Below are 72,089 nucleotides of genomic sequence, written 5' to 3'. Positions count from 1 at the left end.
ATATTTAGATTCCTGCCTGAAATTACTTCTTTGTTCTAGCCTATTCTGTCCCAGCATTAGCGTGTAGTTTATGGTGAACTATAGCTAACTTCTAAATATGTCTCTGACAATATTCTGTCCCAATACCAGCAAGTCTCAACAGTTGCTCTGGCAGCCACCATGATCCTTCAGCATCCTGCAGAAAAGACTCAAACATGCCCTCTTCCCCATATTAATACCTGATCGGGATCATGCCATATGCCAGTAAGTGGATCCTTCCCTTTCACCTATGCACAAGTATACCTAGATGTAGAGTGTCATAGATACTCAGCAGAAAGATTTTAACCATTCAATTTTTTAAAGTTAAAATGAAAAGAACGTGATTTAAATAAATTGGTGGTATACAGGGATATGCCTCTTCCTTTTTTATTTTATGAAGATATTGTTTTAAATTTCCATGAGCACCTTCCACAGTCCCTTGTCCTTTAAAATTATAAGGAATTCTAGTAATGTGGGTAATATTAAATTGCTGCTAAAAAGTCTCAAATGCTTGACTGCAATAGCCAGTTCCATTATCTGTTTTTTGGTTGTTGTTGTTATTATTATTATTATTATATACTTTATTTATCTACATTTCAGATGTTATGCCCTTTCCCCATTCCTACCCCTCCCTGAAAACCCTTATCCCATTCTCCCTCCTCCCATTTCTATGTGGGTGTTCCCCCTCAGATCTACACACTTCAACCTCCCCACCCTTGAATTCCCCAAAGTGGGGCATCCAGTCCTCAAGGGACCAAGGACCTCTTCTCCCACTGATGCCCAACAAGGCCATCTTCCACGACATATATAGTTGGGGCTATGGGTCCCTCTATGTGTGTTAGCAGGCTGGTGGTTTAGACCCTGGGAGCTCTGGTTGGTTGGTATTATCACTCTCCCCAAGGGGTCGCAATCCCCTTCAGCTCCTTCAATCTTCTATATAACTCCTCCATTGGGGATGCTGTAATTAGTGCAATGGTTAGCTGCAAGCATCTGCCTCTGTCTATGTCAGGCTCTGGCAGAGCCTCTCAGGAGACAGGTATATCAGGCTCCTGTCAGCATGCATGTCCTCATATCCACAACAGTGTTTGCATTTGGTAATAGCACCTGCAACAGATCCCTAGGTGGGGCACTCTCTGGACGGTCCCTCCTCCAGTCTCTGTTCTACACATTATCTCTGTATTTGCTTTCACCCATTCCCACCTCCCTGCTCTTGAATTCCCCAAAACTAGTGAATCCCAACTTTCAGGGACCAAGGCCCTCCTCTTACACTGATGTCTGACAAGGCCATTCTCAACTACCTATACAGGTGAAGCCATGAGTTCCTCCCTTTGTGTTCCCAGGCTAGAGGTTTAGACCCTAGGAGCTCTGGTTATATATTTTGATATGCCTTCTAAGAAGGACAAAATCATCCACACTTTGGTCTTCCATCTTCTTCTTGAGCTTCATGTGGTCTATGTGTTGTATCTTGGGTATTATGAGCATTTGGGCTAATATCCACTTATCAGGGAGTGAATACCATGTATGTTCTTTTGTGATTGGGTTGCCTCACTCAGGATGATATTTTCCAGTTCCATCCATTTGCCTAAAAATTTCATGAAGTCATTGTTTTTAATAGCTGAGTGGTACTCCATTGTGTAAATGTACCACATTTTCTGTATCCATTCCTCTGTTGAAGGACATCTGGGTTCTTTCCAGCTTCCGGCTATTATAAATAAAGCTGTTATGAACATAGTGCAGCATGTGCCCTGTTGTATGTTGAAACATCTTTTGTATATGCCCAAGAGTGATATAGCTGGGTCCTCAGGTAATACTATGTTCAATTTTCTGAGGAACCCCTAGACTGCTTTCCATAGTGGTTGTACTAGCTTACAATCCCACCAGCAATGGAGGAGTGTTCCTTTTTCTCCACATACTCACGAGCATCTGCTGTCACCTGAGTTTTTGATCTTAGCCATTCTGACTGGTGTGAGGTGGAATCTCATGGTTGCTTTGATTTTCATTTCCCTGATGACTAAGGATGTTGAACACTTCTTTAGGTGCTTCTCAGCCATTCAAGGTTCCTCAACTGAAAATTACTTGTGTACCCCATTTTTAAATTGGGTTATTTGATTGTCTAGTGTTTAACTTTTTTGTAGACCTTGGAAATTAGCCCTCTATTAGATGTAGGATTGGTAAAGATCTTTTCCCAGTCTTTTGGTTGCCGTTTTGTCCTATTGACAGTGTCCTTTGCTTTACAGAAGTTTTGTAGCTTTAGGAGGTCCCATTTGTCAACTCTTGACCTTAGAACATAAGCCATTGGTGTTCTGTTCAGGAACTTTCCTCCAGTACCCATGTGTTCAAGGCTTTTCCCCATTTTATCTTCTATTAGTTTCAGTTTAGCTGGTTTTATGTGGAGGTCTTTGATCCACTTGGAATTGAGGTTTTACAAAAAGGTAAGTATGGATCAATTTACATTCTTCTACATGCTGAACTCCAGTTGAACCAGCACAATTTGTTGAAAATGCTGTCCTTTTTCCACTGGATGGTTTTAGCTCCTTTGTCAAAGATCAAGTGACCATAGGTGTGTGGGTTCATTTCTGGGTCTTCAATTCTATACCATTGATCTTCTGATCTTCTTGCCTGTCTCTGTAACAATACCATGCAGTTTTTATCACTATTCCTTTGTAGACAGCTTGAAATCAGGGATGGTGATTCCCCCAGAAGTTCTTTTATTGTTCAGAATAGTTTTCGCTATCTTGGGGTTTTTGTTATTCCAAATGAATTTAAGAATGGCCTCTTTCTATCTCTGTGAAGAATTGAGTTGGAATTTGATGGGGATTGCAATGAATCTATAGATTGCTTTTGTCAAGATGGCCATTTTTACTAAATTAATACTGCCAATGTAGGAGCATGGGAGATCTTTCCATCTTCTGAGATCTTCTTGTATTTCTTTCTTCAGAGACTGGAAGTTCTTGTCATACAGGTCTTTTACTTGCTTGGTTAGATTCACACCAAGTTATTTTATATTATTTGTGACTATTGTGAAGTGTGTCATTTCCCTAATTTCTTTCTCAGCCTGTTTATCTTTTGAGTAGAGGAAGATTACTGATTTGTTTGAATTAATTTTATATCCAGCCATTTTGCTGAAGTTGTTTATCAGGTTTAGGAGTTCTCTGTTGGAAGTTTTGGGGTCACTTAAGTATATTATCATATCATCTGCAAATGGTGATATTTTGACTTCTTCCTTTCCAATTTGTATCCCTCTGACCACCTTTTATTGCCTAATTGCTCTGGCTAGGACTTCCAGTACTATATTGAGTAGGTAGGGAGAGAGTGGGCAGCCTTGTCTAGTTCCTGATTTTAGTGGGATTGCTTCAAGTTTTTCTCCATTTAGTTTGATGTTGGCTACTGGCTTGCTGTATATTGCTTTTACAATGTTTAGGTATGGGCCTTGAATTCCTGATCTTTCCAAGACTTTTAACATGAAAGGATGTTGAATTTTCTCAAATGCTTTCTCAGCATCTAGTGATATGGTCATGTGGGTTTTTTTTCTTTAAGTCTGTTTATATAGTGAATGACACTGATGAATTCCTGTATATTGAACAACCCTGCATTCCTGGGATAAAGCCTACTTGATCATGATGGATAATTGTTTCAATGTGTTCTTGGATTCTGTTTGCAAGAATATTATTGAATATTTTTTGCATCAATATTCATAAGTGAGATTGGTCTGAAGTTCACTTTCTTTGTTGTGTCTTTGTGTGGTTAGGTATGGAGCGTAATTGTACCTTCATAGAACAAATTGAGTAGTGTTCCTTCTGTTTCTATTTTGTGGAACATTTTATAGAGAATTGGTAGTAGGTCATCTTTGATGGTCTGATAGAATTCTGCACTAAGGATGTACAGGCACACTGAGAACTCCCAACTCAAAACTCTCCTGGTATCCAGGGTGCACAGGCACGCTAACTTGAACTCTCAGCTCAAACCCTATTCAATCTATCTTATGGTCAGTTTTTAGTTCCTGGTACCCATAGTGCTTGGTCATGCTGTCCTGAACTCCCAGCTTTGAACTCTTATCTTATTTATTTTGTCTTGTGGATAGCTAGTTTCCTAGGACCCAGAGAGCAGAACAAGCTGATCTGCACTCTTGACTCCATCTGTGGAATGTTTTAAAAGATTTTTAACTCTTTCACTTCGATTTCTTTAGGGGGTATGGGACTGTTTACATAGTTTATTTGGTCCTGATTTATCTTTGGTAAACTGGTATCTGTCTAGAAAATTGTCCATTTCATCCAGATTTTACAGTTTTGTTGAGTATAGTTTTTGTAGTAGGATCTGATGATTTTTTTTTTTAATTTCCTCAGTTTCTGTTGTTATGTCTCCCTTTTTAAGTTCTGATTTTATTAATTTGGATATTGTCTCTCTGCCCTCTGATTAATCTGGCTAAGGGTTTATCTATTTTGTTGATTTCTCAAAGAAAAGATTTTAGCCCTGAGTTTGATTATTTCCTGCCATCTACTTCTCCTTGGTGTGTTTGCTTCATTTTGTATGAGAGTTTTCAGGTGTGTTATCAAGCTGCTAGTGTATGCTCCCTCCAGTTTCTTTTTTTAAGCACTTAGAGCTATGAGTTTTCCTCTTAGTACTGCTTTCATTGCATTCCACAAGTTTTGGTATGATGTGTCCTCATTTTCATTAAATTCTAAGTCTTTAATTTGTTTCTTTATTTCTTCCCTGACCACGATATCATTGAGGTAGAGTGTTGTTCAGTTTCCACGTGTATGTGGGCTTTCCATTGATTTTATCCTTATTGAAGACCAGCCTTAGTCCATGGTGATCTGATAGGATGCATGGGATTATTTCAATCTTTTTGTATTTGTTGATGCCTGTTTGTGACTGATTATATGGTCTATTTTTGAGAAAGTACCATGAGGTGCTGAGAAAAAGGTATATTTTTTGTGATGAAATGTTCTATAGATATCTGTTAAATCCGTTTGGTTCATAACTTCCATTAGTTTCACTGTATCTCTGTTTAGTTTCTGTTTCCATGATCTGTCCATTGCTGAGAGTCAAGTGTTGAAGTCTCCCACTATTATTGCCTGAGTTGCAATGTGTGCTTTGAGCTTTAGTAAGGTTTCCTTTATGTACGTGGGTGCTCTTGCATTTGGCACATCGATGTTCAGAATTGAGAGTTCATTTTGGTTGACTTTTCTTTGACGAGTATGAAATGTCCTTCCCCATCCTTTTTTGATAACTTAAAGTTGAATGTTGATTTTATTCGGTATTAGAATGTCTACTCCAGTTTGTTTCTTAGGACCATTTGCTTGAAAAATTGTTTTGTAGCCTTTTATTTAAGGTAGTGTCTGTCTTTGTCACTGAGGTGGGTTTCCTGTATGTAGCAAAATGCTGGGTCCTGTTTACATTTCCAGTCCATTTGTCTATGTCTTTTTATTGGGGAATTGAGTCCATTGATGTTAAGAGATATTAAGGAGTGGAGATTGTTGTTTCCTATTATTTTTGTTATTAGCGGTGGCATTGTTTGTGTGGCTATCTTCTTTTGGATTTATTGGAAGAAGATTACTTTCTTGCTTTTTCTAGAGTATAATTTCACTCCTTGTATTGGAGCTTTCCCTCTATTATCTTTTGTAGGGCTGGGTTTTTGGAAAGATATTGTGTGAATTTGTTCTGTCATGAAATATCTTGCTTTCTCCATCTATGGTAATTTGCTGGGTATAGTAGCCTGGGCTGGTATTTGTGTTCTCTTAGGGTCTGTATGACATCTTTTCAGGATCTTCTGGCTTTTTATAGCATCTGATGAGAAGTCTGGTGTAATTCTGATAGGTCGCCCTTTATATGTTACTTGGCCTATTTCCCTTACTGCATTTAATATTCTTTTTTGTTTTGTGCATTTGGTGTTTTGACTATTATATGACAGGAGGTATTACTTTTCTGGTCTAGTCTATTTGGCATTTTGTAGGCTTCTTGCATGTTCTTATGCATCTCATTCTTTAATTTAGGAAAGTTTTTTTTCTATAATTTTGTCAAAGATATTTATTGGTCCTTTAAGTTGAGAATCTTCACTATCTTATATATCTATTATCCTTAGGTTTGCTCTTCTCATTGCATCCTGGATTTCTTGGATGTTTTGGGTTAAGAACGTTTTGCATTTTGTGTTTTCTTTGACAGTTGTGTCATTTTTTTCTATGGTATCTTCTGCACCTGAGATTCTCTCTTCTATCTCTTGTATTCTGTTGGTGATGCTTGTGTCTATGACTCCTGATTCCTTTCCTAGGTTTTCTATCTCCTGGGTAGTCTCCCTTTGTGATTTCTTTATTGTTTCTACTTCCATGTTTATGTCCTGGATGGGTTTGTTCAATTCCTTCACCTGTTTGATTGTGTTTTCTTGCAATTCTTTAAGGGATTTTTGTGTTTCCTCTTTAAGGGCTTCTACCTGTTTACCTGTGTTCTCCTCAATTTCTTTGAGAGTGTTAATTATGTCCTTCTTAAAGTTCTTTATCATCATCATTAGAAGTGACTTTAAATCTGAATCTTGCTTTCCTGGTAATATGGGTAATTCAAGACTTTCTATTGTGGGAGAACTAGGTTCTGATGATGCCAAGTACCCTGGTTTCCTGATGCTTATGTTCTTGTGCGTGCCTTTCGCCATCTGGATCTCCTTAGAGCTACCTGCGCTGTCTCTGACCAGAGCCTGTCTTTCCTATTATCTTGGTTGTGTCAGAACTGTTTGAGGTGTGTGTGTTGCTACTGAGCTTAGAGCTGAGGCCTATGATCTGCTCAGCTGGAAGCAACTAGTGCCCCAGGCCAGGAAGTGAGTTCCTGGCTCCCAGTGGGTCCCAGTTACTCCCTGTTTGGGGTGTGTGTTGCTGTCTCCTTACCTAAGATACTGTGGTGGTTAGAGTATCTGGGATCCCTGCCTCCTCTGGGTTTTGTGAGATTGAGTGCAAAGCTGAAGCCCAGGATCTGCTCAATGCTCAGGTGAAGACTGGAAGGAAAACCTCCAACTAAGTTCAGAGTTTCAGTCCATTATCATCATGGTAGGCACATTGCAGCATCTAGGCAGGCATGATGCAGGAGGAGCTGAGAGTTCTATGTCTTCACCTGAAGGCTGCTAGCAGATACTGGCTCGATAGCCCCAGTTTTAACCAAAGAAGCCTCTCCTTAAAATGAACATTAGTGAATGCAGAGACTCCTGGCTGGCAAAGATACAAAATATAAACAACTTATATAGGCCCATCCCCAAATCAGTCACTTATACCATATTCTTTAAGGCTCAGGGAAAATTATTTGAGAAGGAATGAGGAGTATGGAAGACCTGAATATAGGGTAAAAGCCCATGAAATGATGTATTTCCTATACAGAATATAATTAGTACAAATCACATCAACTGTAGTTACCTACGCAAGGCCTATTTTAAAGCAGTACTATCAACAATTTTTCAAGAAATAGGAATTACTCACAGGTTCTTAGTCTTTACCTCTGACTTCCTGGCTGTTGATAGATTCTCAGGGTGGTAACAATCACTATTTTAAGTTGTGAACCCATTACTAAGTCGATCAGGTTTCAATGTATAACCCAGGATCAGGGAGATTGTTCTGGATAATTTTGGTGGGTCACAAAACAAAATGAAAAGATATAAATACATGTGAATAGTTTGAGGACAGGTAGCGAAGAGAGGGCTGATATGGAGGTAAAAGGTTAAATTAGTTACTATGCAATGCGTACATGTATCAAACTGTAAAATTAATAAATTTAAATGTAAAAATTACTTTATAGTCTGTTTCATTTTCAGAACAAAAACCATGCTTTAGAGTTTCCGCTATCTCAGGTGTCACAAATTGGGTAAAAATGTGTTATTAAAAACTATTATAAGCATAATCAAAGCTATTAATGTATATGCCATGAGGTTTTAGACATGCTTTCTGAAAGTATACATGATACAGTTGATATATTTAAAAAAAAAAACAACTCTGCTGGCAAGCCTGTGGGGTATTTCTGACAAAACTACATATGATATACTTGTTATTGCTAGGTAACTTAAATCAATACTTCTTACTAAACAACTCAGGCTTCCCAAGGGAATTGATTTTATGTGTTGTTTTAGAGACACAACATGCACCATTAATCTTTAAATATCTACTTTAATTGTGTTTTCAACTTTACAGACTTCACACAGAACAAATGTACAAACCTTTCCCTTTCTACAAATTATTTAGTCGGTAAGTGAAGTTCAAGTTTGCATACATGTTACTGCCATGTCCAGAGTTCTTCAATCTGGAAATACATGTGTGGAATGCAAATATTTTCAATGCACAGAGTTTGTCTCCTTTAACATCGTTGCTTAAGGATGTTCTGACCCAAAGGAGCTGTAGCATCCACTTTTGTCTATTGTGGGACAGTGGACCATGCCAGGAAACTTGGTAAGATAGAGCAGGTCTGAGACCCTGTGCTTGGGTACACACCTGAAACAGTAGGTGCCTCCTTGCTCCTTATTAGATTCTTTGCCAGGAACATGTGTCCAGACTCTACAGGTCAGTCAAGAAGCCCAGAATAGAGTTCTCCATGCTAGTGAGGTACCTAGAGGGCCCGAAGGTTCCCTTCCCAGGCATTCCTTCCTCTGGTACACCCTGAGGAGCTGGTATGCATCCATTTTCCACAATGAACAGTTAATAAATAGTATGGATAAATATGGACTGTCACTTCTATCAAAACCACCATGGGGAGCATGGGAAAGGCCTTCACCTACAGAGCCACAGCCTAAGTCTCCTGTAGAATGTCTTTCTGTGCTTCCAGACAACCACCACCAAGCTAAGAACAATCATCTATGAGTTTAGCTGGAGTCACATTTCCCCTGTCCTGGCCTTGTAGCAGGCCATTGGACCCCTGATCTTTCATTCCAACTCTTCTGTGCAGCACTCTAGCAGGAGTCAGAGAACCCTTTGGCCTCCCTCATTTAGACTGCATCCTTTCACTCCCTGAGCATTATCTCAGCACTTTCTTGAAGCCCAACACCTGGCAGCATCAGTGAAGGGTGTTTTTTTCTCCCCAGTGGTATGTCCCACACCCCAACAGCAGGGCAGAATTCAAACCCATACTCTATAAGGTATTTTCAGTGAAAGAAAATGTCTGCCCCTTCTGCCCCTCACCCAGTCCTTGTGGCTGGAGCAGACACCCAGCTGGTCTGTTCCCTTGTGGACACCTTATCTCAAGACATCCTAGAGAAGCCACTGACCTCAGAGCAACAGGTAAGAACAGTCGCCTACTGCCCTGTGCCCCATAGATACAACGGGGAGCAGGGAGCGCTCAGGACCCACCAGGAACCCAAACTCCTGCCCCTGCAGAATACCACTCCCCTTCTGCCCCTTGTTTGGTCCTTGTGGCTGGGGCAGACACCCAGCTGGTCTGTTCCCATGAAGACACCTTATCCCAAGACATCCTAGAGGAGGAACTGAAGTCAGAGCAGTGGACACCATATCCAGGGACATCCTAGAAGAGCCACTACACTCAGAGCAGCAGACACCTAGCTGGTCTGCTACCATGGAGACACCATATTCTGAGACATCCTAGAGGAGCCACTGTATTCAGAGCAGCTGGATCTCAGGATTACAGGATCACAGGGACACCTGGACCCTGAGAAGTTCTGACACAAGCAAGATAACTGGAAAGGCAGGTTCCAGTCAGAACCAGTGAGTGCAGGTAGCACTAGAGTTAACCAGCTGGTGAAAGGCAAGTGCAAGAACATAAACAACAGTAACCAAAGTTACTTGGCATCATCAGAACCCAGTTCTCCCACCATAGCAAGCCTTGAACAACCCATCACACCTGAAAAGCAGGATTAAAATTAAAATCACTTCTCATGATGATGATAGAGGACTTTAAAAACGACATAAATAACACTCTCAAAGAATTTGAGGAAAACACAGGTAAACAGATAAGAGCCCTTAAAGAGGAAACTGAAAAATCCCTTAAAGAATTTTTAAGAAAGCACAAACAAACAGGTGAAGGAATTAAACAAAACTATCCAGGATCTAAAAATGAAAATAGAAACAATAAAGAAATCTCAAAGGGAGACTACCCTGGAGATAGAACACCTAGGAAAAAGAGCAGGAGTCACAGATGCAAACATCACCAACAGAATACAAGAGATAAAATACAGAATCTCATTGTGCAGAAGATACCATGGAAAACATTGACACAAATGTCAAAGAAAATGCAAAATACAAAAAACTCCTAACCCAAAACATCAAGGAGATCCAGGACACAATGAAAAGGCCAAACCTAAGGATAATAGGTATAGATGAAGGTGAAGACTCTCAAATTAAAGGGCCAGTAAATATTTTCAACAAAATTATAGGGGAAAACTTCCCTAACTTAAAGAAAGAGATGTCCATAAATATAAAAGAAGCCTACAGAACTCCAAATAGTTTAGACCAGAAAAAAGTACCTCCTGTCACATAATAATCAGATAATCAAATGAAAAAATACTAAAAGCAGTAAAGGAAAAAGGTAAAGTAACATATAAAGGCAAACATATAAGAATTACACCAGACTTCTCACCAGAGACTATGAAAGCCAGAAGATCCTGGACTGATATCATACAGACCCTAAGAGAACACAGAGGCCAGCCCAGACTACTATACCCAGCAAAACTCTCAATCATTATTGATGGAGAAACCAAAATATACCATGACAAAACCAAATTTACACAACATTGTACCACAAATCCAGCACTTCAAAGGATAATTGATGGAAAACTACAACACAAGGAGGGAAACCACAACCTAGAAAAAGCAAAAAAAGTAGTCTTCCAACAAACTCAAAAGAAGATAGTTACACAAACATAATTCCACCTCTAATACCAAAAATAACAGGAAGCAACAATCATTTTTCCTTAATATCTCTTAATATCAAATGACACAATTCCCCAATAAAAGGCCATAGATTATGAGACTGGATACATAAACAGGATCCAGAGTTTTGCTGCATACAGGAAACGCACCTCTGTGACAAACACAGACACTACAGACACTACCTCAGAGTAAAAGGATGGAAAACAATCTTCCAAGTAAATGGTCCCAAGAAACAAGCTAGAGTAGCAATTATAACATCAAATAAAATCAATTTTCAGCCAAAAGTAATCAAAAAAGATAAGGAAGGACACTTCATACTCATCAAAGGAAAAATGCACCAAGATGAAATATCAATTCTGGACATCTGTGCCCCAAATGCATGGGAAAACCACATACATAAAAGAAACTTTACTAAAGCTCAAAGCATACATTGCACCTCACACAATAATAGCGTGGGGGGGGGGGATTTCAACAGCCCACTCTCAGCAATGGACAGATTATGGAAACAGAAATTAGACAGAGACACTATGAAACTAACAGAAGTTATGAACCAAATGTATTTAACTAATATCTACAGAATATTCCATCGTAAAACAAAAGAATATACCTTTTTCTCAGCACCTCATGGTACCTTCTCCAAAATAGACCATATAATTGGTCACAAAACAGGCCTAAGCAGATACAAAAAGATTGAAATAATCCCTTGCAACCTATTAGACCACCATGAACTAAGCCATTACTAATGACAAAAACAATGGAAAGCCCACATACATGTGGAAACTGAACAATGCTCTACTCAATGATGACATAGTCAAGGAAAAAATAAAGAAAGAAATTAAAGACTTTTTAGAATTTAATGAAAATGAGGACACATCATACCAAAACTTGTGGGAATCCATGAAAGCAGTACTAAGAGGAAAACTCATAGCTCCAAGTGCCTACAAAAAGAAAATGGAAAGAGCATACATTAACAACTGGACAGCACACCTGAAAGCATTAGAACAAAAAGAAGCAAATATATCCAAGAGGAGTAGACCGCAGGAAATAATCAAACTCAGGACTGAAATCAACCAAGTAGAAACAGAAAGAACTATACACAATATCAACAAACCAGAAGCTAGTTCTTTGAGAAAATCAACAAGATAGACAAACCCTTAGCCGGACTAACCAAAGGGCACAGAGACAGTATTCAAATTAATAAAATCAGAACTGAAAAGGGAGACATAACAACAGAAACAGAGGAAATTTAAAAAATCATCAGATCCTACTACAAAGGCCCATGCTCAACAAAATTGGAAAATCTGAATGAAATGGACAATTTTCTAGACAGATATCAGGTACCAAAATTAAATCAGGAACAGATAAACCATGTAAACAGTCCCATAACCCCTAAAGAAATAGAGCAATCATTAAAAGTCTCCCCACCAAAAAAGTCTAGAACCAGACAGTTTTAGTGCAGAATTCTATCAGACATTCAAGGAAGACCTAATACCAATTATCTTCAAACAATTCCACAAAACAGAAACAGAAGGAACACTACCCAATTCGTTCTATGAAGCTACAATTACACTCACACCTAAACCTCACAAAGACCCAACAAAGAAAAAGAACTACAGACCAATCTCTCTTATGAATATTGATGCAAAAATACTCAATAAAATTATCACAAACCAAATCCAAGAACATATCAAACCAATCATCCGTCATGATCAAGTAGGCTTTACCCCAGGAATGCAAGAATGGTTCAATATTCAGAAATCCATCAATGTAATCCATTACATAAATAAACTCAAAGGAAAAAAACACATGATCATCTCACTACATGCTGAGAAAGCATTTGAAAAAATTCAACATCCCTTCATGATAAAAGTCTTGGAAAGATCAGGAAGTCAAAGCCCATACCTAAACATAATAAAAGCAGTATACAACAAGCCAGTAGCCAACATCAAACCAAATGGAGAGAAACTTGAAGCAATCCCACTAAGATCAGGGACTAGACGAGGCTGCCCACTCTCACCCTATCTATTCAATATAGTACTGGAAATCCTAGCCAGAGCAATTAGACAACAAAAGGAAGTCAAAGTGATAAAAATAGGAAAAGAAGAAGTAAAAATTTCACTATTTGCAGATGATATGATAGTATATTTGACTCTAAAACTTCCACCAGAGAACTCCTAAACCTGATAAACAACTTCAGCAAAGTGGCTGGATATAAAATCAACTCAAACAAATCAGTAGCCTTCCTATACTCAAAGGATGAACAGGCTGAGAAAAAAATTAGGGAAATGACACACTTCACAATACTCACAAATAATATAAAATATCTTGGAGTAAATCTAACCAAGCAAGTGAAAAATGTGTATGACAAGAACTTCAAGTCTCTGAAGAAAGAAATAGAAGAAGATCTCAGAAGATGGAAAGATCTCCCATGCTCCTAGATTGGCGGGATTAATTTAGTAAAAATGGTCATCTTGCCAAAAACAATTTATAGATTCAATGCAATCCCCATCAAAATTCTAAATCAATTCTCCATAGAGATAGAAAGAGCAATTTGCAAATTCATTTGGAATAACAAAAAAACCAGGACAGCAAGAACTGTTCTCAACAATAAAAGAACTTCTGGAGGAATCACCATCCCTGACCTCAAACTGTATTACAGAGAAGTAGTGATAGAAACTGCATGGTATTGGTGCAAAGACAGGCAGGAAGATCAATGGAATAGAATCAAAGATACAGAAATGAACCCACACACCTATGGTCACTTGATCTTTGACAAAGGAGCTAAAACCATCCAGTGGAAAAAGGATAGCATTTTCAACAAATGGTGCTATTTCAGCTGGAGGTCAGCATGTAGAAGAATGCAAATCAATACATTCTTATCCCCTTATACAAAGCTCAAGTCCAAGTAAATAAAACCAGATACACTGAAACTAATAGAAGAGAAGTTGGGGAAGACCCTCGAATACCTAGGCACAGGAAGAAAGTTTCTGAACAGAACACCAATAGCTTATGCTCTAAGATCAAGAATTGATAAATGGGACCTCATAAAATTGCAAAGCTTCTGTAAGGCAAAGGACACTGTCCATAAGACAAAACAGCAACCAACAGATTGGGAAAAGATCATTACCAATCCTACATTCGATAGAAAGCTAATATCCAATGTATATAAAGAACTCAAGAAATTATACTCTAGACAACCAAATGACCCTATTAAAAATGGGGTACAAAGCTAAACAAAGAATTCTCAACTGAGGAAACTGGAATGGCTGAGAAGCACCTTAAGAAATGCTCATCTTCCTTAGTCATCAGGGAAATGCAAATCAAAACAACCCTGAGATACCACCTCACACTAGTCAGAATGGCTAAGATCAAAAATTCAGGTGATAGTAGATGCTGGTGAGAATGTGGAGAAATAGGAACACTCCTCCATTGTTGGTGGGATTGCAATCTGATACAACCACTCTGGAAATCAGCCTGGCAGTTTCTCAGAAAATTGGTCATAGCATTACCGGAGGACCCAGCTATACCACTCCTGGGCATATACCCAGAAGATGCTCCAACATATAACAGGGCATATGCTCCACTATGTTCATAGCAGCCTTATTTATAATAGGCAGAAGCTGGAAAGAACCCAGATGTTCTTCAACAGAGGAATGAATACAAAAATGTGGTACATCTACACAATGGATTATTACTCAGCTATTAAAAATAATGAATTCACAAAATTCTTAGGTAAATGGATGGAAGTAGAAAATATCTTCTTGAGTGAGGTAACCCAATCACAAAAGAAACACACATGGTATTTACTCACTGATAAGCGGATATTAGCCCAAAATCTTGAAGTAGCCAAGATTCAACTTAAACAGACCACATGAAGCTCAAGAAGAAGAAAGATGAAGTGTGGATGCCTTGGTCCTACTTAGAAGGAGTAACAAAATACTCAAGGGAGCAAATATGGAGACAACGTGTGAGTCAGAACCTGAAGGAGGAGCCATCTGGAGACCATTCCACCTGGGTATCCATCCAATGTACAGTCACCAAAGGTAGACACTAATGTGGATGGCAGGAAGTACATGCTGACAAGAGCCTGATATAGCTGTCTCCTTAGGGGTCTGCCAGAGTCTGCCATATTCAGAGGCAGATGCTCACAGCTAACCACTGATCTGATCAAGGATTTCCAATGGAGAAGTTAGACAAAAGACTGAAGGAGCTGAAAGTGTTTGTGACCCCATGAGGAGAGCAACAATACCAATCCACCATAGCTCCCCAGGGTCTAAACCACCAGCCTGAGAGCACATAGGGAGGGACCCATGACTCCATATATGTATGTAGGGAAGGATGTCCTAGTCCTGGCATAGCTGGGAAAGGAGATTCTTGGTCCCATGAAGGCTAAACACCGAGTGGGGAGGAATTCGAGGATGGGGAGTTGGCAGTGTGGGGTAGGTGGGGGCACATCTCATAGAAGCAGGAGGAGAGGGGATGGGATAAGAGGTTCCTGTGTGGTGGAGGGAATGGGGTAAGGGGATAAAATCTGAAATTTAAATATAATATCCAATAAAAAAAGAAAAAAAGAGAAAGAAAATGTCTTAGGATTATATTGCTGTGAAGAGATACCATGACCATGACAACTTGTATAGAGACAGTATTTATTTGAGGTTGGCTTACTCTTCATGGATATTTGTGGTCATTTCTTTTCTTAATACTATTCTGACCTGAGTGAGATAGAACTTCAGTGGTGCTTTTATTTGCATTTCTCAGATGGTTTTTGATATTGAGGCTTTTTGAATGTTTGCTGGCAGTTTATGTATTCCCATTAGAAACTTCTAATTTCATGAAGGCATGTATTAATTGAGTTGGTTATTTTTTTCTTATTAAGTTTTATTTTTTTAAGTTTGTGTTATGTTCTTGATATTATTCCTTTGCCAGATGCATACCTACAAAAATTTTCTCACACATTGTAAACAGGCTCATCATTGATTGTTTATTTTGCTGTACTGAAGCTTTTCAATTCCATGATGTCCAATTTAAAAACTGACCCAAGACATATATTTTAGAAACTGAAATGCAGTAAGTACTTTATTATCTGGAGTCATGATTAAAGAATGTAGCTCAACATAAATGCTTCAGAAATGATAAAAGTAATAAAGGTTCAAGACATGAGCCATTTAATATAATGATCAGATACACAAAGGAAAAGCCAATTCTCAGATGATTCTGAATTTTGAACCTAGCAGGGAAATAAATATGTAAATTCCTGAATTCATTCATAGGAAGAAAAAAAATTCAGAATATTTCCATGAAAGAAAAATTAATGAAGAAAATTATGCCTGATCAGTGAAGCAGAGACCTAGAAAGATGACAAATAAAAGGAAGAGACCCATTGAATGCCTAAATATTAATTAAGAAATTCATAGAGGTTTAGTTTTCCTTAGAGCAATCACATTCTTTAAAGTTCTGTATATTTAAAAAGTCATAATTTGAGTAAAATTCATTTCCTTTAGGTGTTTACTTCAACAGCTTTTGGCAAACATTGAGTTATGTGACCTACAGCATTCTAATTATGAAGTACTTCTATCATTTCAAAAAGTTCCCTGTGCTCTTCTGTACTTAGCTTCCTCTTCCTACCTATATCCCCAGGCAGTCACTGATCTACTTTCCATGATATAGCTTTGACAAATTTCCTACAAAATGAATCATGGCTATATATTCTTCTATGTTCTCAGTAGAATGATTTTGAGGTTCACCCATATTTTCTCATGAGTTAACTTCTTATTATTGCTCAATATTTTTTCATAATGGCTGAGTATAATTTCATCACATGGATTCATCTTACAAGCAGCTGATTGACACATTATTCATTTGCTGATTTGTGTCTATGGATAAAAGTGCTATAAACTTCCATCGCTTTGCATCCAATTGCTTTTACTTTATAAGAATCTAGGCATGAAATCGTTGGCTTGTAATTGTGAACATATTTAATTTTATAAGACCATACCATGCTGTTTTCCAAAATCTAATTGTGTTCTTTTTATTGCTTCTAGTAAAATATTTTGGCAACGAGTTATAAACCTATCTCTTATATTATAAGAGACTGGAGAATAGGCTAGATCTCACAGCCAACGTTAATAATATACCTTGGGATCACTTAGAACTTAAGACTGCTATCTTAAAGTATACTCATCCTGTTTAACATGCTTGAAGAAAATAATGTTACTATCAACCTAACTTACCTTGAATTTCTCATGTAATCAACTTTTACTACCTAAATTAAGGCACAGCTGTAATTGTAAATTATGTACTCTTCCATGCCACTGACCCAGAACAATATATGTGTATTATTTACTGAAAGCAACAGAGGTTGGAAATAATCTTATAATCTGAACACCCATCATAAATGTTGAATGCAACATTTAGATCTTGATTGATAAAGTGATTTTTGTAATACAGTTTGTTGTCTGGAGTCAGTTGTGTTGGAGCTAGTGAGTTAATCTCTTGTAAAACTCTGTTAAGGAAGTATCCCATTCCTTCTCTCCATGTAATACTTTCTGTGCTGTTCAATAGACAGAGAAATGTCCTTTGTTAGGAACACACACAGAGATGCATAGATACATACTTTCATGCAGAGACATACACAAAAATTCACAAGACAGCCTGAAGGCTGGCACAGTTCTGACTCACAACAGACAAGAAAAAGATGGAAGACGACAGGGAGCATGGGTTTAACATACAAATCTTGACTTGTTCGTAGTTAAATTACTCCAAGGGGGAAATAATGTATTATCAGTAACTCAGAATTAATCACTCATGTGTTTAATCCACGCAGCTGTGAGAATTCTAGTTGCTCTAATTGTAGATAATTCTAGTTGCTCTATACTGTCACTTTTGTTTTGTTTTGTTCAAATCATTCTAATATGGATTTAATGTTATAGCATGATAGCGGTGTTTTGTATTCCCACAGTGATTAGTGATATTTGTTAACTTTATTTATGTTTATTTGTTGCCTATATCTTGTCTTTGTTTTTTCACCAGAGCTTTTTGAGGAACATTCACACTCAACTCAATATGCTTTAGATATATCAATGTTAGGTATTCATCTGAAGAATTGTATATCTTACCACAGAGATACTTACACATCAATATTGGGTATGCACCTGAAGAATTGTATATCTTACCAGAAAGATACTTAATCACCATATCCATTGCTGCTCTATTCAGAACAGTAAGGATTATGTAGATACCCATTAATTAAAGAATAGATAAACAAAATGTGATGCATTCACACACTGCAATAGTATTCAGCTGTTAAGAAAAAAGAAACAAAAATCACAAGTAAATGGATGGAGATAGAAAATATTATCCTGTGAGAAGTAACCCATACCCAGGAAAACAAACTTTGAATGTTTTCTCTTATTTGTGGTTGCTAACATTGAATCATTATATATCTGTGTTTCATTTGGAATCCACATAGAGGTCATAAAATTAGTAAAAGGTCACGGAGTTAGAGGATCTTTCAAAGTAACAAAAATGTAATGTAGTTATATGAAGGAGGAGATATAAGTAGAAATGATCAAATGGAGCAAAGGGTGGCAAGCCAGGGTACCATAGGAAATATGAGGATGGATAAGGAATACTAACAACCTTTCAAAGAAGTCACATGAAAATCTACTATGAAGAAGTTTCCTAAAACATATACATACACACACATAAAAAGAGTTCAACTAAAATGAGTTATTTTATAATGGGATGACAATATCCCTAATAGTCACCAGAGGCTAAGAAATTAAAATCCCAACTCTTTTTAGAATTTTGGCCAGTGATATACTGTAGACCTGCAAACACTTACAGGCTATTAGAAATGCTATACGTTATCTTCCAGAACAGTGGTTCTCAAACTTTCTAATACTATGACCCTTTAATATAGTTCTTCAAGTTGTGGTGACCCCAACCATAAAATTATTTTGTTGCTACTTAGTATTTATAATTTTGCTACTGTTATTAATTATAATGTAAGTATCTATTATGCAGGGTATTTCAAACCACAGATTGAGAACCACTGTTCTAGATCTTTTGTTAAGACACTATTGTTATTCCACATGTTTAACTCATAAAACACAGAGAAATCAAGTGGTCCTACCTTGGATGTGTCATTTCTACTGGCTAATATTTATAATGGTAGTAGACATTATGATTGCTACCATATTAGAAACATAATCATGAATCTTACTCAGCTATGAATTCTTAGAGGTACAATAATGACTTTCCTGGCAAGATATATCCACTGGTTCAATAGTGGTATGAATGCCATGAGAGAAATCCATCATAGTATTCAAGACCCACTCTATGATATGGAACCCCTACCTGGCAACATTATTAGGTCCAAATGTCTAGATACATCATACGCCCTATTAGAGATTCTACTATTATTATGCTGGCAAATGGAGATAGTATTAAAATGACTACAAATAACATATTGCTATACCAGTAGATTAGCAAAACTCTTAACCCTTATCAAATAGGATTCATCCTGAAATAGATGGTAATTAATATAGAGACTCACAACTCGTCAAAGTGCAGGGAATAAGAGGATATGGAATTCTCAATAATGAAGAGGATGTCTATATCAGACTTCTTAATTCAAGACTCAAGGATCATCATGAAAACTGGGCAAAAAGATTCTATGAACCCAAGGAAATGAATGAATAAAAGGAAACAGTGTTTTCTAGACACAACAGTGCAGATGCCTGTTTGTATTCACAGTGATTGTGACAGCTTGTACAAGATTTTCACAAGCTCAAGCCATGGAAGATCTTAGCATGAAGATCTTTTACATGGGTTCTTGGGATTCAAACTAATGTATGCATAATCAAATGTGCTATTACAAAAAGAAGAGTTTTCTGAAAAATAGACAAAGGACAACATATCCTGTTACTACACAGTCTTGGTGAATCAGCATGGAGACAGTGGTGATTTAGAAGATATTTTCCTGGGAAATTTGACAGGATTTAATGACTGACTAAATAGTGCAGAGGGTAAAAAGTCATACTAATTTTGTTTGTTTGTTTTTTGACTGGAAATATCATTATCTAGGAATAAGGAGCTTTGGAGAATATTGAATTTAAGGTGTGTTTGAGAATTCTTAATAAAGGTGTCAATTAGGAACTTGAAAGTAGAAATACAGAACACTGCCAATTTATCAACTAAATTCCCTGTTAGTGACTTGGTGCTTCCATCTTAAACCTGTGTTTTACTTTTTAGAGTGATGGCTTTGTCCATAGTTTTAAAATCAGAAATATAGTTGAATTAAAACATTGATTCAAGTTTTAACATGTTAACAATATTCCAGGGTATTACCACTATGTTAAAACAGTAAGTAAAGAGAAACATTGCTTTTTATATGACATTTTAGCTTTCAATAGTTCTCCCTCATTTTATTGTTCTGTTTTGGAGAAAGTGGATTTTAAATCTACATGGATAACAATATATAGGGGATTCTTGATTACCTAGAGAATGAAAGAGACATGATGAGGAAAATCACTATAAAAGCATTTGAAATTATAATTATGTACCCTGTTTCCACAAAAGTCCAATGTCTTTGTCTTTTTCCTATGTCAACAACAAAATTCAATTTTTGTTTTGGCATCATATTTTCATGTCACATAAATTTTAGTCATAAAATATTCATTAAATGAATGAATGAAATATTTGGGTAGTTCCAAACACAATAATTATGTTGTATAGATATATGTGTTACTTTTTATTTCTGATATGACAAAATACCAAAAATAAAAGCAACTTAAAGGAAGAATGTTTATTTTGGCTTATAGTTCTAGGTAGTCTATCATATCATGGTAGAGAATGTATTGAAGGCAAAATTTGGAGACAGCTGGTTATGTCTGCAGTCAGGAAGAAGAGAGCAATGAACATTTTTGATCAGCTTATGTTTTCAATTTTTATTCTGTCTGGAATCCCCCAGTCCATAGAATAGTATTGCCCACATTTAGAATAATCTAGATCATCTAGATAATCCCTCAAATGGTTTTTTTGAATTGTCATTTCAAATCCCATCAAACTGAAAATCTAGTCTTACTATTATAGGCAACCTTTTTAAACTTGGAAGACCAAAGGTATCACTTTTAATCTGTAAATCTACCCTGTGTTCCAATAGACATCATAGTGCAGCTCATATTGAAAAAAAACATTGGTCAAAAATCAAAGGTTCCTACTAATTTTAATAATCCCAACATTCTAAAACTATAGAGTCTAAGTTTCATCTGGGACACAGGCACTCTTTTAATTAAGAACCCCCAAATTCAAAACCAAGATTTTTACTTTTAATATACAATACCATTAGATAAATATTTTTATTCAGAAAAGAATGTAAGCCGGTGGTGGTGGCACACGCCTTTAATCCCAGCACTTGGGAGGCAGAGGCAGGCGGATTTCTGAGTTCGAGGCCAGCCTGGTCTACAGAGTGAGTTCCAGGACAGCCAGGACTACACAGAGAAACCCTGTCTCGAAAAACCAAAAAAATAAAGAAAGAAAGAAATAAAGAATGTATGGGACGATGAGCCCAAAGCAAGACTTAAATGGAATCTATATTCCAAAGAACTTAGATAGTTACATCTTGCAGCTCTGACACCTGTAACACACAAAGCTTCACCCTTGGGGTAGCCATACTCCATGACTGTGGCTTTCCACAGCATATCTCTTAGTCCTGAAATAGATAACATTCTAAAGCATCCATTGCAATTTAGGCTTCATCCTCATAACTTTAAGTACTTGTCTCTTACAACTTCATTATGGAGACTCCAACACTGCCATACCTTGTCTTAGTTACACTCTGGAACTGTGGTACAAGACTTGATGATCCCCTCCATTTTACATCATCCATTACTACAATGCCAATGGCTAACAATACAAAGTTCTGATGCTAGTTCAGGATGAAACCTTATCATTTTGGGCAACAATTATATTATCCTTTGTATATTCAAAAGAATCATTTTTTTCTGGGTGGTTGTTTTGACCAGTCACTTCAGGTGACATTATCAATATAGGCTCTTCGTTTTCAAATGAATTTGTGCATTTGCAATATGGGCTCCTCAGTGTTTGAGGTCTTTCCCTAAGAATACATTTCCGGTTCTTTCAATGCTGAATAATCACTGCATTTATGAATAACATTATCAAAGAGTAAATAAAAATATTGGAGTAAACATTTAGTCAGTTCATAAATTAAATTATGCCCACATGTGCTACTTCAATTATACAAAGCCAATATAAAATTAAATATAGAATGTATTTCGTATGTCCTACAAGATGTTATGGAACAAGATAATGAGTTCAAGCAGAAAATACTTATTCAGTGAGGCACAATTTCAGTTTTAGGAATAATGTGATATAAACTCAGCAGGTACAGGAATGAAATTGTGAAAGCATCCTGAGAACTGAGGAAAACTAAGTATCTATTGGCTTGTTGTAGCTCAGAGGTTGCACGTAGGAGCATGCTGACTATACAGTAGAGGCCCACATTGTTAGAGATGATAAGCGAGTATATGAAAACCTTGAAAATATTACTAGACAATTTAAATATTCTCTATTTTTGTTTATAAGTTAATACACACATGAGACTACATGTTTATATATGGGTCCACGCATCTATGTAAGTATACATTTTGTTTCTCAGGAGCTGTCTGTGGGAAGCCATGGCAAGGCCTTACTCTTGGCAAACACCCTTGGCTCTCCTATCTACTATTCTTCTTTCTACTTACCTTCCATGTTCTCAGAACTTCAAACAAGGCCTCATAGCAACCCACATTAGTAACCCTTCCTCCTGATCTCTAGATTTAACCAACATCCAGCTAGATAAGATGATTTTAGAATCCCTGGTAATGGCAAGGCTTTGTGAGAACAACAGGTATAACTTAGTTAGACCCCACAGCTGCAGCTAGCTTCTTCCATCTGCAAAGCCCTCTTTCCTTTTCTACCCCTCCCCATATCCTGTTTTCAGAGTATATAACATGTGTGAACAATAAACATTTTGCCAGCTTGATTAGACTTCTTGACTTGCTGTGCTTCCTTATTTTCTCACACATCTCAGTCCTCTCCACAGGGTCTAAGGGTCCCACTTGATTGTCCAGCTGGACTGGACAGCTGTCCATCTTGCTTTTTAAGACAGGGTCTCTCCATGGCTTAAATATCACTGATTAAGCTAGGCTGACTGGTTAGTAAGCCTTAACACGAAATTATAAGCACATGCCAACCTGCTCAACTTCTTAATATTTTATTTCAGGGTCATGAAATTTAAATCAGATTCTCATGATTGCAAAGCAAGCACCTTACCAAGTGAGCCATATTCCCAGCTTAACAATCTAAATTTTCATCTGAAAAGGGCAATGGAAATTACACGAGAGGTTTAAAAATCATTTATGACTGATGCTAACTAGAACTGATTAGTGTATTAAAGTAAACATCAGCTACCAATATGACGAATGCTGTATGTTAACAAAGAAGAAATTAGCATGAATATATGCTAAAATAAAACCATTAGAATTAAAAGCGATAGGCACAGATGCTCTGTTTTTGTGTCTGCAGATTATGTAGATAAAAACATGTCATAAAATGATATTGTGGAACAAAATCATTGAAAGAATCTAGGAATGAAGCTGTGGTATTAGAGCTCCTTCCCAGAATATAAAAAGCTCTATATTCTATCTCAAGTTCCATAAAAACTACCAAGAACAGAATTATCACAATAGATTACTGATCTTGCTGTCTTTATCCTCCTTTTCTGGCACAGTTTAAATTATCTTTATTTGCAAATAATGAGTTATATTTCTAATATTTACTGGGTAATTTCATGAAGGATATACAAAGTTGAATCCTTAGTTCATAGTGTCTATAACTGGTACTAAGAATTGTCTTATTTTTCATATAAAGCCTGAATTTACTTAGCTGATGGTTTAGCAAAGATCCTTTATTCCAGTGGTTTTTTGAAAGGGGTATTAATGTAGTGTCAAAGGAGCAAAAGATTTTAAACCCCATTTAATGTTATTGTTAAAGTTTTAATTTTCATCAATTTAATTCTCTTGTCAGTTGTCACACCCAATTAAAGTTGTAGCTAATCATACTCTGAAGAAGAATATTAAGCCCTAGTTAAAATAAGATGGGGTTTATTGGAAAGACTGTCAGTGAGGCCAATTTCCAGCCATTCTGTACCCATTGGTCAATAATTTTTATATCTCCTTAGAATGCAAAACATCATTCTCTGAAAAATCAAACTTTGTATGTGGCATCAGCACTTTACAGTTGTCTTGAGAATGCACTAAACACTATTTCAGGAATAGATTTCTTTTAGTTTTCCTTTTGGATGTTGTTTTTAAGTTATTGGCTTTCAATATACTCATTTGCATCAGGCAGTGAAAAATAATAGAACAGCATATTTAGGGAGAAAGGTTATGGAAATTTAAGTGATAATCTAGAGAATGCACATTTACCTCGCATAGCTCATTTCCTTTTTACTCTTTAAAACTTAAGCCATATCATGACATTCCAAAATTTCATCCAGTGGCTTGCCACTTTTCTCAGAGTAAATTCTTAGAATTGCCTGTAGGACTCTTTATTTATTATCCACCCTTTCATGTCTGCATTTGACTCTACCATCTCTTTCTCTTACTTCTTTTACATCAACCTCAGGAGACTTTGAAGTAAATGTGGTTTTGCTTTGGAGTCTATACACATATTCTAAGTACCCAGAATGTTTTACTCCAGCTGTTCTTATATACATACACATTGTCTCATTCCCTTCTATCCTTTACTCAAATATTACCTTGTTGATATTTGTCATGATTTCATATCTAAACACAGTTCACAAAGCTCAACACCTCATATTACTCTTGATTGCTTTATTTTTCTTCTGAAGGTTTATCAGTCTGACAGGCTATTATTTTGCCTCTGTATCTTACTATTATCTGCCTCCACTAAATAGAATATAAACCTCATCAGGGCAACCATCTGTCTTTAGAGTGGGACCTCAGTAAATAAATAAATAATGAATGAAGAAATTATAATAGGCTGTATTTTTATTACATGCAAATAAGCCTCAGTTTATACAACTCTTCTTTACTTTGTCTTCCCTCTTCCTCTCGCATTCATGAGTGTAGCTGGGGGAAAAAAACCTCATATCTTATGTTTTTCTAAGAGTCTACAGTTTCTACAGATTCTTAGAAATAATGTGAATGGAATGACAACTATATCAGTTATGTCAGAGTGTCTTGTCCACGGATGTTCTGGCTTTGGTGTGATATCTGTTAAATATGGTTTTAAAGTAGTATAACTTTGGTGAGGCTGTAAGTGACCAATGTGCTACTTATTCACAACAGCTAGGGTGCCAATCTGTCCGCATTGGCCATGTATTCTTAATGCCTTGCTTAATGCCTAAAATTTATTGAGTATCCAAGCAAAATAATGAATCAAGGAAAGAAAGCTATGGCCAATAATTCTGCTGATTTTTTTAAACAAATTTCAAGCATTCGATTTTACCAAATGAAGATCCAGGATCTAGATGCTAGCGTGAAAGCCTGCTAGCACAAAGAAGCAAAGAAAACACTCACCTGACCTTCCTCAACTGATATCCCAGAAGGAAAAAGCCCTCTTTCCCTTTCCATAATTTCTTTAAAACCCTGCAAACTGAATATCCCTCCTTTCTACTCCCTATGCATCTCTCTATTCTCCTGAATTCCTCTCACTCTCTGTGCTTTTTCCCATGTTTACTCTGTATGAATTTGTTAATTGTTCAGTCTCTTAACCTATGGTTGACTTTATTTAATACTGTTTGCAATAAACAGAAAGCTCTTGGATTAAAAGCATGTGCTAGGGATGAGCCAAACCATAACTAGAGACAGGGTTTTTTGGTATACATTTTTGGAGTTCACACTGTGATCAGATATTCTGCAGCATCATTTTTTTTTTTTTTTTGTATTTTCAAAGCCTAATCAATTTCCCACATAGAAATCTTATTTATCTAAAATAAACAAAACAGGAGTATCCACTAACTCTTTGGAACTCCTGGGATTTGATTTGTACAAGGAGTAAAACCTCCAGAGAAAAGAAAAGCAGTCATCCATCTTTGGAAGCCTATTAGGATGCCAATGGTAAAGAAGTAAAAACAGTGATTAATTTAAGTGTTTTCAATTTGTTAAATGCCAAATGTGGAAATCTCAGACTACAGAATATTATAAGGACATAGTATGAAAGGTAGTTAGGTACACAAAGATATATAATTTATATTTTGTAGCCAATAATCTTTTAATGGGTTGTATTTCACTTAGGTCTAGCGTATTTCCTTTCAACCACAGGTGATTGCTCAGGCATCTCTGGTCAGTACTAATTATCTGTTTGCCTTAGGCAAGAGAAGTTCTGACTGTCAGTCTGAAATCAGCCTTGGGCAAGTAATTTAGTGCTATCTTTACCACAAATTTTCCATCCATACCTTTCTCCCATCTCACTGCTTTAGTTCTTTAAGTTTTCTTGTTGCTTAGTGCTGTTTGTTCTTATTCATCCATCTGAATGTTGTTTTCAACATTTTAAACATATCAGGTTCCATGGGTCTAGACTACTTTTATCTAACCTAGGTAATCAATATTTCAAACTTTCCAAGATTATGAAATTTAAATGTTAGTATCCTTATTTAAGAAAAAATCTCACATGATCCCTAGCTTTTTGAGATTCAATGATGCTATAAATACTTTATTATTAGGTATTCAAAATAGTTTAAGTATTTCTCAAAATAAATATAATAAAACAACATAATGTATTGGAAAAAGTTTTGAGATTTGAGGCACTACACATTTGACTCAAATACCTCAAATTTCCTGTCTAAATAAGATAATTGAGTTATTAAAAGTAATATGAAGGGTTCACAACTACTCCCTGGAGCAGAACCTGTGCTCCAGCACTCCCTTTTGCCCACAACCAGAGGTGGCTTGACCCCCAGGAGTTATGACACCACTAGGCTCACAAGTGTGTTCTTCCCACCCCAATACTTGGCCTAACTGGGACTCCCCCCTCCTGGGGCCTAGAAGACACAGGACCTCTCACCCTACCAGAGACACATATTCCTTCTAGTTCACAACTCCTCCACCAGGAAGCAGATTGTATATTTCAGCACCCCTCATCCACCTACAACCAGAGTCACCAAAAATCCCAGGAGATCTGCCACAGTCAGGCTCACAGATCTGGCTCTCCAGACCCTCTCCCATACCCAGAAACAGCCTGACCCAAGGATCACAGGAGAGACAGGCTACAGTCAGAAAAAGCAAGGCTAGTTAACACCAGAGATAACCAGATGGCGAGAGGCAAAGGACAAGAACATAGGCAAGAGAAACCAATGCTAGTTGATAGTATCAGAACCAAGTTCTCCCACAACAGCAAGCAAGTCTGAATATAGAAGAATGCAAATTGATCCAATTTTATCTCCATGTACAAAAGCTCAAGTTCAAGTGGATCAAGGACCTCCACATAAACCCAGATATCCTGAATCTAATAGAAAAGAAAGTTGGAAAGAGCCTTGAACACATCTGCACAGAGGAAAATTTTCTGAACAGAATACCAATGGCTCAGGCTCTATGATCAACAATTGACAAATGGGACCTCATAAAATTGAAAAGCTCTGTAAGGCAAAGGACACTCTCAATACATCAAAATGGCAACCTACAATTTGGGAAAAGATATTTATAAACTCTACATCCAATACAGGACTTATATCATAAATATACAAAGAACTCAAGAAGACTCCAGAGAACCAAATAACTCTATTAAAAGATGGGGAACAAAGCTAAAAACAGAATTCTAAACTGAGGAATCTTGAATAAACAAGAAGCACCTAGAGAAATGTTCAACATCCTTAGTCATCAGGAAAACGCAAATCAAAACAACCCTGATATTCCACCTTACACCAATCAGAATGGCTAAGATCAAAAGCTCAGGCAACAGCAGATGCTGGTGAGGATGCAGAGAAAGAGAAACATTCCTCCATTGCTGGTGGCATTGCAAGCTGGTACAACCACTTTGGAAATCAATCTGGTGGTTAATTTCCAAAAGTTTCAGAAAATTGCAAATAGTTCTAACTGAAGACCCAGCTATACCACTATGGGGTATATACCCAAAAGATGATCCAACATATAACAAGGACACATGCACTTCTATGTTCACAGCAGCCTTATAATAGCCAAAATCTGGAAACAACCTTATGTCCCTCAACAGAAGAATGGATACAGAAAATGTGGTACACAGAAGAGTATTATTCAGCTATTTAAAATGATAACTTCATGAATTTTGTAGGCAAATGAATAGAATTAGTAAATATCCCGAGGGAAGTAACCCAGACTCAAATGGATACATATAGTATGGTATGTACTCACTGATAAGTGGATATTAGCCCAAAATCTCAGAATACCCATGATATAACTCACATACCATATGAAGCTTAAAAAGAAGGAAGAACAAGGTGTGGATGCTTCAATCTTACTTAAAAGGGGGAACAAAATAATCATGGGAGGTAGAGGGAAGGAGGGACCTGGAAGGGAGGGAGGAAAGGGGAACATGGGGACAGGATCAGATATGGGAAGAGACAGGAGAGAAGTCCAGATGGTCAGGAGAATGAATAGAAATATGTGGCAGTGGAGGGTGTGGAACAAGGGAACCATTAGAAAGTCCTAGATGCCAGGGAAGCAAGAGGCTCACAGAACCCAATGGGGATGACATTACCAAAATACTCAACAGAGAGGAGATAGAACCTGAAGAGACCACCTCCAGTAGATAGGCATGGCCCCCAGTTGAGGAATGGGGCCAGTCACCCATTTCTAAATGTTTAACCCAGAATTGTTTCTGTCTAAAGGAAAGGCAGGGACAAACATGGAGCAGACTGAAGGAAAGGCCATTCAAAGACTGCCCCACCTTGGGATATATCCCATCTGCAGACACCAAACCCAGACAGTATTGACAGAATTGCTTATGCCAAGAATTGTTCCCAAATGTGAGCGTAGTATGGCTGCCCTTTGAGAGGCTCTGCCAGCATCTGACTAAGGCAGATGCAGATATTCACCGCCAACCTTTCGACTAAGCCCAGGGACCCTAATGGAAGAGGTTAAAGGAAGGACTGACAGAGCTGAAGGGGATTGCAACCCTATAGAAAGAACAACAATATCAACTAACTGGACCCCCAAGAGATCCCAAAGACTAAACCACCAACCAAAGTGTACACATGGAGGGACCCATGGCTCCAGCTACATATGTAGCAGAGGATTGCATTGTCTGGCATCAATGGGAGGTCCTTGGTCCTGTGGAGGCTTGATGCTCCAGTGTAGGGGGATGCTAGAGCTGTGAGATAGAAGTGGGTGAGTGGGTGGAGATTCACTCTTGTAGAGGCAAAGGTGAGAGGGGATGGGATGGGGGAGTTGCATAGGGGAAACTGGGAAGGGGGATAACATTTAAAATGTAAATAAATAAATAACCAATTAATAAAAAAGAAAAACGAAAAGAATAAGAAAATGGAGCATGCAGGTAATCCAATAAGAAAGAATTTAACACATTTACCCAAAAGGGGATAAAAATATTTTAAAAGTGCTGAGATTTGTAAACAACATTGGATACATCCCAGAAAAGTATTAAGTAGTATTCAAGGTTTAAAAGTCTATATTTCTACACTAAGAAAAAGCATCATTCAAATGGGATGGAAAAATTTAAACATAAAGATTCATCAATTTCTTCATCCACATAGTTTTTTTTTGTAGAAAGTTACTTCAAGCCATAAACAAACAAACAAACACAACAAACAAAAATAAAACAGGTATACCAAAAAAGAAGAAAGGTGGAATCTAGAAAATTGTATAGCCCATCAAAGTGGAAGAGGCACTGGAAAATCATTAATACAGTTTGCATTTGAACATTCAACTCTGGGAATATATTTTCCAGACAGTAAACTAGAAATGAGAGAAACTGATCCTGTAGAACATATAACTGAGTAGTTATCATGTTATGGACAAAAGATGATTGAAGAAATAATATCAGCATACTAGAAAAATCATTTGACAATCTTACATGTAGATACAATTGTTGACACTGTGACAGGATATCATGTATAAATTTTCAATTGAGACCTATATAATTAAATGCCAAAACAACCCCCTTAGAAATAGTGATCAGAGGAATGACATGGGACTCTGTTTATTGTCCTGCATGTTCTTTGACTATCTGGGTTTATTGTCTTGTTTGTTCCTTGACTATTTGCATCTATTGTATTGCTAGTTCCTCACCCTAGAACTGACCTTAATACTTGCAAGTAATTTAAATGGTATAAAACCAAAAAAGGAGGAGGAGAGGGATGGGATAGGGGATTAATGGGGGGATGGGGAAAGGGGATAACATTTGAAATGTAAATGAATAAAATATTGAATAAAAAAGTTTTATGATTTTATGTTGGGCTACATTTATAGCTATGCTGGACTTCACATAGTCAGGGCTGTATGTTCTAAAGCCTACCATAAATGTGTTTACACAATCATGATCATGATCTAACTGTAGAAACAACTAAAATGAACCATAATTGTCAAAAGTTTAATATTTTAAGTACCTAGTACTTGTTTACTCTTTTCTTATGTTATTTCTCTTTTTAATTAATTAATTTTTTTTTTTTTACTTATTCACTTTACATCCAACTCACTGCCCCCTCCTGGTCACCCCTCTTACAATCCTTCCCCCATTCCGCCGCGCTTTTCTCTTCTGAGAGGGTGGGGGCCTCTCTGGGTATTCCCCCACCTTGGCATGTCAATTCTTTGTGAGGCTATGTGCTTCCTCTCCCACTGCCAGACAATGCAGCCCAGCAAGTAGAACATATCTCATATATAAGCAACAGCTTTTGGGATAGCCCCCATTCCAGTTGTTTAAGACTCACATGAAGGCTAAGCTGCACATCAAGACCCAGCTATACCACTCCTGGCCATATACCCAAAAGGTACTCCAACATCCAACAAAGACATTTGCTGAACTACGTTCAGAGCAGCTTTATTTGTAATAGCCAGAAACTGGAAACAACCTAGTTGTCCCTCAACTGAAGAATAGATTTTTAAAAAATGTGCTACATCTTCACAATGGGATACTATTCAGCTATTAAAAACAAAGGCATCATGAGTTTTGCAGGCAAATGGATTGAACTTGAGAATATCATCCTGAATAAGGTAACCCAGTCCCAAAAGGATATGCATGGAATGTACTCACTTATAAGTGGATATTAGCCATAAAATACGGGTACCATGTCGTATTCCAGAGATCCAAAAAGGCTAAACAAGAAAAAAGGCCCAATCAAGGAAGCCTGTATGTCAGTTGGTAGAGGAAATAAAATAGTCATAAGAGGCAGATGGAGAGAGGGAAATGAGGAGGGGGATGAGGAGTTCAGGACCAGGTGTAGGGAAGGACTTGTTTAGACTTAATAGAAGAGCCATTCTTCTGAGAGTAGCCCAAGGAGCACAACATTGCAATCCAAATGAAGGATATAATCTCAATGTAAATCTGGTTTGCAGAGTATTCAGCATGGCATTATGTATACTAAGTGCTTATAGGACCAGTGTATCAGCTAGGAATAGAATACTATTCTTGGGATTAGGTGAGCTAGGTCTTTAGAGATTTGGAATAGAGACTGGAAGTTGGCCCAGTTTGGCAAAGAATGAATCTTTGATTTGAGTCAATATATTAGTGTTGTTTGTTTGAACACTATGAGTTTTGCTTCAGAATCAAGGCAGATAAGGTAAACATGTGAGTCTGAACTAATCTTGGACCTTAAAGAGAAGGAAACATAAATCTAGTTTAAGGTGACTATGGGCAATTATCAGAAACAGAAACAAATTTTCTTTGACATTGAAATATCACACTGAATTCCATTAATAGATAAATTAGTACATGCTACTCAAAATTCAACCTATAGGGTGACATTTTTTTCCTTTCATGTGGCCTCTTATAACCAAATAATTCCAAAAGGAGTTGGGTTATGACTTGATAGCATTATTCACTTGCCCTGGATTCAATCCCATTTATTGAACGTGAAAAAGAGACAGAAAGAGAGAGAGAGAGAGAGAGAGAGAGAGAGAGAGAGAGAGAGGAAGAGAAATGCTAAAGAGAAGCAAGTCCATACGTTAAGATTTTCACAATTACAGATATACAGATTTTAATGCATGCAATCCATGTTAAATTTGAAAGAGAATGTTTAAAAAAGAAAAGAAGCAATTCCAAGTAAGAAGCCATTAAAATAGACTGAAAAAATTATAGACAAGATCAGAACTTGAAGAAGTAAAAATTGTGATTTATAGAATAAAACACAACAATAAACTCATGAAACAAAAATTCTATTTAGCAACAAAAATGAATAAAACCACAGCTCAATCACCAATTTTTCTTTCTTACATTTTCTATATTCATTCTTCTGATATGTTCCCCAGGATGTGAACTAAAGAAGATAAACAGAAAATGTGAACAAACAGAAACAAAAAGCATAATGGATTCTAAACATGATAAGCTAAAAAAAATACTCATGCGGAGGCACATTGTAAAAAAACCTTCAGAATACATTAAATGAACCTCCCAAATAGTAAAGTTTGCCAGGAAAGGCAAGTCAGATTAACAGCAGGCTACCAAATAGCAAAGTCAGAAAAAGGGAGTGTTTAGGTAAAATAAATAACAATCTAAATTGTGTATTCAAATAGCATTTATTGGGAAACTAAAATTATGGTAGGTATTGAAAGAGCAACGTAAATTTTAAGCCACTTATGCACAATAAGTTTCATCCAAAGAGCTTTCTAAAGGGTGTTCTGGGAGAATACATAAAATTGTTACAAAAGGACTGTCGGAACAAATACAAAGGAAAGTCAAATATAAATATTAAGTTTCTGTTTGAGCTCCTCCCCTGACTACACTGAGTGATAGCCTGTGATATGGAAGTACAAAATGAAATAAAGCCTTTTCTTCCTCAAGATGTTTTTGGTCAAAATGTTTATAAGAAAGAAAGAAAGAAAGAAAGAAAAGAAAGAAAGAAAGAAAGAAAGAAAGAAAGAAAGAAAGAAAGAAAACTAAGAACAAACATATTCCAAGGTCTTTTATGCTATATTGATTTAAGTCATTCACTTGAAGTTACCTACTCTCTAATTAATGTATATGCTAAATCTTTAGTGTGAAATACAATAAAAACATTAAAATAAAAAACTTTGAAGATCATAAAATAGAAGAATCCTGAACTCAACATTGAAAAACAGGAAACAAATCCCATAAGCATAATATATAGAAAACACTAAGATAATAAAAGTAAAATCTGCATATATACATAAAAGTTGTAAATGTATTAAACTTGCCAATTAAAAAAAGATTATCATACTTGATAAAATCAAACAATGATAACCAGCTGTAGATCTTAATTTAATTTAAATCATCTAGATCATGAGATATAAAGGATAGAAAACTAAGTAAAGTAAATAAAAAATTTAAGATAGAGGAAATGGGTAAATGGTAGACTCTTTAAAGAGGGGAAGAAAGGTAATCACAGAAGATGATTAGAAAAAGAAAGGGGAAACAGGACAAGTTATCTGATAGGGAAAATTGGAAGGGAGGCTTCTTTTGTGAGGGCAAAGGAAGAGGACATGGCATAAAATAACAATATAGATATTTGAAAATCTCACAAGGACTTATACTATTAACTATTTACCTAAAATAATTATAATACATTTAATTCTGTGTATAAATATACATACATAATTTTAATGATCTTTTCTGATCTAGACTGATGGTGCTCACTTTAACAGTCAAAGACAACCTAAACACATACCACAACACCAGGCATAAGAAGCCCTCTTTTGAATTGGTGGCCAAGGTTGTTCAAAAGACTACTAAAGCATACAGCTATGTAACCCTTAGTTATATCCCTCTGTGCCTCAAACCCCCACAAGTGGAAGGAAAGCCCCTATTGCTGAAGATACCATGCACTTTAGATACACGGGTTAGAGACCACTGAGCTGAAAGTGAAATGAAAGCCCTCTTCCTGAAGACTGGCTTTCATATTATCAGAAAATAACATGCATGCTTCCAAATGAAGAAGGTAACCAACTGTCTTACCCAGCTATGACACCTATAAACCACAACAATGAGCAGCATAGCAAAATAACCCTAAAAGTGCAGTAGTAGCTAGCATACCTTGGTGGTAACCAACAGCTCTCTAATTGGATGTAAGACTTGTTCAGCAAGAGGGATACCACGCTTGTTACTGGAAAACTAGCTACTTAACCAGTTATAGGGAAATCATGGTTACTATAAGAAAATCTACAGCTACTAGTTTATTAAACCAGCTTAATCTCTAACAGTAATTCATAAACATTTGACTTTATAGTCCACAGACAATTGCAGCCCTCACTTACAAAGTTGAAGAAAATTTTCATTGCAACAGATGGAGACCACTAAAGAAAACCACAAACAATAAAAATGCAGTTGTGGAGTTTGTTAAACGATTGTGTCTCATTTGCCTCCTTATACTGTCAGTAGTTAAACCCTCTGTCTCTTTCTATTGTCAGTAGTTATACACATAAAATCTCACCAACTTGACTGTTCAAAGTAGAACTTAACAAGGACAACAACAGTAGACATATTAAAGTAGTAGCAGGGAAACTCCATGAAATCTCAACGCTATACAAAGAACTATAGGCAACTTTGGAAACCTTGGAGTCAAAAAAAATGGTCTTACTCAGGGAAAAGCACACAATTTGCTCATCCAGTATCAAGTGGTCAGTCCAGAAGACATATATACAAATAACAAACAGAGAAAGTTATATTTCAAAATACATATGTATGTACACACATGCATGTAGTGACACTTGACGAATAAAGGGGCCATGAAATTGAAGGAGAGCAGAGAGGGTTATAAAGAAGAATTTATAAGAAGAAAGATAAGCAATAAGTGTAATTATATTATAATGTCAAAAAAGTACAACTAAGTAAGCAAACATTTTAATTATAAATAAAATCAGATTATCATATTTGATAAAAACAGAAAAATGATAACCAGCTCTAAATCTTTATTTTAAAATATCTAAATCATAATATGTATATAAAAGAAAAAAATTAAATGAAGTGAAGAAAAATTTAAGTGTATAACTATAGTAATAATTGATCTGACAAACGTTAAGAAAAATGTATAGTATAAACTAAGAGCTCACCATATTAGCCGGACAGTGGTGGCACACTCCTTTAATCCCAGCACTTGGGAGGCAGAGGCAGGCAGATTTCTGAGTTTGAGGCCAGCCTGGTCTCCAGAGTGAGTTCCAGGACAGCCAGGACTACACAGAGAAACCCTGTCTTGAAAAACAAAAACAAAACAAAACAGAAAAGGAGCTCAGTATATTAATTTGAAGATACTCAATTTCATAAACATAACATAATTGAATTTCTATGAACATGCCAAATATTTCATAATTGATAAGGCAAAAAGCACTGATATTTGGACACTCAACCATTATATACCCAGAGAAAACATGTTAAAATGCATTTCTCGTTTAGTAGGTCAGAATTTTTATTTAAATAATAAATATATAGGAACTCCAACCAATTTAAATCTGAAAACAACTCAAATAATAATTTAGAAACAAAATGAAAATGTTTCTTTTCATAAAATAGAGAACCATACAATTACAAAGCATATAAAATAAATGACCTAGATATATTAAAGGAGGTATAAATATCTTAAACATAATGGTGAGCAAGCAAAAACCAATAAAAATAGTGTATAATCTGTAATTCTACCATATGCTGTGCAATATATGTTAAACGTTGCATTATATTTCAACAAAAAGTTTTAAATTTTAACCTTCATGTATTTTTTAGCCTGACAGGAGAGCTTTCCCTTTCAGTTATTAAAGTCTATTATGGAGATTTTGGTGGTGGGTGAATCAACTAAATTGGCCATATATGTGCCAAGGCATTAAGACTGCATTACACACATAAGTACAGTTTTTTTGTTTATAGAAAATGTAATAAACACATTGCTATTGATTAATAAAGAAACCTAAGAAATGTAGATATATATAAATCAACACTTGGACTCGCTTTAATCCAAGCCAGTGGGAGACAGAGGCAGGTGATACTCTCAGAATTTGGAGACGTTCTGGTCTACATGACAAGTTCTAGGGCAAACAGACCTAAGTAGTGAGACCCTGTCTTGAAGAAGAAACTAAAGAAAAAGAAGCCAACTTTTGATACAAAATGGGTGGCTGCTGAAATGTGTTCTATCAAGTAGTACAGTGTTTACATGCTGCATATATCCCTGCATAATTTGAATCACTTTTAGATTATTAAGACCACCCAAGGAAATATAAATTCAATGTAAATAATTGTTATACTTTATTGTTTTAGGAATGACAAGGAAAAACATCTCTATGTTCAGCACAAGCACATTTCTTCCTGAATATTTTTGATGTGTATTTGCTTGACTGAAGATGCAGAACTTGTAGGTAAGGAGGATTGACTGTATAAAAAAATCATATATAGCAAATTATCTTGCTTACAGTGAGAATACATGCTCTCCAGTAAATGTTAGTAGTTCTGAAGAAAATATAGAAGTCCCTTTGTGCCTTTTATTGGGTGAGGGTTTTTTCTAAGGCAAAAGTAGTTCTGAGTATAAAATAAAATATGCCAGATTTATGGTTAAGAATCACTCTCAGAACAGAAATCAAACCACTAAATAATAGAAGCAAGTGATAAGTCTTATAAAAGATTAGTATCCAAAATATGCAGAATATAAGTAAAACAGAAAACAACCCAACAGGAAATGGAAGTAATAAAATAGGTACTTCACAGACAATATATCAACATACTTGGTCATCAAGGAAATTCAAGTCAAAACAACTCCGAGATTCCATCTTACACTGGTCTGGATTATTTGAGATTGCTGTGCTTCTTATGGGGTCACTCTCTCCTTCAGCTTCTTCAATCCTTCCTCTAATTCAACCACAGGGGTCCACAACTTCAGTCCAATGGTTGAATGTAAGTATCTGCATCTGTTTCAGTCAACTGCTTGTAGGGTCTCTTAGAGGTTAGCCATGCCAAGCTCCCAGCTATAAGCACACCATAGCACCAGTAATAGTGACATGCCTTGGTATATCCTCATGAAATGGATCACAAAGTGAGCCAGTCATTGGACCACCTTTCCTTCAGTCTCTTCTTCATTTTGTTCCTGAAGTTTTCTTTTAGATAGGAATAATTCTGGGTCAGAAATTTTGACTAGGGGTTAGTATCCCAGTCCCTCCACTTGAGAACCTGTCTTTCTACTGGAGGTGGACTCTTCCAGTTTTCTCTCCCCACCATTGGGTATTTTAGCTAAGGTCACCCCTTTTGAGTCCTGAGGGTCTCTGGTACTTTATAGAGGGCTCACTCACCTCTTACCTCCCAAAGTTGCTTGTTTTCCTTCTTCCTGCTGACCCCCAGAGCTTCACTCCTGTCCCCCATACCTGATCATGTTCTTCTTTTCCCTCTCCCACCCAGATCCCTCCCTCCTTCTGCCCCCCCTCCCCCGTGATTATTTTCTTTCCCCTTCCAGGGACTGAAACATCCTCACTTTAGCCTTTCAGCTTGCTAAATTTCTTAAGTTTAGTGGGTTGTATCCTAGGTACTCTGTATTTTTTGGCTAATATCCATTTATCAGTGAATACATACCACACGTGTCCTTTTTGGTCTGACTTACCTCACTCAGGATGATATTTTGTAGTTCCATCCAATTGCCTGCAAAATTTGTGAACCTGTCGTTTTTAATAGCTGAGTAGTATTTCATTATGAAAATGAACCACATTTTCTGTATCCATTCTTTAGTTGGGGTACATCTGTGGTGTTTCCAGCTCCTGGCTACTAAAACTAAGGCTGCTATGAACATGGTGTAGCACATGCCCTTGTGGTATGGTGAGGCATCTTTTGGGTATATACCAAAAGTGCTATAGCTGGGTCTTCAGGTAGAACTATTTCCAATTTTTTGAGGAATCTCCAGATTGATTTCCAGAGTGGTTGTACCAGTTTGCAATCCCACCAACAATGGAGGAGTGTTCCTCTTTTTTCACAACCTCACCAGCATGTGATGTCACTTGAATTTTTGATCTTACCCATTCTGACTAGTGTGAGGTGGAATATCAGGGTTGTTTTGATTTGCATTTCTCAGATGACTAAGGACTTTGAACATTTCCTTAAGTGCTTGTCAGCTGTTCGAGATTCTTCCATTGTGAATTCTCTGTTTAGCTCTGTATCCCATTTTAAAATTGTGTTATTTGGGTTTTTGGAAGTAAATTTCTTGAGTTCTTTATACATTTTGGATATTAGCCCTCTATCAGATGTAGGCTTAGTGAAGATTTTTTCCCAATCTTCAGGTTGCAAATTTGTCCTACTGAAGGTATCTTTTGCCTTACAGAAACTTTTTAGTTTTGTGAGGTCCCATTTACCAGTTGTTGATCTTGGAGCCTGAGCCATTGAAATTCTGTTTAGGAAATTCCCCGTGTCAATGAATTCAAGGTTCTTTCCTACTTTCTCTTCTATTTGATTCAGTACATCTGGTTTTACATTACATTCCTTGATCCACTTGGATTTGTGCTTTGTGCAAAGTGATACATATGGATCTATTTTTATTCTTCTACATACAAACCACCAGTTAGACCATCACCATTTATTGAAGATGCTTTCTTTTTTCCACTATATGTTTTTGGCTTCTTTATTAAATATCAAGTGTCCAGAAGTGTGTGAGTTTATTTCTGGTTCTTTAATTCTATTCCATTGATCAACCTATCTGTCTCTGTACCAATATCATAATGTTTTTAACACTATTGCTTTGTAGTACAGCTTGAGGTCATGGTTGTTGATTCACCTGGAAGTTCTTTTATTTTTATGAATTTTTTGGCTATCCTGGGTTTGTTTGTTTGTTTGTTTGTTTGTTTTTCCGTATGAAGTTGAGAATTGCTTTTTCCATGTCTGTGAAGAATTGTGTTGGAATTTTGGTAGGGATTGCATTATTTCGTACCATTTATTCTTTTGGGTATTATTTCTTCATTTTATTCTATATCTTTTAGTTGTGCCCCAAGTTGCTAATATGAGATCTCTGTCAACTTTTTAGTGTAAGCATTTAGTGCTATGAACCTGCCTCTAAGTACTGCCTTCATTGTGTGCCATAGGTTTTAGTATGTTGTTTTTCATTCAATTCTAAAATGTTTTTTCACTTCCTTAATTTCAATTTTTATATGCATTTTCAAGGTTTTCAGTTTCTATGAGTTGGAATAATTTTTATTGTTGACATTTATCCTTAATCCATGGTATTCAGATAGGATTCAAAATGTTATATCAACTTTCTTATCTCTGTTTGAACTTGCTTTGTGTCCAAGTATGTGGCCAATTTTTGAGAAAGTTTATGTGATCCTGAGAAGAAATTATATCTCTTTATAGTTGGTCCATTTGCTTTACGATATTATTTAATTACAACATTTCCGTTTAGTATTTGAAGGGATGACCTGACTATTGGCAAGAAAAGTCATCTACTATTGCTATGTGATGGTCAATATATGATTTTATTGTATTAGTGTCTTTTTTATGAACTTGGCTGCTCTTGTTTTGATGTATAAATGCTGAGAATTGCAATATCTTCCTGTTTGATTTTTCCTCCAATGATTTCTTAGTGTCTTTCCCTATTTCTTTTGATTACTTTTTGGTTGGCGTCTATTTTGTTAGATGTTAAACTGGCTGCACATGTTTGTTTGTTGGTTCCATTTCCTTAAAATACCATTTTTCATCCATTTACTATGAAGTGATGTCTCTTCTTGTTGGTAGAGTATGTTTTTTGGTTGCATCAGCAATATGGATCCTGTTTTCTAGTCCATGCAGTTAGTCTGTGCCATTTTATTGGAGAATTGAGATCATTAGTATTGAGAATTATCAATGAGCAGTGATTATTCATTCTTGCAACTTTGTTGTTATGGTGTAGGTTTTTCCTTTTCATTTGATTTGCTATTCTCAGATTATTTATTTCTTAATGCTGGTTGTAGTTAACCTCTTCAGACTGAAGTTTACCTTCTCCTGACATTTTTAGAGATGGATTTGTAGATTTAAATTTGTATTCACATGGAATGTTTTTTTTATTCTGTCAATTATGATTGAAAGTTTTGCTGGGTAATAAAGTCTCAGCTGGCATCTATGGTTCCTCAGAGTTTTTTAGAATATCTGCCCTGACCTCTCTGCTTTTGAGAGTCTTCACTTGAAGATTGGGTGTTATTCATTGGCTGCCTATAAATGAAACTAGATCTTTTTCCTTGCAGTTTTTAATATCTTCTGTTTGTTTCTATAATTTAGTGTTTTAATATGTGTCCTGGGGAATTTCTTTTTTTGTCCTATCTATTTTATCTTCGATATACTTCCTATATCTTGATTGAAAAGTATTCTTTTACTTGAGGAAAATTTCTTTCATGGTTTTGCTTACAAATGCTTTTTTACCTTTGACCTAGATTTCTTCTTCTTCCTCTATATCTATTATTTGTAGGTTCAAAAAGTCTTTTCCTGTGCCATTTTGTTCAATCATATAATCCATTCTTATGTTGAGCCCTTAAATCTTTTTGAATTAGAGTCTTGAGTAGGTAAGAATAATAATTATCATTCTTCTAAATGATAGGAAGTGGTGCTGATAGTGACAATATCAGCAATGACATTACAACAGAGAAGACAAAAACTTTTCCATGTATAAAAATTAGTTGGTCATAAGTGGCTAAGACAAAAGTAGGCTAGGCCATGTGGTTCATTATGGTAGTAACCTGACAGTGAAGAACCATACCAAGAAGTTGAAATACCAAGGATGTAACTGAGTCATTGAAAAGGGTTATATTATAATTAAAATGATCTCATTAAAAAGAAAATGTTTGGGGGTACAGCTTCATCTACCTTCCACCATGATAATAAACCTTTTAAAACCATGGAGCTTCTCTTGTCATTGGGGTCTGCTGTGGAGAACTGTAGAAGGGGCCTTCAACTAATGAGCTGCTGCCACTTAATCTCCCACCTGGAGGACTTTTTTACATTCCCGCCAGGAAGGCCTGCCAACTCAAGCAAGCTAGCAGAGCCAGCCATGACCCAGCCAAGTGAATTGCCTAGACCAAGAGTCTCATCCACTCAGAGGGGCACCACCGGAGCTCTCTTCCTCGCCCCTCTCAGCCATACGCCGGTCCAGCCTGTATGTCTCCCCGCCCTGTCCTTCTGCAGCCCCCCTCCCCCCAGTGGTGTCTGGGAGCCCAAGAGCTGAGATCAGCTGGTCTCTGGTCAGCCACTTGGCCCAGAGACCTCCAACCCAGGAGCTTTGCCCCTGCGGGGTCTCAGGCTGAGACTTCTCCATGCCCAGGCAGAGCTCTGCAGCTTCTCATAGCCCAGCGTCTGCCCAGATCCACGTGGACTGAACTCAGTCAAATTCCCATGCTTCTGCCTCCCTGAGCTGTGGCAGACACGCAGGATCTACAACTCAGCCCAACAGGACCCACCCCTCTTTTCTTTCTCCACATGTTCCTGGCCAGCTTCTTTGACTCTTAGCTACAGTCTAACTCCTGCCTAGTTCAAAAGACTAGGCATCTCTCTGTGTGTCTCTTTCTCCATGTGTTCCTGGCTAGCTTCTTCCCTTTGACCTGTAGCTCTAGCCTCCAAATGAAGGACAAGATGGTGGCAATCCCCTAGCCTCCATCCTCTGCCCATCCCCCAGCCCCACAGAAAGGGTTTCTTCATAGTTAACAGCTGCCATTTAGGCTCCAGGGCCTGCAGTGATCCCCATTCTAAGACTCATTCCCTTGGGTAAGACATTCCCTTTCCTTTTGAGACAGTTTCCTGCTCACAGCTGAGAACCCCAGGCTGGGCCTGGACAACAGACTGTTCTCTCTCTCTCTCTCTCTCTCTCTCTCTCTCTCTCTCTCTCTCTCTCTCTCTCTCTCTCTCGCACCAGCTCCAAGCTATAGTCCCCAGCATGTCTCCCCCAAGGATCAGTCTTTTGTGTGTTGCCTGCTAGCATAGGTTTCTCCCCATCCTCCTCTGTCATTTGCGACCAGCTGCAGCCACTTAGTTCAGCCAGTTTGTCTCAAGCTGTGGGTCCATGACCCTGCTTGCTCCCTTTGCCCCTGTGTTTCTTAGACCCTCATTCTAGGACTCCTCCCCTTGGGTGAGACATTCCCCTCTCCTTTTGAGATAGTTTATTTCTTGTGGCTGAGAACTATAGGCCGGGCCTGGAAGAACTGCTCTCACAAGCACTGGCTCCAACCCAGCTTCCATGTGTCTCCCCCCATGGGTAAAGTCTTTCCCACAGACTTTCACTCCTTCTGGCTCTGACTGTCTTATCAAGCCTCTCTGCATTTTCCTTTAAGCTTCTCTTCAAGGTTGGCCTTTCTCCTCCTCCTCTACATTTAAGATTTACCAGCTAAGAAAAACAAACAGGGAATACAGGAGACCTCTCTGCTAGAGCACCTAGCCACCACGCTGCAGAACAGCCACCATGTGGCAGAGCAGGCCCCTCCCCCACTGCTTCTAAACCCACCAAGGACAACAGAGAAGCACACCTGAGACCCTTAACCCAAGGTTTTAATGCTTTTTCTCCCTAACAGGAATACCTAAAACAATGTTTGTGCTTTTCAACCCAAAATTTTCTTGCTTTTTATTTAAATGTTTCTTTTTCTCCCTAGCATTCCTGATATATGTCTAAAATTTTTTCAACCTTTTGAGACTTCTTTAAGGTTCAAAAGTCATGTAATCTACTTCGACAGGTCAAATCAACAATGTTGATTGCCATTTTTCAGCCCTTAATTAACACCCAGTTTCCTTTTACAGACAAACTGTTACTGCCTATCCCAGATATATAATTACCATGATGTTCTTCTTCGTTAGCCATCCAAAACAGACTCAAAAGTGCCTTCCAGGACTAAATTTCCTCAAATGCTGTTGCCTTTCTAGGATCATAATGACAGACCATGATGTTCTTGCTCCCAAGTAGCCTAATGCTTGCTACCCACCATCTGCAGACATCCCACTGTCTGGGTGCTGCTCCCCTGTTGTGATCAATCTATAGGTGCTCCCACAAATCCAGCAGAGACAACGCCATCTCCTGGAACCTGCCTGGGACACCAAGCTGACTTTCTCCAGACACCTCATCTGACTGAAGACTCCCAAGACACACACTGAGACCCAGAGACACGTGATGAGTCCTACAGAAGACAGACCTAGACCTTCAAGCTACAGATGAACTCTCTTGCCAAAGTCAAATGACTACTGAACTTAGAAAAGTTACATGTTAGTAAGGAAAACACAATGTCTATCTAGATTAATCAGATGTTATTAACCTCAAACTGTACAACCCATGACAATGATCCCTTGCCTTCTCAACCCCCACCCTCAACTCTCCTTACCATGTGATTTAATTGTGCTACCCCCTATAGCCTGTGTAGTGTTTTCTTTTGACTTCTATCTCATCCAAAATTTTCACTACAAATGACACAGTCATTCCAGTGATGCCCCTTTTTAAAAAAAAAGAAAAGGGAGGAATTGTGGGGAGGACTATGAAAGGATAGCATGGTTTCTGGTCAAACACTGGCTAGAGATGGCTGGAGACCCAACAGGTATCCCTACAAGGGATGGCATGCATTTTGTCATGCTTCCAGACTGCAGGCTCCTGACATGAGGCTGAAGACCTCCATTGATCCATGCCTTTCAGTCACATAGGGCAATTCCCCTACAAGCCCCTCCACAGGTAGAGGGCATGACTACAGGCTGCAGAGCCTCAAGAGATCTCTATATTGATGAGATACCTAAAGGCCAGAGGGCATAGCCAATTAAGCATTTCTTCCCAGACCCTCCTCCTTCCTGCAAAAGATATTTAACCTCAGGCCCGCCCTGAGGACAAAGGGTACAGCTTCATCCACCTTCTGCCATGACAATAAACCTTTTAAAACAAACAAAAGAAACAAAAGAAAATGGTCATTGGCTTTTAATGATTGCATACGATTATATGATTGGGGATGTGCATTCTGAAGATATGCTATTGTTTAGTGGTATATGTAATATAATGGGGTGAAGAAGAAATAGAATTCAATTTCTTTTACATAAATTCCTCTTGCATTGAATTACTTCTTAAAAGCAGTATTCTTCCTGGAGTAAGAGCTCATTTCTGTATTAGGCAGACAGAAATATATAATGCTACCATTTTCCTAAATCTGAGGTTTTATTTTATAGCAATTATGCAATATATGTATTTTGCATATAATACTGGCTTATAAATTGTAAGCTTTTATTTTATAGAAGTTTAGAACAACAAGACATCCTCTATGAAAGAACAGTAAAGATTACTAGATCACAAACAATTACAACTGGGCTTCAACGTTGTATGACTGTAGTAATTGGATCCAATATAATACATTCATTCTGTAAAATGAAAGTGTAGAAAAGAGAAACTGGTAAAGATAGAGACTTCTATCAAGTTTGAAGGAAGAAATGGGAAAAAAGTAGCGGAAAGAGTTAGATACCATATTATGTAATGGTTACAAAAATTTTAAGTGATATGAAAGTGATAGACAAATAATATCTAAGGCCACAGACAGCATAAGGGTAAGTATTGTGGTGTGCGGGCAACTGAATGACCTTTGACCCTGGAGAAGAGTACATATATTTTTGTTATTCAGTTTGGTTTGATTTGGTTGATCTTAAAGCTTAGATGTCACTAAATGCTCCAGCATGTGTGCTCCAAGGCCAAGGATGGCTATGAATACAGGCCAAGACAAACTCAGAAGCTTACATAAAATATTGAGTGGTGTGTGCATGTGGAGGGGTAGGGGGTAATTCAACAATGCTGTTTGTAAGTATGAACTTTGTATATGACAAAATCATGTTGCTGATTGACTAAACAAAGCTAGAGACCTCACAAATAGAGTGTGTATAATGATAGCTGCTATTCTTTTTCAATTATAAAGATACAAACTTAAGTATACAGAAGAATGAGGTACCCTAAGATAATATCAGTGGTCATTGAGCAAAATGAACTTGGGAAACAAGATTTAAATTACTGTAAATGATGTGAATGCCCTGTCTTCTGCATCAGCAGTCACCAGAGCAGTACTTTGGTCTTAACCTGCGAAAGCAATCCTTATACAAGAGTGAATAATTTGGGGCCATAATGTACCATCAGGCAAAAATTCCTGTGATAAAAACATTTTATCTCAGAAGTAATGCTTCTTTTGCCAAGCAATACAAAGACTGCACCAGAATGAGTGAAAGAAAGCTTTATGTAAAGTGTTAAAGAAATAAATTGTTAACAAAAGAGTGCTTCTGTGTGACCTAGTAAAGGAAGAATGTAGAATAAAAGGGAAGCTGAAGAATGTACCAGATCTCTGGAACTTTTCCATGATGCAATCATCTTATAACTGTAATCACCCTCGGTGACCCCACACTGGGCTGTGTTTCTGTGTTTATGGCAATTTTGTTAGCTTCCCTTTATTTAGCAGAGATTTCCCATTTCTGATATTTTGCAGGGGTTAGTTATCTTCCATTTATCTGTGCAGACCTGTATTTGCCATCTTTTAGTCCAAAACCACAAATGATTGTAAATCGTTTTCTATCTGACTGTAACCACCTAATTACTCTTCATTTGTTTTGATTTTTCTCAATTTAGCATCATCTGCAAAGTTAGAAATCATGTTTTGATATCATAATCAGGCTCAAAGAACCTCAGAGAAACTGCCTAGTAAATTTGTATCCCTTTGCTTTTTGTTTTGTTAGTAAATTTGAAGGTGAGAAAATAAGGGTTGAAGGAAAAAGAGAGTGAAATAAAAGTCTCTGGAACAAAAAAATAGGCAACAAAGTAGGGCAACATAGGCAGAAAAGCTTTCAGCATTATAGTGCAGAAGCCACATTGCCAAAGTGAAGTCTCTGGTACTTACTTTCTTTACTAAGGAGAATAATGTAACCCAGTGGTTCTCAACCTTCCTAATCCAACAACCATTTAATATAGTTGTTCATGTTGTGGTGACCCCCAATCATAAAATTACTTTGTTACTACTTCATCATTGTAATTTTGCCACAGTTATGAATTGTAATATAAATATCTGGTATGCAAGATATCTCATATGCAAACCCGAGAGAAGTTACTGATCTAAGATGTTGCATTCTGCACTTTAGATGATGACTAAGACTATACCATATTATGACTTTCATAAACATTTTCCTTCAATAATTACAAAATTTATTTTTATATAAGATAACAATCAGTATGAAATATAATGGCAGTGAGTCAGATAGGCAGATGTGGCCACTATTTGAGGAACATGGATACACAATACTGAAGGAGGAAGTATATGAACACAGGGGCCTTGAAAGAAGATTTTGAAAATTATTACTGTTATGTCTCCTATAAAATATTGCCCCATGCAAACAGCCTCTCCAGTTAGAGCCTTTTTCAGAGGATTTATATAAGTTTATTTCCATGATGTGCCAAACTAACTTCTCCTGGATTAAAGACATCTAAATATTTTTGTGTACTTAGGTCTTCCTTTTTACCTTATGACTTCAATAAGACTATATCCCTGTATTTCAAGGTTTTAATTAGCACCTTTAAGTATTTTTATCAATTACTTATTGAGACCTTTGTATTTATATTTGCCCTATATACTACATTACTTAAAATTTTCAATGACAGAATGATGTGTTTATTTAACAAACTAGGTTATGGTTTAGCAAGAAAAAAATCCCTAAATATCTGTAACTACAAATGACAGTGCTTATTTCTTGCTCACCTTCCTTATCTATTAAGCATGTCTGTGTAACAGTAAACAGCTTATCTTCATTGTTGATTTAGTTTTATGGGAGCATCTAGATGTTTGCTTCTATAATTTAAAGGGAAAGAAAAATAAACTAGAGATCCATGCTTTCTGCCCCTAAAAGTTCTATACATAAGAGACATATTTTACTTCTGTTGACATGACATTTTACTAGGTCCATTTTAATTTGAAAAAAAAAGTATTTTTGGTTTATATCTTTTAAAGGAGGTTACTATCTCTTCCCCCACCCCACCCCTTCCTTCTCCCTGCCATGAGAACTAGATCCATTGTTGCCCACTGCCTGAGATCTTCAAGCTGTGTGCCCATTAGTTCCCACTTAGATTTTTGTAATCAGAGATAGCAGCAATGGAATCAAAATGGGGAGCATCTTGGTATTCTTGCCCAGTATATACAAGATACTGGCACGATTATCATCATGCAGTGCTTTGGATATGAAGCTACCAGCATGTTGCCTGCAGAAAGTTCAGGGATTCCTATTTCATTTCCCATGGTTCTTCCCTCATAGAGTTCTTCCTTCCTAGAATTCTTCCCTAGAACTCTCTTACTTATGAGGGTTCACATCTTTGGAACTCTCAAGGCCAGCACATGGCATGGCAGGAGTCTCCCTGCATTGTTTTCCATCTCAAAAGCCCTGGGCAACCTCTGCATAACAGCAATAGAACCCAGTCATCCACAAGAGAAAATGAAGCACTGTGTGAAAAGGAAGAGCTGGAGTTGGATTCAGATGATGGGGTGGAGTGTGGCCTGAGCAATATAGAAATCACTGATGGACTCCATAGTACTTTTTGCACAGACCAAGAGGCACAGAGGAGAGTGAAGGCAAGAGCAGCAGCTGGATGCGGAGTACCTGAATGATGATGTAAACCAAACCATGGCCTGTACTTAAACCACCATAGGTCAGTAAAGCCTTCATCTGAGAAGCTTCACTGGGAGCAGTGCCAAGCAGAGATGAAACGCTTGTATGGGAACAGTGCTCTCAAGATCCTGGCCATGGAAACTGCTGTGCAGCTTAGCTTTGACAAGTACTGTGACAGAAAGCAGCTGAAGTACTAGCCTGTCATTCCCCTGAAGTTCTGAGTCCTGAGCACTGGGACCCTAGGCAATACCTCACAGTTCCTAACCTTTCCCTCATCATCTCTCCTGGACATTTTTCAGAGAAAGAGGCCTTCATACTGATATGGTGGATACAATCTGTCAGCCAATTATAATTCTGTCAACAATACTGTTGCCACCACAAGGAATGTTCATGTGACATAAAGTGATAATTGTGTGTATTAGACTGGCTCTCAATTTTCTCTGTAGCAGTCCAATTCATTGAAATTATTGCCTATAAATACTGCCTATTGGTTTGCATTATTAATTTTCTTTTTAAAGCCTTCCTGAATGTCATAAAAACCTTAAACCATGTGTCATTTATTCCTACTTTTTAAAGACCAGTTTTCATACAGCCCATGCTAGCTATAAACTCTTAAATCTTCCTGCTTCCACCTCCCAAATGCTAGCTTACAGGTTTGTACCATACACACACACACACACACACACACACACACACACACACACACACACACATGAAATCACACTGGGCTTCTGTCCACATATTTTCTGTGACTGTAGATCTTTGGATCTCTCTGAAAATGATGCAAGTGAACAGTAAGAGAAGTAGCACTTGTTACTTTGGCTAGATGTCAGCCCACATGCTCTATGAAAGACCCGAGAGTAAATACTCTGAGCATGACAGGCCATGTTGTCTGTGTCATAACTGTCCCACTCTGTCTTCATAGCATAAAAACATCCATAGTTACTGAATAAAATGAATGAAACTGTGTTTCAATAAAACTTTATTTGTAAAAAAATAACTTAATATCTAAATTATACAAGAAACTCACAAATTCAGTAGCAAAATAATAAAATCAAAACTTAAAATAAATGCCCTGAATGTATATCTTTAAAATGCATAAAATAGCCAAAAATGTATATGAAAGTTACTCAACATCATTAATCAAGGAGATGCAAATTAGATCTTCAGCATGATACAGTCTCATGCCTGCTAGAAAAAATATTATAAAAAGAAACGAGAAACAGTAATCAAACTACAGAAGAATGCGATAAGCTTGTAAAACTGGGAATGAAATAATTGGTATATACTGCTGGTGGGTGTGTACATTGGAATATAATTCATGGAAAGCTACATAAAGGTTTCTAAGTTGATTTAAATACTAAGCTCCATTACAAGGCCAAAAATCTGTCTGCCAAGTAGATAATGAAAGGAAATGAAATCATCATCTCTTGAAGTCATATTTTGCTAAAGTGAGCATGAGAATGCAACAAGGAGGCCCTGACATTTTCAATATACCATACTAAGTCAAACTAACCTGAAAGATAAGCAAGTACTAACTAACCTCAATCTAGCAAAATAAAAGGCAAATATGTGGACTTGTAGTTACAAGGTGCAAGGTCTGCACATAGAGAATGGAAAGATACAGGTCAAAAGACACAAAGCTACATTGTTGTAAGTGCTCATGTATAGAGGACTAATGTATATGCTGAATGAGAACATTCTTTAATAATAATGTGTTGTGTACTGGGAATGTGCCAAGATAATAGTTTTTAAATATTCTTGCTACCCAAGCAGGAAGAGAAGAGTTAATTCTATAAAATGTGCTAATTTGCTTAGCTATATTAATTACTTTGATATGCACACATTTATTGGACATTGCATTGGGCATAGTATACTTACATAACAAAAGAAAGAATAAGATATAATTTCAATAAACTAGACCATTATATTAGTTTACCTTTGAGTATTACTATATTAAATTTCTTTATTCTTTTTTTTAAACTAAAATATATGGAGGTTTGTTTTTCTTCCTATACTCTAAATACCTGACTTTTTTGTATATGTGCTTTTATTTATTATACCTGGACATTTATTTTGCTAGTCTAACCAGCATACTACCATACTTGGAGGCAGTAGGACTATTTTTCAGAGAGAAATTATTGAAAGGAAGAGGGGAGATATGGAGAATTTTCTAATCATTTTAAAGACTCGAAAACAGAAGCTTAAATAAGAGCAAACAAGGTCTAATTTTTAAATCTGGAATGCCTTTAATCAATAGTGTAAACAAATGGAAGAAGAGCATGTGACTGAAATGAGCAAGATTGTATACAATAATGCCCCATTCTTTGACAGTTTTTCAATTACTTAATTTTTTCAACTTTATTAATTCAATCTCATGCTCACTGTACTTTTGCTTTAAATGTTTAAAGCTTTGGTATGGGAAGCATTGAGTCTTATTTTCAGAATCATTGAAACCACTGAACATACAAGTTGAAATATTAAAAAGGAAAAAGCTTTTGTTTCAAATGCTCCATCTCAGGGTCCCTGAATGGGATTAAAAAATATAGGCACTACTTCTGATTGTCAAGGTTCTGCCTTGATAACTGACTGTGACTGCAAGGTTAACACCTGCCAACACAAGCTTGGGACATATTGAGGGCATGCATGTCAGAACTGATATCTCCCATGGATTGCACAGAATTGGCCTTCAGCTGCCTGTGATCATAAACAACAATGCTGGTCATCAGAAATGAGTACCACAGAGCTGGCAGCTGCTTTGTGTCTTTTAGAGGGAAGGTATAAAAAAGAGCAGCTTAGTTATTAAAAGTCTATACTATGAGATAAAAGATAGATGAATGAATTCCTGAAAAGTACCAAAATATTCATGTCTGAAATTTAAAAAAATACATAATTTTTAAAATATTTTGCAACCCATACTTTTCCAAATTTTGCATTTAATCATAGTTTAGGCAGTTTTGTTCTATTTTTGGTTTTGTTTTTACCTACTAAATGTTAAGCTATTTAAAACTTGAAGTAAGGGACTAAACATTTCAAAAATGTATTACCTATCAAGAATGTAGTACTGATATTCTATTGTTAATCTAGTTCCCAGTTATTACCAAACACTTGACCATGCACATAAAAAACGCAAACCTTAAACAGCTTGACGTTCATGTGGTCAGATACATCCATTTTACTTTAAGGTAGTGAAAATACTTGGCAAATATTATAGATTTTTAAAATGGTCGAGTCAGTATAAGAGCTCAGAATTTTTGACATTTTTCTATTTTACAAAGACAACAGTAGGCAATCAAATATGTATTTACTTTGGAAGATGCCTTTGGAAGATGCCTTTGGAGACTCTTGAGATCCAATTCTTGTGCTAGCCTAATATTAAAAATTTTAGAAGCAGAGATCATAATGACCATTAGGTGATTCCAAGTGTGTATTGTTCAAATATGCAACATCTTCCAGACATAATCAAGTAGACTGGCTTTGCAAGCCAGCAGCCGACCCAACGCTTACCATGTGCGAGGTGCTGAGTTCAATCTGTATTACCAAACACAAAAACATAAATAAATATGGTGATTTAAAATGTTAAACTGACATTTGTAAAAATAATGTCACAACTGTGTTTTTGCAGCTCTGTTGAAGAATATTTCATATTGCATATTGTGGAGAAGTGGGAAAGCCTGGTGTAAATATGTAAGAAGCAAATTTACTCCTGAGTTAAATTGTATTGTTTGACATGGGCATGGCCATGTCAAAGACCAATGCCTCGGATATGATGAAATTTAGCAAAACCTTACCTCAGGTTGAGGCTCAGAGGCTTTCATCTGATCTAACTGTAAATGTTAACACTATATGCAACTATGAGTATTTATGAAACATTGACCAATGCACTCAAAAGCTAGCAACTGTAGCTTCCTCCTAGATGTTTGCAGCATATAGAGTGTTTACTATAAAAACCTCCTTATGGAGACTAGCTAACTCCTTTTCCTGTGCTTTATATAATATATATGTCCAGGTTCAGGGTTGCTGCAGGGTTGATTCTATTCTATCAGAATATACACAAACCTTTGACCCCAGTTTTTCTGTATATATGTCTGTGTGTCTGTCCTTCCTTCATTCCCTTACACGTGTAAGTACCAAGCCTTGGTACAGGTGTCTAGTACCAAGCCTTATGCAAGGTGCTGCAGTATATAATTCACCTCTTCAAAGTAGACAAGTTGTTTATAGTGGGATTATAGTTATGTAGTCACTGCCATAATCTAATTTTAGAGCATTTTGTAGCCTAAAAAAACATTGTACCCATTAACATTCACTCCCCATTTCCTATTTTTTCCACCACTAATCACTTCAACCACTAATTGACTTTCTGTCTCTGTACATTTGTCTATTCACAGACAACTGAATGAAGGTCAGTGGGTGAGTATGAGTGTATAGGGGTTTCCAAAGCTACTTCCTTTTAGGATTTGAACTAGGAATATTGAGGAAAAAGCAAAATGATACATTATCAATCCAATGCCATCCTGGAATAGGCAGCTCAACTGCCAGACAAAGGAGATGCCCAATGTCCCAAAGACACTCACAATAGATACAGTAGTTTGAATAGGAATGACTCCTCTAGATTCATGTGTTTGAATGCTTGGCCATAGGGAATGTCACTGTGCAGGTAGACTTTGAGGTCACATATGTTCAAGTTATATGGTATGGTACATAGCCTCCTGCTGCTGCCTATCGATCAAGATGTAGAACTCTCAGCTTCTTCTCCATCATCATGTCTGCCTGCATGCTGCCATGCTTCTCACCATAATGAAGATAGACTAAATCTCATAAACTGTAAGCCAGTCATGATTAAATGTTTTCTTTTATAGGAGTTACCATGATCATGATGTTTCTCACAGCAATGAAACCCTAACTAAGGTAGAAGTGGTCCCTGTTCATGTGTGCATAGTGAAGGAATCTAAGAGCTATATGGGAGACAGCCAAGACTGAGCTTTAAAAAGATTGATATAGAAACACAAGTGAATCACAATAGTTATTCACATACTTGAAAATGCAGGAACCTAAAATTGCTAATGAAAAACTAACAGATGAAAGTAGAAAATCACTTTGAAAGAGTAAACATAATTGAATTTATTCTAATATTCACCTTCCTTTATGAAAATTCTTTGCAGAAACAGTTTTAAATGGTCTTTAATCCCTATGGGTCTGCAGAATATAGTCTCAGTAGTAAAGAATACAGTATTGTATTTGTAATGCTTTCTCTACATAAGTAAGGGTTCATTTTGGATCACAGTTCAAAGGTTTTGATAGTTTGAATGATGATAGTTTGAGAGGGTCATCTATTTGAATTTTTAGTCAGTAGCAGGCAGAACTATTGGAGGGTGAATAGGAGATATGGCCATGTTGAGTGGTTTATCACTAGGAAGTAGGCTTTGAGGTTTCAAAAGATTAACACCAGGTGCCTCCCCCATCTCCCTGCTGCTTTTGGATCAAGTATAAGCTCTCTCAACTACTACTCCAGCACCATGCTGGCAGGCCTGCTGACATGCTCTCCAACATTGTGGTCATGGACTCATTCTTTGTAACTTAAAACTGTAAGCAAGTTGCAACTACTTGCTTTCTTTTATAAGTTGTCTTGGACATGGTGTCTCTTTAAAGAAAAAGAAAAGTAAATAGACAAGGTACAGTCAGTTCATTGGTGAGAGGAGCTCTGAACATTTGACTACAATTCATTTGATCAGGAGACAGAGAGTGACAAGGTTTCTGTCCAAATGGCTTTCTCCATTTAATGTAATCTATGCCCCCAACCAGTAGAATGGTGCTGCATACAGTTGGGATAAACCTTCCCACCTCAACTAGATAACCCCTCATAAGCATTCTCAGAGGCTTGTCTTTTAGACAAGTTCTAGATTTTATCAAGTTGACAATATTAATCACACATGCTTTATGCTGTGCTTGGAAACTGAACCCTGGGCTTTGCACCTGCTAGATAAGCACTATATCAACTGTGGTTATCCCCAGGCCTTTTTGGGGGACTCTTTATCAAGCTTTAGTGGGTACTATGGTTCTTATTTGACAAAATAAAATTGTATGCCTATCAAACATCTTTCAACGGCACCGGAGATCATAGTGATATTTCTCTCACTTCTGTTTCCTAGATATTTATTTCATATCTTTAAAGATGACATAGTTTACACAGATTGTTTTCTCTCTTCTTCCAGAAGTACCTATTCCCTATATAAGCTTATCCATGTAACTATATCTTATCAACACAATTTCAGCCACTTTGTATAAACATGAATTTTTACATCTGCATCAGTTCCTGAAAAACAACTCAGAGGCTTGATATTGTTAATAAATGTCCAGACCATAAGCTAGGCTTGTTCCTTAACTTAATATCCTGAACCCTGGGCTTTGCACCTTTTATTCTTACCTTACTTCAACTTTGTGGCTGGTTTCCTCTCCTCAGCTTCATATTGTGGTCTCCTTGTCCCAGTTATTAAAGTTCTCCTCCTGCCTGACTCTTTCCCAACTGGAAGTCCCACATTTTCATCCTGTCTTGGCTTATTGACCATTAGATTTTTATCAGACGATGATGCTTCCACATGGTTAGTCCAAAGCCAAATGCTCAAAGCTCCTCCAACCAAGTAATGGACTATACTTTGCCTTATTTATTTATTTACAGTACACAGGAGATTATCCCTACATTTGCACCTCTTAGTTCAATAAGAGGCTCTTTTTCTAACAACAGTAAATAACAACAATTATAAAAACTATCAGGTATAAATTATATTCACAATGTACACTTGGTAAATGTGGAGAAAAGTATTCTATTGTCTATGCTATCTTGGCTAGTCCAAAGTTATATACCTAAATCACTTTCTACTCTAAGTTTCATTTATCAATCTATAAACATGTTCTTAGACCTTAAAACATTGTATTAAATCTTAAACAATTTAAGCTTAATTGTGAAGGATAAGTATTATTGAAATAAATAGAAAGTGCATAGCAAGCAGCTTCCAAAACTATAGAAATTATAGAGCATTCTGGCTACCTACACAGTATCCCAAGATACTTCTGAAATGTTAGAGTATCATCTTCAGCTTTCTGGCCCAATATATCTGACAGACCTTTTTGTGAAGTGAGAATTATGAAAGACTGCCTACTATGACTTAGCAAAGCTCAGCAGTCAACTTCTCTGTGTCTTGTTTGTCCACAACTTGGACAGCATTCTATCTAGAGTTGAGACAAGTGCAGTTTCTTGCCCAGTGGCTAGCTTGTCACATTTGAAATAAATTCCACATGGAGGTTCTTCAATGTTCATTATCTTCTTTCAAGTAGTGTGGGAGTGCTGCCAGGAGCTGACATGTCTCACCATCCAAAGGCCTTTTCTTAATAAAACATATTTAAATGTCATATTCTGTAGATTTTTGAGTTTTTTGAAGACTATCTATCTATACCATAGCTGAATAGTCAAACATTGCTTGTTTCTAGCTGCTTATTATCTGATTAACTTTGAGAATATCTACAGGGGACTAAATAAAGCTTTTTTCTGTGATTAACTAAATGAGTATATAACATTACCATAAGTTTGATTGACTGACTACTACTTCATATTTCTTAATTATCCTAAATAGTTTGTAATAGCAGCTTTCAAAAAGACTCAACTTCACACTGCATTTCTAAATGACTTACATAGGTACAATACCTTATACAAGAGATAAACCATGTATGCATAGTATGTTGTAGCAACACATAATCCTAAATCTATATCAATAGTCAAAGTTCATTCCAAATGGAAAATATTTGCTTTGTTAATGCTCTTTGGTCTAAAAGTAGATTCAATAATCTACTATTTTGTGATATTATTTCTATATTTCCCCCTTTTTCCTTTTCATTCCCTGCCTGCCCCTGCCATTTTCCCCCAAACATTACAAACATTGGATAGGAAAGAAAGAACAGAGAAAAGTAAATGAAAGAGCAAAAGAGATTCTTGAATCCAACCTCTCTTACTTTGTTTCCTCAATGGGTAAGACCATTAATAACTTGTGACCAACCCTCCTTAAATGATGACAAACATCCATCAACTACTGAAAGACCAAAAAAAAAAAAAAAAAACCCAAACAAACAAACAAAAAAACACCTACCCAATCTCTGGGGGAAACATGTAATTTTAAAATTGTTTCCTGATATTTGGTAATAACATCTTTTTGTGGGAACCTAAGAAAATTTGAGATATTGGCCAGTCTTAGGAAAGCGAACCCAGTCTCTGTGATATGAAAAGTGTAGAGCTTAACCAAGGTCCTGACTGGAACAGTCTGAACAGCTGGAATATATGGGGTCAGCCATTTTGAAGCTATCCTGGAAGCAACTTTTGATGAAATAGCTATTGAGACACTTTGAAGTTGTATCAATAAGATTCTGGAATAAATATGACTCAGCATTTTAGCATTGTTCTTAGCATCCTTGAGGGTGAATATTCTCAGGGCTGCTTTGACTTCATTGTTGTCTGGTTGCTTTTCTCTGTGAACATATATACTTTTCAAAGGAAATATAAATTTCTACACCACCATATGTATAGAATGTACTGTGTGCACAGTTCAGTTAATAGATAATTCTCTGCTCTTTGTTTGAGTAGGTAAAATATCTGTCTTTCTTTACAAGTTAGTTTAGACTATATAACCAAATTGTAATATAAATTTTCAACCATGCCATATGAAAAGATGGCATGATAAGTCCTATGAACTTTGTAGTTAAAAAGATTTATTGGTTTTGTTTAGCTGAAGTCCTGGATAGAGACATTTATGTCTCAGCCAGTTTCAGAGTTGTTCCCATATATGATCAGCATATACTTTGCCTGTTTTCTCATTCATCTTGCTTTCTTACTTTATATGCACAGGGTAGATCTTTATTAGATCTTACCTGATAAAATCTAATCATTATTAATTTGGATGGAATCCATAGTTTTTATTCTCCTGCTAAAAGAATGGCAAAAACTCTTCCCCAATGCCATGCATTTCTTGCCATCCATTCTGAAGTTAGGACATCTTTAAAACAGATAGGCCATTCTAATTCACAAGCTTACCCCCCATAATCCAATGTCTCTCCACAGCTGTTGGTTTTTTATTGTTGTTCATTAGCATTAAAAAATAAAGTCAATAAAGCACTATGTAATCTATCTCTCGGGGTTCTTTGTTTCAACTTTTTCTTTGTTAAGTATCTCCTTTAATGCACAATTAGAAATTTTTACAACTGTTTCTGTGGTATGCTTATAATATGCTGTATATTATAATGTGCAAAAATGCTTCATTTTACTACAGACATATCCTGGAGCATTGTCAGTCTTAATTTGTACAGGTATCCTAATAGCCAAAGGTTCTAATGGATGTATAATTAGAGAATCAGTCTTTTTAGAATTAAACCAGTTGTCCATTGAAATCCTAAATATGTATCTATGGTATGGTGCATATACATTTAATTTTCCAAAGTATACAACATGAAACACATCCATTTGCCAAATTGCATTTCTTTAGGTACATTTTGGGTTACTCTCGCAGGTATTGGAGTTTGATTGTACAAAGAAAAGTCACAACATTTCTTTATACTTTCCTTGGCTTGTTGTCAAGTGATAGAAAAATCTTTCTTTAAACACTTGCTGTGAACATGGTGTTTTTCATGAAATTCTGAAGCATCTAGCACATTTCCTACTCATAGCTAAGCAATTTCATCATTACCTTGTGTCAGAGAGCCTAGTAGATAAATATGGGATGTGCTATATACAATACATGAGTAGAATAAATGGTAAAGTTAATGCTGAATCATCCTGAATAAGTTCAGCAGTTGCTACATGAAAAACAATTCTTTCTGCATATTGGGATTCAGTAATTATATTAAGAGATTCAGGAAAATAGCATATCTTAATAATGGCATACAACTCTGTTTTTTGAACTGAATAATAAGGGCTTTGAGACAAACTTAATTTTTTGACTTACAACCAGCCTTTCTTGATTTATTTGCATCACTGTAGAATGTAGAAGCCCCAGAAATTTGTGTCCCTTTCACAATATGAGGGAGAAATCATTTAGTTTATTTATAAACTAAAGTTACTCCCTTTTGGGGTATTTGTTATTAATGTCGCCCAAATATTACTGCAAGCTCTTTGCCAATGTTCATTTTCAGCCCGTAATGAGGCAATCTCAGCTTTAGTAAAAGGTTCCACAATTTCTTATGTGTCTATTCCTGCTAATTAACAAAGTCTCATTTTTCCTTTCAGAATCAATTTAGTATCCTCTATTGTCCAGATTTCTTTTAACGACAAATATATGATAGTTTCAAAGTATAGTGGACTCTTCTATATGTTGAGCCTCCAGCTATTCTTGTTCTAGTTGTGCTTATAATTTTTCTTTTGTCATAGGCCATTGTTCTATCCAAATGGGTTTGTCAGTTTGCTACTTTTGTGGCAAGGCAGCTTGTGATCTAACAGCACTGTGTCTTCCATATAAAATTGAAGAGTCAGCCTCTTTTGTACCCTGTTTGTAAACAGCTTGGCCAATCTGTAACTGCCTTTGAACACATTTTTATTTCTTTACTAGGAAATTCTCCTCTTTGTAACCTATTGTTAAAGATTCTAATCAGTACTTCCCACTGTTGTAATAGCTTTCTTCCCCATAAATTTTTGGCTATATTAGCCACTTATGACCTTAATTTTTCTATTTGGCATTCTGGTTCTATACATTTAATCCATTTTAGACTTTATTTTACCTGAGACAGTGTCCCAATTTCTAAGAGCTCTGTAGTGACCCTTTGAAGTGGCCTAGCAGGATTCCAGGAATCTTGCGATATTATAGTTACATCTGTTCCTGTATCCATTAATATTTCAATCTCAATTCTATGTAACTGTAACTTTAACTTTGGTTTATTATCATTTATAGTAGTTTGCCAAAATATCTGTTTCTCCTGTTCTATCCACAAGAACTACTCTATCTCTATTAAATGGTTTATTTAAGTTTTGAACATTTCTGTTTGTCTTATCAGACTTTAGTTTTTCTAGTTATTTTTAAAAATAGCCTTCCTTGTGGCTGGAGAGATGGCTTAGCAGTTAAGAGCACTAACTTCTTTTTCAGAGGTCCTGAGTTCAATTCCCAGAACCATAGGTGGCTTAAAACCATCTGTAATAAGATCCAATGCTGCTGTCTGGTATATTTAAAGACAGTTACAGTATATTAAATAAATAAATAAATAAATAAATAAATAAATAAATAAATCTAAAAAAAAATCCTTTCTTGGTGGACATGAAGTAAATGGTTCATGTTTTTTGTTGGGCTATGAATAAAGCCCTTTTGTCACTTTTTTGACATTAAGGAAATGCCTTGAATATCTTTGGATGGCCTACATTCATGAACCTTATGCTTCTTCATGGATTATTATTATACAAGAATTTATACTTAGGAACTGTTTGTCTACAGCCCTTAGGACATGATTTGATCATTCACAGCTACAGCAATGGTCATTTTGTGTTTTCATATTTTCTGGAATTGTTTGTCAGACCACAACTGAATAGTGAGCATCAGAGTTTGTAACCACAGTAGTTTTGACCCATTCATAACGATGTGCAAATCTGGCCCTTAATGGTCTAATAACCTTTTTGCATTATGCATTAGCATTTTTAATCCTAAAGATTCCATTAAAATGTCTGTAGCAGTTGGAACTGATATTACTATATTTAGAGCTACAGTCAATCTTTGAAAAAACAGTCTGTGAAAGATTCATTTGAACCCTGGTTATATTTTTAAATGATGCAACTCACCTCTGTTGTCTCAAGCATTTAAGGTTATTGTACAGTATTGTTCTAGGATGGCATCATCAAGGATAATCTGTACTCTTTACTCAGAATGTGGACCTTGACCCAGTAATTGATCCTTGATAATGTCAATGCTTCTAGTTCAAATATTTTGTTGTTCCATGATTGAAGCTTCATCTTTCTACCATGTTAACCATTGTAATTGAGGGCCAGGCTGTCATCAAATTTCTCCAATCTTTTAGATTTGGACAATCTTTTTTGTGCCCAATTATTAAGTATCTGTTTTACATATGGTGAATGTAAGCCATAGGTAACTTTTGCTTCCTTAAGTCATTTTAAAACTTGTGTCTCTACAGGTTACCAACTGAATTCTTGATAACCTTGTGGATTTCTCTCATCTCCACCTAATTCCCTTAGCAATGCTGGGGAAATCATTTTAAGTTTTATAACAGATATAGACTGCCTTTGGAGAGACTAGTTTGTAGGTAATGCTTTAGGCTTTAGATTGGATTCACTTAAAATTTCTTCATGATTCAAACAATTTTCTAAATTTTGTTCTATTGTCTGTAACTTAGCAAGGATTTTTTTCAGTACCTTCCTTATCTAAGTCTGCCTTCTCTTGATCTCTTTTTAAAAGGATATATAAAATTATAGTCATTACTGAAAAGATGGTTTTTGTGTGCTGCTAAGCAAAGCAAATCATGTGGGATCCAGACACATTGTGTCATTGTGCTTCTCTACATTTTTAACATAGAAAACATTTTTTCTTTTTTAATATCTAATTCTTTCTTTCCTTCAGAGACTTTCTCCCTATGACTTTCTATATTCAATTTCTTTGTTTAGAATTTGGCATGATTTCAAAGATACTTACCTGGTCAGAGGCTTCTATCTGGGCTTGTATTTCTGCTGCTGCATATTGTCTTTGGTACACCTTTTGCATTTCATCTAGCACCTGGCATTGGTAGCTGGCTCCCCCCCCACCCCCACCCCCACCTCAGCACAGTCTAGCAGGCTGTCTCACTGTTTTGGCTTTCTGCTGTCCATGGCAAAGCCTCTCCAACCCTTCCCACTTCTGCACAGCTTTAGGCATCCATATGTCCTTTTAAGTTGGGCTGGGCTGGGCTGGTGTCACTCACTGGCACTGAGCTAAGGATGCAGTGGGCCTGGACTAAGCTGCTGTTTTTTCCCTTGGGCCTCAGCTTGTCTCTGGGGCCAAGACTTACCCTGCTCATAGGCTTCTGCTCTCCTTAGTAGCAGTTCATTCTGCACTGTGGGTGGGAGAGGACATAAGAGGCCTGTATTTCCTGCCCCAAAAGTTTACTGGCTCTTGAGGCCAGCTGGAATTTAGCTGCTCCATTCACAGAGCAGCCTGCCTGCTGCCACAGAGCAGCACGCTAAACTGTCCTTCCCTATGGTTTCTCAGGCTCTAAGCCTGAATTCTAAGCACCGGTATGTTAGGTGCCATTTATAACTATAGGATATTTCTACCCATTCCCCATTTCTTGAATAACAACTCAGAGGCTTACTATTATTAATAATATTATTAATAAATATTATTGTTAATAAGCACCTAGTCCTTAAGCTCCCATTCCCTGACTAACTCAATTTAATGTCTGGTTTATTCTAATCTGAGTTCAGCTTTGTGGCTGGTTTTCTCTCCTCAGCTTCTTATGCCTGTTTCCTCCATGTTCTGAACACCAAAACCCTCCTCTGCCTGACTTTTTCCCAACTGGGAGTTTCACCGTCTCATTCTGCCTCAGTTTATTGGCCATTAGGTTTTATTAACAGGTGATGCTTCTACACAGTACACAGGAGATTATCCTTACAACTATGTGACAGAAGTTCCTTTAAAATAAGAAATAGATATGTTAAGTGTTCTTTTTAAATAATTTATTTATTTTTAATTTTATGTGCATTAGTGTTTTGCCTGTACATATGAGATTGTTGGATACTCTGGAACTAGAGTTACAGAGAGTTGTAAACTACTATGTGGGTTCTGGGAAATGAACTTAGGACCTCTGGATAAGCAACCATTACTCTTCACTCTTGAGCCATCTCTCCAGCCACATGTTAACTGTTCTTATGACAAACGTCTCTTAAAAATTGAAAGAGTAGAATCAAACATGACTGGCAAAAACAAATTAAAAAGCCAACAACTTCTCAATGAAATGATTCCTAATGATATTCTGCTATACTCATAGACAGGTGCCTAGGCAAATCACGACCATAGAGACCTCTAGCAGGATGAGAGCAGATGCAGAGACTCACAACCAAAGAGCTCTGGGAACTCTACAAAAGATGAAGAAGGATGATTGTAGGAGCCAGAGATAAAAGGCACAGAATCAATTAAGCAAGGCTCATAAGGGATCACAGAGACTGAAATGGCAGTCACAAAGTCTGAAAATAAACAAACAAACAAAGTCTGCATGGATCTACATTAGGCCCTCTGCACATATGTTTTAATCGTATAGCTTGGTGTTGTTGTATGATTCCTAGTGGTGGAAGCAGGGGCTATTTCTCACTCTTTTGGATGTTTTTGGAACCCTTTTATTCCAACTGGTTTACCTTGTCCATGTCTTGATATGAAGGTCTTATTGGATCTCGTTATGCTACGTTCAGATGGTATCTCTGGGAGTCCTGCACTTTTCTGCAGGAAAGTCAAGAAGTCATGAATCTAGAGGAGAAGGGAGGTGGTAAGGAACTAGAAGGAGTAGTGGAGAGGCTGTAGTCAGAATGTATTATATGAGAGAAGAATAAATAAAAAGAAAGAGGAAAGTGTTGAAGATAATGAACACATTTATAATAAATTGTATATTGTATAATTAAGTATGTACAGCTTTGCCATGTGAATTATACCTGATAAATCAATTTAAAAATAACAATTCATCAATATAAAAATAGAATTTATAAATTATATAAAACATATCATGAGTAAATGAAGCTAAGGAAATTATACAGCTTATATCATTACTAGCCTTCTAATGCATACCCTTGTAGGTGAAGGTGTCTTAACTTAGTTTCTTGATTGTGTCAATAAAGACAGCAGAAGCAAATCATTGGGCAAAAAGAAAAAGATGGGATTTCTAGGTCCCAGGAGGAAGATGAAGGGAAAAGAGGGAGAGGGGAGGGAGAGATGGGTTGGAAGGGGAGGGGGAGGGAAAGTGGGAGACGGAGAGGGGTTTTTGGCCAGACTTTGGGGAGAAGAACAAGAATGATGTAAGGCCTGGAGGCAACTAGAATCTGTGGGGGACTCCACCAATGGTGTATTTCTGATATAGGATAGCTGATGACTTTAGAGCAATAGATTCTTCGCCCAGCTATTGAGTTATCATGCTAATTTTAAAATATTAAGGCTATCTGGTGTTTTCCATTTGCAGCATTAAAGTGGGCTAGAAGAGAAAGTGGGTCTAAACCACCAGCCTGGGAGCACATAGGGAGGGACTCATGGCCCTAGCTGTATATGTAGGGGAGGATGACATTGTCAGGCATAGGTGAGTGAGGAAGTCTATGGTCCAGTGAAGGCTGGACACCCCAGTGTGGGGGACATTGTGTGTGGGGAGGTGGGAGTGGGAAGGTGGGTGGGGGCACACCCTCATAGAAGCAGGAGGAGTGGGGATGGGATAGGGGGTTTCTGGGTTGGGGGAGAAATGGGGAAAGAGGATTACATCTGAAATGTAAATAAAATATCCAATTAAAAAATAAAAAAATAAAAAAAAGTGGGCAGCCAGAAGAAAATCACAGCTAGCATTCTCAGGAAAACCACAAGCTAGCAGCTTGGTGTAGCTGAGGGAGACTGGGAAGCTTGCTGAAGCTAGCTGTGGGGGCTGAGTACGACAGCTGTTGGCAGCAGCTGATCTCAGAACATAGCACGGTCAGCTGCACCAGGCAGGAGGAGTGTGTTTATAAAATCACAAGCTACATACCCTTCTAGAAACATACATATCTATATCTACTCCTTTCTGTGTGTATGTGTACATATATGTTCATATTAATTTGTTCACATTTACACATACATGTATGTCCACATGTGTGTGCTAGGCAGAGATCAATTTCAGGTGTCATTCCTCTGGAGCTATTTACCTTGTTTGAGGACACAGGATCTCTCACTGACATAAAGCTCTATGATTAGGCTAGACATGCTGGCCAATGAATCCCAGGAATCTTCCATCTTTCCCTGTCTAGTACTAACATTGCAAGAACCTCACCAAAATTTCCTGTTTCACCTGGGTTCTGGGAACTGACCTCAGGTCCTCAAGCTTTGAAAGCAAGCAACTGCAGCCACAAAAAGAAAGAAAACAAACAAACAAACAAACAAACAAAACCACTTTCCGATGGTTAGTCTTTTACCAAAATTAGATCAGACTGGAAAAGTTATTGGGTAGCTTGCTCTTTTCTCTTAACAATCTCTGTCTTAATGTGTCAAGACATGGCCCTCCAGTAATTGCAATTAGACCCTGAGACCCACACCTCCATGAAAAAGAAGTACTCAAATAAAAGCAACATTGGGTGTAAATGAGAAATCTCACAGGGTGCCAATCGTAGATGAAGCACTTCAAGGCCAGTAATGACATCTGAGAGAGAAGAAATTAGTCTTCTCCAGAGAGGAGCCCCCAATTGATTATCTAATACAAACTATACAGCCCAAAAAGCAAGAACATACAAGCAAATATAAGCAGACTCAGCAGATTGTATTTGTTTGTTTATTTGTTTGTTTATAGTGATGTATAACAATAATAATGAAAGAGTCAGAGGTCATGAATTTGAAATGGAGCAATTGAAAGGCATGGGAGAATTTGGAGGTAGAAATGGTAGAAAGTGAAACATAATAAGTAAAAAAATAAATAGCAATTTTGGGAAAATAGAATTCAGACATCACAATTAGGAGTAAGTTTTTGAGACACTTAAAATAATCATATTTAATACCACAGAAAATTAGCCCAGCAAGGATCCTTTATAACTGATCTCCTATCTAGATCTCATTTTCTCAGCCTTGTGAAGCAGGTATCCAGAAATTTATGATAGTTGTGACATGGTACCTACAAAATTCCAGTAGACCACTTGGAGAAATCACTTCTCTCCTTCTATCATCTGGGTTCTAAGGGTCCAACTCAGGTCATCAAATTTGGCAGCAAGTGCCTTTGTCCACGGAGCCAACCCACAAGTAAGAAACTACCCACACACACAGCCATGTTTCTGTTCACTGGGTGCCCATGCTCACAGATTTTTCTACCTTATATTACTTTAACCTAATATATTCCATCTATCATTTCTCTTGCCAGGCTTCTTCCAAAACCTGTTTTTTTACCTCTCAACTGTATCTCTAGGTCTAATTCTACTGTTTTATTTTGAGGAAGGGTCGCACTAAGTTGCCCAGGCTGGTCTTCAGCTTTCTTTCAATTCTGCTGCTTCAGCTTCCCAAGTAACTAAGACCATGTCCTGTTATTCCTAAATTATTGTTCTAAGTAAAAGTACTGTGACTTATAGGTTTGCCTCTTGGTAAAGTGAACATTTTCTTGTCATGTTTCTTTTGACAATCAAAGTAGAAATGACCAGAGAAAACTTCTATTAGTTTCCAGTAGTATATAATAAATGTCATTTCTACAAAGTCTAATAAGAAGTTGCTACTTACAAATTTTAATGACATAAACTTACCAAAAATGCATTAACCATTTGATTTCTTAAAAGTAGTTTGTTTTGAATTGTAAGTGTTAGAAAAGCAAAAACTATGTCACTTTTCTCAAGAATTCACAATCTAAACTGAAGCATGCAATAAACCTATAAAGTTTATTTAAAATTTAGATCATTGAGGGAACTAGGAATGTACTAAAGTTCCCATAAATATAGTATTGACATATCATTCAGGACATAATCCTTAGTACTAACTATGTCACCATGGGGAACTTTATTACTTCCAGAAACTTCATTTGTTAAGTGTGTCTATCAATAAAGAATAATTTAGAAACTTCTGGGGAGGGGACGTAGCTTAGTGACTTTTTCCTAATAATATTACCTAAAATTTCAATAATGCTTGAGATGTGCCCTAAATGCTTCTAAATCTCTGACATACATTGACTCATTTCATAAAACAGATACATGAGAAAGTATTATACAACTAGTGTGTGAGAGAATCAATTTTTGAACCCAGAAAATCTGGCTTCAGAATCAGTGTTATTAATTATTCTACTTCAAGTTATACTAGCTCTCTTTCTCTTTTCTTTTTTAAATCACTTTCTATCAGCTTACAGTCACTTTTTTAAGTCAGCAATTTGACTTATAGAACTCTTGTACTGTACCCATGTGAAGTGAGCAAAGCCCCTTACCCACATGAAACACTACCTTTGATTTCAACTGGGCTTTATTTTTACTGAATAATATTTTTTCTTTTATGATCTAAAATTTGGCACATTCTTCTTTGTAATCAAAATTTTTTACTTTTCAGCTTTAATTTTATTAGTGCTTTAATTTTATTAGTTCTTTAAAATTTTCATGTGATTTTTTTATGGTGTTCATATATTCTTGAATGTGTCACCTTCCATGAAGCATGGTTGACCTACCAAGTAACACACTCTTAAAGAATATTTACTCTTCCTCTCCTAGCAGCTATTAACTATTATAACTTCAAACGTAGAGGTGGGCACACTTTCTAACTACATGTTGGAATTTGGTCTAGCTTGACTGCTATAACTGTTGTGAGTTCATATGTACAGTTTCTCTGTTGCATCCAGAAGACAGTTTTTTCTTGTTACTGTGCTCTACACTCAATTTTACCCTCTTTGAAATGATTCCTGAGCCCTGGGAAAAGGAGATATGATATAGAGGTCCCATTTAGGAATCATTATTCCACAGACCTTCATTCTCTGCACCTTGACAAATTGTAGGTCTCTGTTAATGTCTATCTACCAAAGACAGCACACATTGAGTCATAAAACATGGAAAAAATCAAGCTGGTATTGACCAGGAATCTTCTTCCCTACTAGCTAATTTTCATAGTGTTAGAAAGTGTTCTACACATTACCACAGAAGAAAAGCAATAATCAGTCTCATCTAGCTATGAACCCTGTCAGCTATAACAATGTCTAGCTTGGCAAGACATGCTCACTGGAACACTAGCATCATAGACATTGGAAAAATGAACCACTTCCTACTTGGTAAGACCTGCTCCAAAAGATGAAACCCATAATTGGCACCATTGTCAGGCTAAGAACCTGTGACTAGGAAGGTCATGAGCCCCAGGAGAAAATGTACTACCATTATTTTGCTAAATGGACATAGAATTAAATCAAGTCCTAATTATTTATTGTTAAACCCATCAATTGATATTTCTCCCAGTCTTCATCAGAGAAATTTCTATTTGCAGTTTTACCACATAGATTCACAACTTGTCAAGCTGTATGGAAAATGGACACTTTCATATGAAGACATCATAATGCTTCTAAGGTATCTTTATGAATGTAGTATGAGTACAATCAGCAAAATGACAAAATGACAGAAGCATCATTATGACATTTGTGATAATATTATCCTTGAACTTATGTTAAGAAAGGAATTCCCAAGGGACATTGGATCATTAGTAGCCAAAGGTAATATAGACAATTTAGGCTTCTTGTTCCTTCCTATTCTCTTCACACAACAGTATTTAAGACACTGGCATTGATAAGAGCAAAGTACTTTTAGGTGTGTGTGATTGATGAAAGGTAGCGCTGTGATTTCAGTGATGTTTGTAAATAAGCTCCTCTATTTGCATTTTAAAACTGACAATGCAGAATGTAAAAGCACGAATCAAAAAATAAAAAGAATTTTAAATCTTAATTTTGCATTAGTTAAGTTAACTTTAAGTAGCAAATTATGAAACTTCCTTACAAGTTGACACAAAGACCATCAAAGAAGATTTTGAAAAAGGTTTATATTTTAATACCTTCTATCCAGCTTCCCTCTGATTTTCAAATAAGAGTGCCATTTTTGTTTTTCACTGGGACCTGCAACTTATATTGGGTTCTTTTGAAGGGTAGAAAGTATTGAGGAACACGAAAACTTAATACCTAAACCAGAGCAGGAAACATGTAAATTGTATTGGAAAAAAGAGGATGTGAGGAAGTAAATGGAAGACTTTGAAGGGAAAGCTACAAAAATTGCAAAAAAGGGGGACATAAAACATTATCTTCTTTTAATAAGTTATAGCACCAAACATAATATTAAATACTGCTATAATTGCAAATAAAAGTATTCACAGCAGCAAGCACATTGCACGAAAATGGTGGTAAACAACCTATTAAAGTTCTGGACTGGTGGGTAGGATATAATCGAGTTGAACTAGAGGTTGGGACAATAGGTGAAAAGAAAGGTTGCACTTGATGGAACCTTGAAAATACTAAAGAGCCACTTAAGCTCTAAGAATAAAACCACAGCAGTGGGCCCTTTAATCATTGAAGATCTCTCAGTCATTTCACATTTCCAGCCTTTTCTTTAACTGCAGCTATTACTCAGGGTGACATTTCCTTCCAATCTTTCCCTAGAAAGGTCTCTTGTCAAGAGGAAAAGTCACAGTTATCCTTTTATATATATATTTTTTAAGTGGGCACATGGACATGTCACAGCACTAACTCACAGACTTAAAGTTTTCCTCCTTGCTAAGGCCTTTGGTATGAACTATATGAAGCTCTGAGGACAAAAGATGAATGCCACAATATTGAGGTAATTATCCTGGATACTAAACATTGTAATGTTTGTTTTCATGCCTTATCGAACCATAACCTCCCCATGTCATATTTATGCTTGAAATAGACATTACTTACCCTTGCTCATCAAGCACAACTCATTTCATGTTGGTGCTTGCTCCATGGATAATGTGTATGTAATAAATTTTCCACTTCTTCAGGGTGACAGAAACACATTCCCAGAGGTCAGCAGCCTTGGGCCATGCACTGTGTTAATATGGAGTAGGGCAGTGCTCATGAGAAGAGAAGATTTTGTTCTGAGTTTCAATCTTGTTCTTTTCCAATCCCTTTCGCTCTTGTCATGGAAGACAATTTGTTTCCTTTAAAAATAGTAAACCCTCTCTAATTTATTTAGCTTTTCTTGTGCCAATATCCTACTAGTTAGGCAGAAACTCTCGGTAAGTGGTTGATTACACTCAAGTAAATACACAGCTGAGCAATTAAGTGCATTCATGTGCACCTTAGCAGACCTGCGATGGTGGGATTATCACAAAGAAATAATTATGGCTGCTCTAGCTTGCATCTCTGTGGCTTGGGAAGCATTGGCTCTTGAAATTGGCTTTGGGTCAAGTGGGCTGCTGCCTGGTTGTTTCTGACTGGGAACTATTTAGATGTCTGTTTTGTTCTGTGTTGTAAATGGTTTACATTAAATGCCAGATGAATCTTGTGCAAAAGATATGTTATCCTGGTGAGAACAAGAATCCCTGTACTCAATATGGATTTGGTAAATGAGGTGATATATGTGAGTAATATATAGTTTAAGCTTCAAAAAAAGTGTCTTCAGGCATTTCTTTGGGAAACATTACAGTGTGTTGGAAAGTGTTGAGAAATAGGAAAACAGCAGTTTCCAACTCTTCCATTAATTAGTTAGGTGACTTTAAGTAAGCTACTCATTCCCTAGTGCCTCTGTTTCCCTAAGCATTATTATCTACTTTGTAAGGTTGTTATGGGATTCCACTGAACAGCAAAACAGCATATACAGAAGTGATTTTCTGGCTGCTAACACTGTGGACATTATGTAGACATAAACAAACCTCTTCAGTTCATTTCTTCACTGTTTGGTGAGTACTATTACTTCAACAGGAATAATTTGTTCTCCTGAAGAATGTTGCTCTGTAGGAATGAGATAAAATGAATGAAGTCTGGTACTGTAATAATAACTCCAAGTTACTTAACAAGAAAATCGGGGTATAGGAAAAGAGATGTCTACTTCCTGATTATCTGAATGCCTATCACATGCATTTTTAACTTACCATGACTCATCAGTTTATCTGGGTGAGGACCACCTTTCCCCTAGGTAATGAAAGGAAGATACAGAAAATCAGCATATGTTGAAAATAATTTGGGCATCAGAGGCAGATGTGGCCAGATAAAGAGAACTTATTTAGTATTATTATGCCTGTAAATAGGAGAAATGTGTGATGTAAATGTTAATGGCTAAAACTTCCATAAAAAAGGAGGAGGAGGAGGAGGAGGAGGAGGAGGAGGGGGAGGGAAGAGGGAAGAAGAAGAAGAAGAAGAAGAAGAAGAAGAAGAAGAAGAAGAAGAAGAAGAGTATAAGCAACAATAGTGCTGAACAACTGTGCATGAGATGAAGATAAATGGAAAAGAGTAAAAATGCCAGCCAAGGCTACTATATCCAGAAAAACTTTCAATTACCATAAATGGAGAAACCAAGAAATTTCATGACAAAACCAAATTTACACAATATATTTCCACAAATCCATCTCTACAAAGGATAATAGGTGGAAAACTCCAATACAAGGAGGAAAACTACAACCCAGAAAAACCAAGAAAGCAATCTACCAAATAACCCAAAATAAGATAGCCACACAAACATGATTCCACCTCTAACAACAAAAATAACAGGAAGAAATTGTCACGTTTCCTTAATATCTGTTTTTTTTTTCTTTGTTTTTGGATACTATATTACATTTCAGATTTTATCCCCTTACCCCATTCCCCCCACCACCCAGGAACCCCCATACCATCCCCCCTCCTCCTGCTTCTATGAAGATGTGCCCCCACCTACACTCCCACTCCCAACTTTATACCCTAAAATTCCCCCCCCAACTTGGTGTTCAGCCTTCATGGGACCAAGGATCTCCTCTCCCACCTATGCCCAACAAGGCCATCCTCCCCTACATGTACACATGGAGTCATGGGTCCCTCTCTATGTGCTCCCAAGCTGGTGGTTTAGACCCTGGGGAGCTCTGTTGGTTGATATTGTTGCTCTCCTCATGGGGCCACAAACCCTTTCAGCTCCTTCAGTCTTCTCTCTAACTTCTCCATTGGGAAACACTTGATCAGATCAGTGGTTAGCTGTGAGCATCTGCCTCTGAATATGTCAGACTCAGGTAGACCTCTAAGTAGACAGCTATATGAATACCTCTAACATCAATGGACTCAATTAACCAGTAAAAAGACATAGACTAATGGACTGGATGTGTAAACAGGACCCAGCATTTTGCTGCATACAAAAAAAGCACCTCCGTGACAAAGACAGATACTACCTCAGAGTAAAGCTCATGAGAACAGTTTTCTAAGCAAATGGTGCAAAGATACAAACTGGAGTAGCCATTCTAATAGTGAATAAAATAGACTTTCAACCAAAAGTTATCAAAAGAGATAAGGAATGACACTTCATACTCATCAAAGGAAAAAAATCTACCAAGATGAACCCTCAATTCTGAATATCTATGCTCCAAGTGCAAGGGCACCCACATTCATAAAAGAAACTTTACTAAACTTCAAAGCACTCATTGCATTTCACACAGTAATAGTGGGTGACTTCAACACCCCACTCTCAGCAATAGACAGATGATGTAAACAGAAACTAAACAGAGACACAGTGAAACTAACAGAAGTTAGGAGCCAAATGGATTTAATAGATATTTATAAAACATTTCATCCTAAAACAAAAGAATATACCTTCTCAGCACCTCATGGTACCTTCTTCAAAATAGAGCATATAATTGGTCACAAAACAGGCCTCAACAGATACAAGAAGATAGAAATAATCCCATGCATCCTATCAGATCACCGTGGAATAAGGCTGGTCTTAAATAACAACAAAAACAATGAAAGCCCACATACACATGGAAACTGAACAATGTTCTACTCAATGATAACTTGGTCAAGGAAGAAATAAAGAAGAAATTAAAAACTTTTAGAATTTAATGAAAATGAAGGCACACCAAACCAAAACTTATAGAATACAATGAAAACAGTGCTAAGAGGAAAGAAAACTCATAGCTCTGACAGCATAAAAATCGAAACTGGAGAGAGCATGTACTAGCAGCTTGACAGCACACCGAAAACTCTCATACAAAATGAAGAAAACACACCAAAGAGGAGTAGATGGCAGGAAATAAACTCAGGGCTGAAATCAACCAGTAGAACCAAGAGGAACTATACAAAGAATCAACAAAATCAGTTGTTGGTTCTTTGAAAAATTCAACAAGATAGATAAACCCTTAGCCAGACTAACCAGAGGGTACAGAGACAGTATACAAATTAATAAAATCAGAACTTATAAAGGAGACATAACAACAGAAACTGAGGAAATTCAAAGAATCATCAGATCCTACTACAAAAGCCTATACTCAACAAAACTGTAAAATCTGGATGAAATGGACAATTTTCTAGATAGATACCAGGTACCAAAGTTAAATCAAGAGCAGATAAACCATCGAATTAGTCCTATAACACCCAAAGAAATAGCAGCAGGTAATAAAAGTCTCCCCACCAAAAAAATCCCAGGACCAGATGGTATTAGTGATGAATTCTATCAGACCTTCAAGGAAGACCTAATACCAATTCTCTTCAAACTATTCCACAAAACAGAAACAGAAGAAACACTACCCAATTCATTCTATGAAGCCACAATTACACTTATATCTAAACAACACAAAAACCCAAAAAAGAAAAAGAACTTCAGACTAATATTCCTTATGAATATGGATGCAAAAATATTCAAAA

At 36.8% G+C, this 72,089-nt stretch overlaps 1 pseudogene; it reads left to right on the top strand.

Moving 5' to 3' along the window:
* The first annotated feature begins 47,092 nt into the window (after positions 1-47,092).
* On the top strand, positions 47,093-47,824 carry LOC117693961 (gem-associated protein 8 pseudogene; annotated as a pseudogene).
* The last annotated feature ends 24,265 nt before the right edge of the window (positions 47,825-72,089 follow it).

Source organism: Arvicanthis niloticus, chromosome X, assembly GCF_011762505.2.
Source record: "Arvicanthis niloticus isolate mArvNil1 chromosome X, mArvNil1.pat.X, whole genome shotgun sequence".
NCBI lineage: Eukaryota > Metazoa > Chordata > Mammalia > Rodentia > Muridae > Arvicanthis > Arvicanthis niloticus.
Note: the sequence above shows the minus strand (reverse complement) of the source record. Positions and strands in the feature narration are given on the sequence as shown.